We start from the raw sequence: 72,089 nt of genomic DNA on the forward strand, positions 1-72,089 counted from the left end.
CGCTAAACCTACCAAGGTAACATTAGAAATATTAGCATACTGACTTGAGCTACAATTTCAGGGTAGAAATGAAATACACATTTGGAGCTTTAAAAAAGTTTCAATTTAATGAAAGCTTTTCTTTACGGTAGGTTGATGGGTAAATGAATTTTGTGGCACCTTCGGAAAGTAGATCGTTTGTTTTATCCAATCTAATAGTCACAGTGACATAGGGTGTTGCAGGTCGGTTTAACAAGGTCGCAGTGACATTGGGCGTTTATTATAGTCGATGGCCCTTCTTACGTATACCAATACCCATCCAATCTAATAATTGAATTTTCGGAAACCCAAAATATGCGCGTTAGGGAGCGTTAACCAATTTTTTCGTCCCTTTCAGGATCCAAACAAACATCAAAAATCTCACATCCCGAAGCTCTCGAGCAAACATCATCAGCATCATAATAAACCCCAGGTCAACAACAAGCAAGTCAACAATAAGCTAACCTATAATAACAATGTTAACAAACCAGTCAAGAATTTGCAACAACAAGCCGACCTCATTACGTTCTCTCAGAAGGTGAGAATGTCCAACTAAATCTAATTTAACTTTTATCTGTACAAGTCTTGGAGTAATGAATAGCTTGTGTATCAGGGGACCACATGTTTTATTTATTTACACTTTAACCGACAAAGATGTAAGGATGTAAGTCAGGATGAGTAAGTACATATTGTTGGTGGGCATGTAGTATTACCACTTGTGCTCATCAGACTGGTTTCCTGGGAGGTTTTCAACTTACCACATGTTTCGAGTTGACGTTGTATAACAATAGGTATACCTATCTAGCACTAGGTACCCCCGGAGGTAGGTAAGTAATAATATAAATTTAGAACATGACTACCAATTTTGTTTTCCTGATTCTCAGCCCTGGATTCCCATGATATCAGGTTTTCGACCCATTTGTTTCCACTTCTTTATTATAAATTTGTGTCTATGAATAGCCTGAATATTTGCTTTGTAATCTTGGATGTTTGTTTATTTGTTTGAATTGTTTAATCTGAACTTCTGACAAATACCACGTAATATGATGTAATTGGCACTTATATGTATATTCATTGTGCTACCTAACTATTTGACTTAGTAAATCCACGTTAATCCGGATTATGTTACGCACACTCTAATAAGTTAAGTAAATAAAATAAAATCCGGAAGAATAAGCTGATTTTAGCTGACTACCAGTTTTGTTTTCCTGATTCTCAGCCCTGGATTCCCATGATATCAGGTTTTCGACCCATTTGTTTCTACTTCTTTATTATAAAGTTGTGTCTATGAATAGCCTGAATATTTGCTATGTAATCTTGTATGTTTGTTTATTTGTTTGAATTGTTTAATCTGAACTTCTGACAAATACCACGTAATATGATGTAATTGGCACTTATGTACCTGAATAGCCTGAATATTTGCTATGTAATCTTGTATGTTTGTTTATTTGTTTGAATTGTTTAATCTGAACTTCTGACAAATACCACGTACCTAATATGATGTAATTGGCACTTATGTATATTCATTGTGGTACCTACCTATTTGACTTAGTAAATCCATGTTAATCCGGAATATGTTACGCACACTCTAATAAGTTAAGTAAATAAAATAAAATCCGGAAGAATAAGCTGATTTTAGTGTGGTACCTACCTATTTGACTTAGTAAATCCATGTTAATCCGGAATATGTTACGCACACTCTAATAAGTTAAGTAAATAAAATAAAATTCGGAAGAATAAGCTGATTTTAGTCAGCCTAGTTAGCTTGGAGGATGACGTGCCTGTCTTGTAAGTTCTAGGTTGCGGGTTTGATTTCCGCCCAGGGCGAGCTTTATTCTAAACAGATAGATTAGTCCAAGGTTCTTCCTAGGAGCGCCTGGCTTTCTCCTATCCTATCCTCCAGCTCTCTTAGATTTCGGGGCGATATTAAGAAGCTACGGTTCCCTCTATCAAACCTCTGAGAAGAAAAAAAAAACTAACTTTCAATGTTGGTTTGTCAATTCTGATGAATACGATCCTGTTGAAGTTTGTCAACAAGGTAGTTAACGAATAATAAATGGGTTAAAATTTGTATCTTAAACCGTAATTTAAATCGAAGTTAAACCGGGCAACCAGTCTTTCTACAGATAGACTGATAGAGATTGATTAATTGATTTTTATTTAGATTTTTGTCTTTGTGAAATTCTTTGATACCAAGTTCCGAGATCCTTTTTTTCAAATGTTTTATAAGCGAAATAAATCTCTCTCAAAAGGACGGAATAATCCGGAAGATGCTCTTATCTGCATAGAATGTAAAGCTGAATTTCTCATCGAAAAATCCGGTATTTGAAAGCAAACCTGGCTGATTCTGATTTTCGCCGTTAATTAAAATGTGATGTATTTGTTAGCTCATTGATTATTGAATTTTGAATTCAAATAGGTAGGTACCTACATCGAAATAAATCAGATGACAAATGAATCGTTTCTCTGTTAATTTATGCTCGCTTGTTGTCTCGATTCCGTTAGAATCGCTTGAACTGCAGACATTAACATGCTACTTACCCATTTGCCTAATGGATGATTTTATGGCATACGTAAATAGACAATCCTAATGGAACTACATAATGGACAATCACTTCATTAAAATAATCAAAATGCTGACAAAATCTCAGGACTCTTCTTCCATTGTATTCTCGTATGAAGTTTAAAGACGTCGCGTCGGATCTTTCAATTAAATTTAATCAGTTCTCAATTGTAGATCCTCGACCTTATATAGGTCTTATAGCGTGACCCTCCCAGCTCCCTGAGTCCTAATATTACATCTAAGCACCGGACGTTAAGCAGGGGCGGATACTGAGAGAGAATCTGAAAAATACCGGTAGCCTCTGTTACCTAGCGTTATGTAATGAAATTTGGCCTGGCGCACTGTCTTGCGCTTAAAATCGGTAGTCTAATTTTGCTTTTCCGCGATTATAGATATATAGAGGTACTTGGGCAGGCGGGAAATCACAATACTTTCCATTTAGGTGTTGGTTTAACGGACAAGTATACTGGACTCGAATTACAATCAAAATTCTGTTCATTTTCAAAAGGGTGATCGGATCTTGGATGAATCGAAAGATCCATAGATCCTGTACCTAGGTAACAGTAGATATAGATACCCAGTCTCTGATCTCTCAACCAAAGTAAAAAGTAATAAAAAAGGAACTCTACAGGGAATTGAAATTAATGGACCGTGAAAGTGTTGTCAAGGCATGGGTTCCTGTCCCTGAATTGTTCGAGAAATAACATGACGTAAAGAACGTTAGGGGTGACCACAAAATAGACCTAAGCCGTGAATATCATTAAAGAGCATGACTGAATTGCTTTTTAATAGCTTAGAAATGACGAAATCGAGTTGGAAATCGAGTTATAACATTAGTTTTGATGTTAATGTGTTCTCTTGTAAATGACCTCCCTCGACTAGTCTACTCGATAGCACAATAAAAACTGAATCCACGCACTTGAAATCTCATATCACAACTCACTTTCCTTTCTTGCGATTCTTTTGTCATGTCAAATCTCAGAGACGGAAAGTAAATACATATCTGTACAATCTACATACGAGTACTTATAGGTAGATACCTAAATCCCAAGGAAGTCCATTCCATTATTTAATGTATTTGCTTGTGGGATTTTACCCAAGCAAATACATTAAATAACACAAGTAGGTAATGTAAGTATAGGTACCTATCTGCCTGGCATATGTACTTATTTTAAAGACAAAATTATGAAGGTATCTACAAAAGATTACCCACCACAATAACAATGCTAACTGTTGACTATAAAAGTTCTCTGTTTACTGAGCAGCTGAGCACATGATAATTACCTTGGCTATAATGGCAGTGATGAGCAGTGATACGCTCACACCTTGTAAATCATATAGCCATTAGGATTTGCTACCAAGCTGTTAAGTTTAATAGCAGCTTGTCTAGTTGACTTAGATATTCCAGATTGCTCTCAGAAGGTCGTTTAGATTACCTATATTTATAACTGTCATTTTTGATCATGGTTTTAATTTCGAATGTCTGTCTCTAAAATAAATCATTAGATGTGTTATCGCTGAAGAAACTATTCTTTTAATCTCTTGAATTTTGATTCAAGTTTTGATAACTTGAATTGTTTTGTTTGTCGCTAAAGTCCAACTTCTTCTGTTGAAGATTAATGAACTGCGTCCAAAAATTTGAGTCATAATTATTTACTCTTTTCCTTGTCTGAATTTAGGCAAATGAAATATCTACCTAATTCTGCTATAACAGGACTTGAAGTTGTAATTTTGACACGATTGCTTCACAAGACATTAAAAGAAACTAATCGCATATTACGTATACCTTCCCGTAAGATGCAAAAAATCGGGTAGGTACGGAATTTGAAAGTAGGTAATACACTTTAACAGCTTTACCAAACGAGTGTTTACATTCTGATTCTGATCGGTAGATCGTTCAAACGTTAAGTTCAATAACTTGATTTCTGACTACCTTTCTACCAGGAAAAAATATTTCTACCCATTACATGCCGGGAGGTTTTTGAAATTTTAATCATCACTAGAAATTCTACCGCAGAAGGAAGAATTACCTAATTGGTAGATAATAACAAATACCTTGGTCTGTTACGTATACCTTCCCGTAAGATGCAAAAAATCGGGTAGGTACGAAATTTGAAAGTAGGTAATACACTTTAACAGCTTTACCAAACGAGTGTTTACTTTCTGATCGGTAGATCGTTCAAACGTTAAGTTCAATAACTTGATTTCTGACTACCTTTCTACCAGGAAAAAATATTTCTACCCATTACATGCCGGGAGGTCTTTGAAATTTTAGTTATTATTATTATTATTATTATTATTATTATTATTATTATTATTATCACTATAGAAATTCTACCGCAGAAGGAAGAATTACCTATAATTGGTAGATAATAACAAATACCTTGGTCTATCTTTTTTTATGAAATCCAGATCAACACGAGATATCATTACATTGTTTGTCTCATTCAGCTTCACATTAACATGAATATTGTTTATCCCATAGGAATACATGGCGGAAGGTATTCCAGTAGATCTGATCGAATACACTGACAACAGACCAGTCCTAGATCTCCTCCTTTCCAGGCCCATGGGACTATTAGCCTTGCTAGATGAAGAGAGTCGATTCACTAGATCCACGGACAGAACACTAATAGGTGAGTTGAGCTTTCCTCGAGGGATAAAAGATCTTTTAGACTAGAATGTGCAAATTCTGCAAAAATATTGGGATCAAGTGGATTGGAACACAGCACATACCTTCAGGCACACTGCACTTGTCAAGGGTCTAGGCACTCTAGGCTTACCTTGCCATTGGGATCAATTTAATTTGAAGAAACCATTTACTGATGAAAATTCGTTTTGAAACAATAATTAGGTACCTAGTTAGAAAAAAAAACGAAAAAACGAAATCTGTGTTGGACATTCATATTTTCTTGGCATCTTGGCCATGGCCTCTTAAAGCCTTAAACTCTTGTAGAATATGTTAGCAATAGCCGCCCCTTATACCTCGATACTCTTGTAGAATGAAACACCATTATTACCATCTATTTCTCCTTCTCTATCTCTACAGAGAAATTCCACGCCAACCTGCGTAACAAGCTCTACGTGCGTCCCAAATCCAACGCCCTCTGCTTCGGCATTCAACATTTCGCCGGCCGTGTCATCTATCAAGTCGAGGGCATGCTCGAAAAAAACCGGCACTTCCTGGCTCCAGAAATAATTCAACTCTTGCGGGGTTCGAAGCTGGATACGGTCCGGTTTCTGTTCCAATGTCCCATCACAAAAACCGGCAATCTGTACTCGGCCAGTCCGACGAGCAGTGGTCCGGACTCTCCGGACTCGACCAAAGTAAGTAAACCGGAGTAAAGTAAGTAAACCGAATTAAAGTAAGTAAACCGGAGTAAATTAAGTACTGGTTTATCAAATATCTACTTCGAGTGTCTACCGCGGGACAGTGTTAATAATTGCGGATACCGCGAACAATCCGCGGGTACCGCGAAAAAACCGCGGATACCACGAAAAAAACCGCGGTTACCGCGAACAAACCGCGGTTACCGCGAACAAACCGCGAATATCGCGAACAAACCGCGGATATCGCGAACAAACCGCGGATATCGCGAACAAACCGCGGATACCGCGAACAAACCACGGATACCGCAAACTAATCGCGTATACCGCGAACAAATTTGGACATGTTATCACAGACAGGGATCAGGAACAGAGAACCTTCCAACCTGAAAGCAGAAGAGAGAATGAGCTCTTTCCAAAAATCTAGGTATGAAGAAACCTCCCCTTGACCCCCTACATTTCTCCTCACCCCCTACTTTAATTTTTGGTAGTAGGGGGTCAAGGGGAGGTTTCTTTATACCTAGATTTTTGTCAGAGCTCATTCTCTCTTCTGATTTCAGAGATTGGAAGGTTCTATTCCTCATCTCTCTCTCTGTGATATCTCCAAATATTTCAACATGGTTTTTGAACAAGATTTCCTATTACTATATGACCAAGGAGTCTATCCTATGTATCTTTTCACGAGAAATCGATTGGTGTACATCTAAGGTCTCTAGGAATGACGATTAACAAGTTATGCTCTTGCAACTGACCAAAGTTCAACCATTTTAAATGTTTTGAGAAAAACCATCAATAGTTTTCGACTGACTTTTAGGGCTATTGATGTAACGTCATCGCCTACTGGAGCGTATGCCGTGACGTCAAACTTCACGATTTACCGGTATTTTTTAAATCGATTTATCTCGGTAAAAAAAAAGAAAAATTCCGTTGGTCCTCATTTTTCCTGCTCTATGACTTTGAAACACCCAAGTAAGCGCAACTGATCTATTGAACATTGTTAAACAGTACTCGTACATCAGCTGCCTATTCTACGTCACGAGTATTTTTTCAATCGGGCTTTCTTTTATCCTGTCCTCCTCTCTTCGATTTCAGCACGATAAAACCTCCCTAAAGCCAGCCACTTATTATCAAGTATACCTGACACCTGATGAGCACACACACTATCAGGTAGAACTGAATCTATCAGATACACTTGACACCTGATCAGGTCTACCTGATAGGAGTGATAGTGAATGGCTGGCCTAATTCCCTCCATCATACCTTATGAGGGGAAACATTTTATTTACCTACATTCCTACACGTAAAATCTCCTTTAACATTCCGAACCATTATCCCATGTTTCCAGATCAAGTACCAACTCCACCGAGTTCCTAGGCCCGTATAATTTCCGACAACTGTTGAGGCCTACCCAACATCCACCCACGGAATCTCTACGTCGCATCGCTCGACCATCTCCTGTCAGTTGAATTAGATGTACAAATATGGCAAATAGATAAATAAATACAATAGAAGTTGACAGGATCAGTTGAATCAAACAACTGACTTAAATGCATAAAGGTGTGTCCAAACATAGTCGATCGACGGCCGTCGACCAAGTGTGGAAACACCTTAAGATCAATTGAATTGAATTTTAATCAGATTGTGGTTTTCTTGTCTATTAAATTTAGCTGTGCAATATTTTATTTTTAAGTGGACTTTATATTGAACATAAAATAATAAATTTTACCAAAGAAATCATTATTGTTATCTCCGTTATATGTCTCAAAAAAGGCGACATTATGGTCTAAACAGTATTTTAAGTATAATTTTTTCGTTTTTTATTAGGGTGCTTCAACAATGTCAACAACATATAGGACACCCTATTTAGCGTGTAGAAATGTAAATACTAGGAAGATATAATTAAGTAGTGATAATTTGTTGATTTTGTTGTTTCAAATGTTTAGTTTTCCACACCAAAGCCAGCGGTCAAGCATACCGCGACCTTGCTGTCCGCTGGGAAAGACGATTTTTCTGAAATGTTTCGAATTTAATAGTTCTCTAGAAATTTAGATCTTAGACGATTATTGTAATTTTACATTCCAATAAAGCTGTATAATTATTTTCAGAGTTGAAAGTGTTCACACAAATTAAAACAATCAAACTCATGGACCTTCACAAAGTTACCGAGGCATCCATCCAAGATGCTAGTCATTTGACATTGCTTTCTGCTAATTTATTTAGTGTTTTAGACTCTTGCTGCCACGAGCGCTTACGTACTGTAGATGTCAACGTAAATCCAAACTAGCTATAAACGAACAAGGCTCAAATATAATCTTGGGTGAAGTATAGAGAGTCTGGAAATGAGTTCAAGGGATCTGCAAATACAGACCACGCCTAACAGGGAAATTTCTACTCTTTGCACATTGAAGTTTGGATGGCCGGCCTAAATATTCCCAAATATTCATTATCCCTACATGGCCATTTTGCTTAGGGTGTAAATAAATAAATTATCCTCCACTTTCCCGTTTCCAGATGAGGAAAATCATCCTGGTGCAAAGCTGTGTTCGTCGCTGGTTGGCGAAATCCAAGTACAAGAGAATACGATGGGAAATAGCATCCAGTGTGGTGACACTTCAACGCTACGTGCGACGATGGCTCCAGAAACAAAACCAGAAGAATTCCAAGATGGAGACCTTGGACCAGAAGAAATCCAACATGGTGGAGAAGGAAAACATGAAGGGATTTTCCAATATGGCGCCTGGTTGTCATGAGCAGAGCAATGTGAACAAGTTGATTGAGAACTTTAGTGCTCTGGCCCATGTACAAGCAGCGACTATTATACAACGACGTAAGTATGGAGTTGATATTCAAAGGTGACTTGAAAGAGTTCATACTGGATAAATTTACGCAACTCGTTGCAGTCAGAAAAATTAAAGTTCTCAATTGAGACAAATACAATATTGATGAAGTGTGAATTGAACCATGTACAAGCAGCGACTATTATACAACGACGTAAGTATGGAGTTGATATTCAAAGGTGACTTGAAAGAGTTCATACTGGATAAATTAACGCAACTCGTTGCAGTCAGAAAAATTGAAGTTCTCAATTGAGACAAATACATACAATTGATGAAGTGTGAATTGAACATAATTATCAACAACGAAGTTTACAGTGAGAGTTCAATAATGATACCTACCTAAATAATAACAATTTGAAAAGGATAACTAATAAGTAATAAATAAAAAATTTAAATGTTTCAGACTACCGAGGTTATACAGTCAGAAGGAAGTGGAATCAATACAATGGAAATACTAACAACAAACATCCCGCTAAACCTACCAAGGTAACATTAGAAATATTAGCATACTGACTTGAGCTACAATTTCAGGGTAGAAATGAAATACATATATCTTTTCATTTGGAGCTTTAAAAAAGTTTCAATTTAATGAAAGCTTTTCTTTACGGTAGGTTGATGGGTAAATTAATTTTCTGGCACCTTCGGAAAGTAGATCGTTTGTTTTATCCAATCTAATAGTCACAGTGACATAGGGTGTTGCAGGTCGGTTTAACAAGATCGCAGTGACATTGGGCGTTTATTATAGTCGATGGCCCTACTTACGTATACCAATACCCATCCAATCTAATAATTGAATTTTAGGAAACTCAAAATATGCGCGTTAGGGAGCGTTAACCAATTTTTTCGTCCCTTTCAGGATCCAAACAAACATCAAAAATCTCACATCAAGTAGCTGGAATCTTAATGCAAAATCTCCTCTAATTGTCTTCTTCAACATGTCTTAATTGATTATACAGCAATATTTAGTAACATTATTTCATTATGGTACCCACAGACAGAACGAAGTGGAATTTTAATGAAGATACCAAATAAGATCCCAGATAACCGCCACTTTTAATTAAGGTCCCAATAAATAACAGTGATTTTATGATTAGCCTACATTTACATACGTACAGGGTAATCTTTTCTATAAAATCCTTTGAACCATTTTCTCGTGCAAAAACTCCAATCTGCAATGTTCCCAACGTTCTTTTTCCACAGGTATCAACTGCAACTCCTCTCGGTTCGGCAAATTTCTCGAACTATCCATGACCAAATCCGGTAAGGTGGTTGGCGCCAAAGTCTCCATCTATTTGTTAGAACAGTCGCGTATTGTACAGCAGGCAGAGAACGAGCGCAACTTTCACGTGTTCTACTACCTGTATGATGGTCTGGAGTTTAGTCATCGGCTAGAGGAGTTTCATTTGAGCGATGTGCTGAGAAAACAGCACCGCTTCCTCACGGGAGATAAACAGGATCTGATTACCAAACAGGTGAGGGGGAAGCAAAACCATGTGCTAATAATTACATGTGTGCGCATATTCATTTTGATCCTGCTGCTGCTGAATAGAGTGGAGGATTATTGAGGGCCCTGCGCTGATCAACAAATAGTACAATAATATTATTGTATTGTGTCAGTATAACAATATTGTTTACATCTCACACAAAGAGAGAGTTTTGATGTGCAGAAACCTCCAAAGTTATTACCACTTACCGAGGTAACTCCAGGCAACATGCGCTTAGAACAAACATTAGAACGCCAGAACGGTTTACAATGGTACATACCTACCTAGGTACAATTTTCAATGATGTAAAAACCAACAAGCAACCAAAAAAAGGTAGGTAATAAGAACCGTGGGATTTCAAGTCACGCTTCGAGTATAGAAGTGACTAAATCAAGGTCTCACAGATCATGCAATTCTTTTATTAGAATATTTTGCTATCAATTTTTCTATGGCCATCTGGTATGAGGTAGAATCATAAACCTCGTTTCAGCAACTTGGTAAGTGGTAGGTGGTAATGAAATAATGAGAGATTAAAAGAATCGAAGTCTTTGTAAACGTAGACACCAACCATGATTAAAAGCTAGAACTGTTAGAAGTCCTTCTTAACCCAAGCTCTCAGGGAATTCAGAATTTTTTGTACGGTACGCAGACTGCCCGGCGCGGCGTCCCTGAACCAGTTGGTTTCGGCTAACATCAACAAACCAACAAATAAATTCGCTTGTTTCCTCCAGAAAGCTTGATTTTTGACGTAGCTCGTAGTTATTACAAGTACCTAATATAACATTAGTTTTGATGTTAATGTGTTCTCTTGTAAATGACCTCCCTCGACTAGTCTACTCGATAGCACAATAAAAACTGAGCCATATGTGCTCGCCTCGTAATCGGGAGTCTGCGGGTTCAAATACCAACAAACGTATGTATGGAATTTTATCTCCATCTATGGAGAAGTTGGTCAAATAGGCACACATAGCTCTCAACCACTGTACAACCGAGAAAATACCGTCTTTCTTGTCCTGATGACTGATTCGGATGAACGCAATAATAGATAAAATATCTAAAGTTGTAATTCGTAGCTCATTGCTCCCATATAGGCGGAAAAACATTAGATTTAATTGGTTTTCTTTTGTTCCTAATACCTGTAATTACGTAATACCTACCTACCTATTTCCATTAAACATTTTCTCCAGGGTGGGAATAAAAATTAAAATCTATTGTAGGTAGGTAGGTACTAACCAACTAAATGTGCTACTGAAATAGTGTTATAGTGCCTATATGTATATCGGAACATGTTTATCTGTTTATAGTCCTACTCTGTATATGAAAATTTCCCAAGGAACCTGAAAGTAGAGATAGCTACCTACATAATAACAATTTAACATGTGTAGTACTAGTAAGTATAAAATAGGTAAAGTAATAGGTAGTAAGTCATGTAAGGATGTAAGTCAGGATGAGTAAGTACATATTGTTGGTGGGCATGTAGTATTACCACTTGTGCTCATCAGACTGGTTTCCTGGGAGGTTTTCAACTTACCACATGTTTCGAGTTGACGTTGTATAACAGAATAGGCACATATAGAGCTCTCAACCACTGTGCAACCGAGAAAATATACTGTCTTTCCAGTCCTGATGGCTGATTCGGATGAACACAATAATAGATAAAATATCTAAAGTTGTAATTCGTAGCTCATTGCTCCCATATAGGCGGAAAAACAACACATTTAATTGGTTTTCTTTTGTTCCTAATACCTGTAATTACGTAATACATACCTACCTATTTCAATTAAACATTTTCTCCAGGGTGGGAATAAAAATTAAAATCCATTGTAGGTAGGTACTAACTACTAACCAACTAAATGTGCTCCTGAAATATGTACCTATATGTATATCGGAACATGTTTATCTGTTTATAGTCCTACTCTGTATATGAAAATTTCCCAAGGAAACTGAAAGTAGAGATAGCTACCTACATAATAACAATTTGACATGTGTAGTAAGTATAAAATAGGTAAAATAATAGGTAGTAAGTCATGTAAGGATGTAAGTCAGGATGAGTAAGTACATATTGTTGGTGGGCATGTAGTATTACCACTTGTGCTCATCACTTCTTCTGTTGAATATTAATGAACTGCGTCCAAAAATTTGAGTCATAATTATTTACTCTTTTCCTTGTCTGAATTTAGTCAAATGAAATATCTACCTAATTCTGCTATAACAGGACTTGAAGTTAGTTTTAATTTTGACACGATTGCTTCACAAGACATTAAAAGAAACTAATCGCATATTACGTATACCTTCCCGTAAGATGCAAAAAATCGGGTAGGTACGAAATTTGAAAGTAGGTAATACACTTTAACAGCTTTACCAAACGAATGTTTACATTCTGATTCTGATCGGTAGATCGTTCAAACGTTAAGTTCAATAACTTGATTTCTAACTACCTTTCTATCAGGAAAAAATATTTCTACCCATTACATGCCGGGAGGTTTTTGAAATTTTAATTATCACTAGAAATTCCACCGCAGAAAGAAGAATTATCGCTGATATTCTACCGCAGAAGGAAGAATTACCTAATTGGTAGATAATAACAATTACCTTGGTCTGAAGAAATTTGTTGAAATCACTCTCAAAAGGTACGTAATCCTTTGATTCTCAGAGAAAATACTTTAATTCTCACACAAAATCCTTTATTTCTCACACAAAATCCTAATTCTCACAATAAATCCCTTCTTTACACAGGTACGTAAGGAACTGCAAGCTGAAATCCGTTTGCAACGGCAAAACGGACGATCGTTCAGACAGGCAGACGTGACGACAAAGCACGGCAAACTCAAGTCAGAACGGAAAGCCAAGCCAATCAAAATGTACGTGGACGATTTGGCAGCACTGGACATTCTGACGGAGGACAAAATCATCGAACAGCTACAGAAGCGATATGAGATGCAACATATTTATACCTACATCGGTGAGTTTTTTGGTAATTCGTTCATCAGGAGTGTTTATTAGTGTATCAAGTGACCCACGGATACTCCTGTGCTCAAAATGAGGTTTACATCCAGGTCTTTTTCAAGGTAAAATTTTCCAGAGGAAGGGTTGCTCCGCAAATCTTCACCCAAACGTGCATACCTTACTGCCATTTCAGGTGATATACTCCTAGCGTTAAACCCGTTCACTCCCCTGGGCCTGTACTCGTTAGCAGAACAGAAACGCTACAGTGGCTGCATCAAGTCTGCCAATCCTCCGCATATCTACGCCATAGCGGATTCTACCTATCAAGCTTTACTTCATCAGAACGTCAGTCAGAGTATCATCATCAGCGGAGAGTCTGGGGCGGGTAAAACCGAATCCGGGAATCTCCTGCTCAAGCAACTTGTGTACCTGGGGAAGTCGTTTTGTACAAATGGGAATCTGGAGAATCGGATTCTCCTCATGAATCCACTGATGGAGGCGTTTGGTAACGCTCAGACTGGTGAGTTATATGACAGATTGGGGTTGAGTGGATTGGAACACACCACATGCCTTTAGGCACACTCCGTTTGTCAAGGGTCTAGTTTAATTTGAATATCCTTGACATTTGTTTCAACATCAATCTTAATGCAAAATCTCCTCTAATTGTCTTCTTCAACATGTCTTAATTGATTATACAGCAATATTTAGTAACATTATTTCATTATGGTTTACGTTTGGATCAATTTAATTTGAATATCCTTGACATTTGTTTCAACAGCATTGCCCAAGCCGCGTAATAAGTAGCTGGAATCTTAATGCAAAATCTCCTCTAATTGTCTTCTTCAACATGTCTTAATTGATTATACAGCAATATTTGGTAACATTATTTCATTATGGTAGCCACAGACAGAACGAAGTGGAATTTTAATGAAGATACCAAATAAGATCCCAGATAACCGCCACTTTCAATTAAGGTCCCAAATAACAGTAATTTTATGATTAGCCTACATTTACATAGGTACAGGGTAATCTTTTCTATAAAATCCTTTGAACCATTTTCTCGTGCAAAAACTCCAATCTGCAATGTTCCCAACGTTCTTTTTCCAGAAGATTTTTAGCCACAATACGGTATGCTTCCAAGAAGAACGGTCTCCACTGATTCCTTCTAGGTTGATCTCTCTCATGTCTGTGGGTCTCCACATCAGTCTCCGAGCTGACTAGAATCACTCCTCTGATTATACAAAACTTTGGCACTTTGTTTTAAACTACCCAAATTACCTACCTACTCTTGAAAAGATGTGGACTAATATTGGACGTTCTTTCAGGAAATACCCAGGAAGGTCCAGGAAAATTAAAATTTCATCAAATTTTCTTGAAGTTTTTCCCAGCAAAAATTTCCAAAGTTCAAAAGCTTAAAGGAAGTATTTTTGTGTAGCAGGAATATATGAGTAATAGAACTAACAGAAATTGTTTGTTGTTATCCAGGTATTTCTTCCTGGTATTTAACTTCAACGAGCGGGTGGCTGTGACGCGCAACGGGCATAAAGGAAACATTGGGAGATCTTTTGGGCGGGCTGCATTTTCAAGGGTGCTTGATATGACAAAAGGTAGATGGTTAAACTATGCTCCTGGACAAAATTAGCGCACACCCTAAACTTTTCAGGTTTACTTGACCCCTGGTGACCGAAGGGGGTTAATATTGGTACACTCCTCTGATTATACAAAACTTTGGTACTTTGTTTTAAACTACCCAAATTACCTACCTACTCTTGAAAAGATGTGGACTAATATTGGACGTTCTTTCAGGAAACACCCAGGAAGGTCCAGGAAAATTAAAATTTCATCAAATTTTCTTGAAGTTTTTCCCAGCAAAAATTTCCAAAGTTCAAAAGCTTAAAGGTGAACCTATGTTGTCGAGGTAGTGTGGACGGCTGGACAGTTCAGTCGACATCGATCGACGGGCGGTCGACTATGTGTGGACACACCCTTAGACTGAATTGAAAGAATTCCTTTCATAGGAAAAATCTCTATACCTTTAAGACCTCCTGAAGGAACACAAAAAATCTATGAAACTTCCGGGTTTCATCAGCTCGGAAGTCGGAAGACTTATAGGCATGTATGTACCTACAGAGAGAACTAGACACCCACATAACAAGCTAACTAAACTCGAACCTTCAACCCTTTGATTACAGGCGCTCACGCATCTCCATCGCAACCACTGCATGCATCGAGATATCAAGGGCCACAACATTCTCCTTACTGAGGAGGCAGATGTCAAATTGGTAGACTTCGGAGTGTCTTCACATCTATGTGCTACTCTGGGCAAGAGGAACACTTCAGTTGGAACTCCGTACTGGATGGCACCAGAGGTAGGATTAGATTCCGGAGATTTTGCGTTCAAGGAAACCAACCCGGAGGTGCTAGGTTCGAGTCCTGGATGGAGGGATATTTTCAAACCGAATTTGTACGTTTCCGGAAGGAACGGGTGTGAAGTATCAAAACGGTGCCAAGGTACAACAGTCTTTTTTGGCATGGTTGAGTATTTGCTTGGGGGTGAAATTCCCCAGAGTTGGAGCGTTTAATATAATTTTCCTTTGATTCTCTGTTTCCGATCCCATTTGACCCAAGATCTCATATGAATTATGAATCTCTCCTTGGCTAACCTTTGGATATGAACTACTCTATACTATTCGCCTGGCAGGACCTCTTAAAACGTCTAGAACAGTGATTCCCAAACTGGGGTCCGCGGCTTCCGAGGGGGCCGTGAAGGACTTCAAGACCCCCGGGAAGATCACATAAAAAACAGTAAAGGGGCCTCGGAGTGTTCACAATTAAAAAAGGGGCCGCGTAGAAACAAGTTTGGGGACCGTTGGTCTAAATAGTAATGTCTCGTGTTGATTTCAGCATAACATCAACAAATTCAACGAACTCCGCAGTGCTTTCGAACTAGTAGGCTTCAAACCACAAGAGGTCAACTCCGTGTACAGGATCCTGGCGGCCATCTTGCATTTGGGTGACGTCCAGTTTGGTGAATTGATAACGGATGATAACACGGATAACAGAAGTCACATTATGGACCTGGCGCCACTTATTCGAGGTAAAACGATTTGACACCTTTGACAGAGTTGAATTTAACTTATTGCAGCATGGAGGTTGGAACCCTCCCTTATATTTGGACTCTCAATGTAAAATCAGAGAGGGGATTTTGGGTACTTGTTCAGAAGTCACGTCAATGGAAAATGGCTACAAAATCTGTCACAAATGAGTAGTGACCAGTGTTATTATAGGGTTAGGTTGAACACAAAAGTGAGCTTTCTTTTTCCTTGTCATGGCTTCTGAATAATGACCACTTTTTGCGGCATGGAGGTTGAAACCCTCCCTTACTCTGTTATACTCGTATTCTTACTCTAAATGGAAAATCAAGGAATAGGCTCTAGACGTGATTCTGAAGAACTGCAACGTGAAAGTTTGGAGGTATAGGCCCAAGACCTCGTATTTTATTTCCTTTCTTTTTTTTTCGCTTTATTTAAAGTGGCAGGATTCTCCTTAAGAAGCCCTTCCACCCAACTTAGCACCACTGGTTTTAACAAATAAGGTCAGATTTTTTTTTTTTCAATAACCACTAGGTATCTTGTCTTTTCCTTCCAGTGTCCAATCTCCTAGACATCGACATCACGGAGACTATCGATTGTCTCACCGCGAACTCAGTGGTCACTCGGGGCGAAATCATCACTCGTCACAACAGCAGAAATGAGGCCACGGCCACACGGGACGCTCTGGCCAAAGCCCTGTACACACGATTGTGCGACTACCTCGTCCACGGTATCAACACGCTCCTAGGGTCCGCTCACACGAGCGACAACAATCTAGTCATTGCCCTGTTGGACATATTCGGGTTCGAAAACTTCCCGCACAACTCGTTCGAGCAATTGTGCATTAACATTGCCAACGAGCAGTTGCAATATTATTTCAATCAGCACGTGTTTACCTGGGAGCAACAGGTGGGTAACATTTCTGTCAGTAAGACATTAGCTGAAAAACCATGAAACTCTATTTACCTATGTTAATATAGGCCGGGCGGCGCTTCAAACTCTTGACGTTCGCACGCCTCCGCACACTTGATTTCACCAAAGAAGAAACAATAATTGACCGAACGAAATGCGATCTAAGTTTTGCACTTAGTTCTTCCGATCATGACCACATGTCTTTTTTTATGAAATCCAGATCAACACGAGATATCATTACATTGTTTGTCTCATTCAGCTTCACATTAACATGAATATTGTTTATCCCATAGGAATATGACCTAACGATGACGTTTCAAATATTCTATGAACAGTATAGAATGTTATACTTCGAACATTCGACCAGATTCAATGACGTGAAAGTTGAATTTTCTGCACAAACTGAACCTACCTGATAACTGGTAGTAACTCCGTATACCTTTACCTACTATCAATAATCAAAAAACGACCTTTCACACTGCACTGTCTGGTCGTTTAGATTACCTATATTTATAACTGTCATTTTTGATCATGGTTTTAATTTCGAATGTCTATAGAACTGCACTGGGTTTGGTAGAATTTACTATAATTTAGGATATAGGTTACATAAAGTATAGGACACCTAATTCTTCAGTTTCATTGTCCAATCTTATCATGAACCACAAAAGCTTCTTAACAACAACTTCAAGCTTCTTTCTTTAACAACTGCGTACCAAAACTCGGTCCCATTTCCCATCGGCTGGATACCTACTGCCAGAACAAAGTTGCTTCCATTCTCCATTGTCAACCTGAGAAGTCAAACTCTAATGCTATGATGGATGAGCTACACATTGTCCTCTGGGACAGCTTAGCCAATTCCTCAGGCCATTCTCATATCTAAGCCAGTGACACCATTTCTTTCCTTTCCCACACTCTTTGTTGAGAGGGAATGCGAATAAAAATGTAAACAAGACGAATATGAACGCGATGTGAGGATCAGGTTCGCGTTGGATGCAAAATGTGAACGGCTTGTCATGGAGAGGATACTGATGGAGTTTTGCAAATTTCTCGTGAATACTCCTAACTAACCCATACGTTTGTATATTTACTCTGCACTCTCTATAGTTCTCCAATCCAATAAAATTTACCCGTGATGGTATTTATCGTGAATAACTAACCCGGATAGTCTTTGAGCATGATTAAGGGTAACTTGCTAATTAAACTCACAAGATTGAAAACAGCCGATGATCACTACCTATGTAATGTAAAACCTACAATTTGCAATAGGAATTGTTTGGGGGACGACAACCGAGGGACCTGTTGGTATATTTATAGCTAGATGTGGCCTAGTGACCTACTTCCACCGTAATCCCTAAATGCTATACCTACGTCACTTGTCATGGAGAGGATACTGATGGAGTTTTGAAAATTTCCCGTGAATACTCCTAACTAACCCATACGTTTGTAAATTTACTCTGCACTCTCTATAGTTCTCCAATCCAATAAGTTTTACCCGTGATGGTATTTATCGTGAATAACTAACCCGGATAGTCTTCGAGCATGATTAGGGGTAACTTGCTAATTAAACTCACAAGATTGAAATTGAAAACAGCCGATGATCACTACCTATATGTAATGTAAAATCCACAATTTGCAATAGGAATTGTTTGGGGGACGACAACCGAGGGACCTGTTGGTATATATTTATAGCTAGATGTGACCTAGTTACCTACTTCCACCGTAATCCCTAAATGCTATACCTATACGTCATTGTCATAAAAGTGTATATTAGGAGGATTTCTCGTCTCGTGTCCACAGTATTCCATCGTATGGCTTCATCAGGCACTCAAACGCTTATTCACAGATTGGCGCAAAGTCCGGACAGGGTTTTCACAAATGTTCGGCAAAAACTACCACACCATTCAGATATGTACGCAAGTACGTACACTGGCGTATATCCCATTACCGTAGCCCCGAACAGACATTTTGCGACCCCTAAATGTGGGACACCTTGCGGGAAGGCCCCCAAAAATCATATACGTCACAGTGCGAACATTTTACTTAAAGTAAAATATGACTACCAACTCAGTCAACGTGTTAACAAAAGTCTCCTGGTTCAGATGACTCTGATAAACTCCATGTACATATCCAGTAACAGTTCTTAATCGCTTACCAAGTGATAGTTCATGGGTTCGAGTTTGCTCAGACGCTAGACGTCTGAGTTTCAAGAAAGTGATCCATTGTATCTTATTTCTAATCTCAACTCTTTTCCTTTCTCCTCCTCCTCCTCCTCCCCTCCGATCTCGAGAAATTTTTCTTATCGCAATACAGTCTATATTCAATGTCCTACAATCCTATATCCTCTGTTGAGTATAATACCATTGAAATATTAATTGAATAAAATTTCCATAGAAGTGATTAGAAAAGCACGCCAGTGGCTTGAGTATCGATATTACAATACACATAGGTAGATAGATTCCTAGCTAGATATCCACTCATAACCTAGATATTAGATATTGATAACATCTGGATCCAGACATTGCAAATAATAACAATGACGTGTTTTATATTCTTTATCAACATGAGTGGCGTAGTGGAAACTATTGCTGAAACCAATAGATCTCAGGCACTTATTAAGGTGCAACCACAGCGCAGGGGGTCTCGTGAATTTAGGAGCCCCACGCGGGAAGATTTGGGGCCCCCAAATGTTGTAATATAGCTGACGTGCAGTTTTCACCTAAACACCTAAAAAATGAAGATTTACAAAACATTTCTTCTTCTTTCACGACCTCTATCTAGATTCCATTCAAAATTTCCACCCAAATGTATATCTTAAATAGCTGATCTTCGTGATACAAATCTATTTACCTACCTACTCGTATGTACCTACATTTTTACACTACCGCGATTAGCACTGATGTTGAAGATAACACAGTCTGTTATCCTCCCTTCTCAATTCTCACGATGCTAAACGATCCAGTAAAGATCGAGATCTTCAAAAATAATTATTAATATTTTATCTCAAAGAGGTTAAATAGTCCTCGAATGAGTTTTGATTCAAGATAAGAGATGTGGCCAATTACTGCCGTGGATCAACCGACGCAATTATATGGAATTCCACTCTATTAAGATCGCAGGAATCATAGGCCATGGGAACTTGGATCTCGAGACCATAAAGCAGCCGATGATCACTACCTATGTAATGTAAAACCTACAATTTTCAATAGGAATTGTTTGGGGGACAACAACCGAGGGACCTGTTGGTATATTTATAGCTAGATGTGGCCTAGTGACCTACTTCCACCGTAATCCCTAAATGCTATACCTACGTCTCATTGTCATAAAAGTGTATATTAGGAGGATTTCTCGTCTCGTGTCCACAGTATTCCATCGTATGGCTTCATCAAGTATACGAGTAGTTTGAATGACATTCGTTTGCCACTTAGGAGGATATAGAAGAAAGCCAGCTGTTCCGAGAACGAACCTTATAAGATAAAGTTCGCCCCGGGCGGGAATCGAATCAGCGACTTAGCGCTAACAAGGAAGAACTTTTACCGAAGGTTCCTGAGCAAATTCACGCATTACGTGCCTATGCGACTCATGAGAACTATATCACGGAGATGTGATACAAATCATTGTGTACCACGCACTTGAAATCTCATTAGGAGGATTTCTCGTCTCGTGTCCACAGTATTCCTTCATATGGCTTCATCAAGTATACGAGTAGTTTGAATGACATTCGTTTGCCACTTAGGAGGATAGAAGGCCGAACATGTCAATGATGCTCTTACTTTTCGCTTGACGGAGACTTTGACACAGGCTATCTGGCCAGATTTTGATAGAGGGAATTCGAAAGCGGAAACGCAAACAACAAAGGTCCTATCAAAGAGGGAAATAGAAGAAAGCCAGCCGTTCCGAGAACGAACCTTATAAGATAAAGTTCGCCCCGGGCGGGAATCGAATTCGCGACCTAGCGCTAACAAGGAAGTACTTTTACCGAGGTTCCTGAGCAGATTCACGCATTACGTGCCTATGCGACTCATGAGAACTATATCACGGAGATGTGATACAAATCATTGTGTACCACGCACTTGAAATCTCATATCACAACTCACTTTCCTTTCTTGCGATTCTTTTGTCATGTCAAATCTCAGAGACGGAAAGTAAATAGATCGTGTTATCGCTGAAAAAACTATTCTTTTAATCTCTTGAATTTTGATTCAAGTTTTGATAACTTGAATTGTTTTGTTTGTCGCTAAAGTCCAACTTCTTCTGTTTCTGTACAATCTACATACGAATACCTACAGGTAGATACCTAAATCCCAAGGAAGTCCATTCCATGTTAAAATCCCAAGCAAATACATTAAATAACACAAGTAGGTAATGTAAGTACCTATCTGCCTGGCATATGTACTTCTTTTAAAGACAAAATGATGAAGGTATCTACAAAAGATTACCCACCACAATAACAATACCTAAGTACCAAATTAGCTATACAGAATTCCTGAATTTCCTGACATGAACAAACGCGGAAACGCGATCAACAACTTTGAAGATAGCGTAATTGAGAAACGGAAAAAGTGCTACTGCGGCCAAAAGCCAAACGCTACTGCGCTGGGAATTAAAGAAGGTAGGTAGGTAGGTAATTAGGCTAAAAAAGAAAGTTAGAGAAACAGGTAATATAAGGCAGGTAAATAATACCTAGTAGGGCTTTCACGTAGGGATAGGGCTATTAGAATAATTTTCCCTTAATTTGTCATGTCTGTAATTATTTAAGTTTGTCAGTCACACTATTACAGATTTTTTGAAAAGAATTCATTGACAATGTAGGTACCTACATGAAAATCATTTTTCATATTTTTATTTTTTCAACCATAAACTATAAAATTATGAAAAAAGTAACTATGGCTATCCATAAAATATTTTTAAATGATAATGTAAAAGTTGATCACTTAGTCAAAGTAGGTAAGTGGATACCTACACCTACCTACTTAAGTCCTAAATTTTCTATTTGAGAAATCCACTAACACATTATACATTCCAGAATTCCAGACTTTTTACAATTTACAATCTTCGGTTCGAGTTCCTTGCCGAGATTGATCAGGTACCATACTCACTTCAAACACTTCTTTATTGAGGTCGTAAATCCTTTCGTTAAATTACTTTTACCTATAAAGTTCGCCCCGGGCGGGAATCGAATTCGCAACCTAGCGCTAACAAGGAAGTACTTTTACCGAGGTTCCTGAGCAAATTCACGCATTACGTGCCTCTATGCGACTCATGAGAACTATATCACGGAGATGTGATACAAATCATTGTACCACGCACTTGAAATCTCATATCACAACTCACTTTCCTTTCTTGCGATTCTTTTGTCATGTCAAATCTCAGAGACGGAAAGTAAATACCTGTACAATCTACATACGAGTACCTACAGGTAGATATCTAAATCCCAAGGAAGTCCATTCCATTTTAAAATCCCAAGCAAATACATTAAATAACACACGTAGGTAATGTAAGTACCTATCTGCCTGGCATATGTACTTATTTTAAAGACAAAATGATGAAGGTATCTACAAAAGATTACCCACCACAATAACAATACCTACCAAATTAGCTATACAGAATTCCTGAATTTCCTGACATTAACAAACGCGGAAACGCGATCAACAACTTTGAAGATAGCGTAATTGAGAAACGTAAAAAGTGCTACTGCGGCCAAAAACCAAACGCTACTGCGCTGGGAATTAAAGAAGGTAGGTAGGTAATTAGGCTAAAAAAGAAAGTTAGGGAAACAGGTAATATAATATAAGGCTGGTAAATAATACCTAGATGCTTTCACGTAGGGATAGGGCTATTAGAATTTTCCCTTAACGCTACTCGATTAATGCTCGCATATTGTCATGTCTGTAATTATTTAAGTTTGTCAATAATATAAGGCAGGTAAATAATACCTAGATGCTTTCACGTAGGGATAGGGCTATTAGAATTTTCCCTTAACGCTACTCTAATGCTCGCATATTGTCATGTCTGTAATTATTTAAGTTTGTCAGTGATACTATTACAGATTTTTTGAAAAGAATTCATTGAATGTAAAAGTTGATCACTTAGTCAAAGTAGGTAAGTGGATACCCACTTAAGTCCTAAATTTTCTATTTGAGAAATCCACTAACACATAAAACATTCCAGAATTCCAGACTTTTTACAATTTACAATCTTCGGTTCGAGATTCCTTGCCGAGATTGATCAGGTACCATACTCACTTCAAACACTTCTTTATTGAGGTCGTAAATCCTTTCGTTAAATTACTTTTACCTAGTTTTAATTTCGAAAATAAATACTGTCACGGGTAAAATTTATTGGATTGGAGAACTGCAAAGTGCAGAGTTTTAGAGAGACTCTTGACCGCTAGGATAATCTTTACGATAAGCCGTCAGCCGTCAATTTCTTCGCTTTCATTTGATGGTTTTGCTTTTGAACATGTGGAACTCTTTGAAATGTCAGTAGAAGTAGAAATATAGTGCTAGTATGTACTTCGTCAGTAAGCGGTTGAGTGATTTTTGCAATCTACAAATCTACATGAATCATATGATTTGTAAGATATCGAGAAAAGGCCGCCATTGTGAAAGAAGTCACAGTTCTTAATCGCTTACCAAGTGATAGTTCATGGGTTCGAGTTTGCTCAGACGCTAGACGTCTGAGTTTCAAGAAAGTGATCCATTACTTTTACCTAGTTTTAATTTCGAAAATAAATACTGTCACGGGTAAAATTTATTGGATTGGAGAACTGCAAAGTGCAGAGTTTTAGAGAGACTCTTGACCGCTAGGATAATCTTTACGATAAGCCGTCAATTTCTTCGCTTTCATTTGATGGTTTTGCTTTTGATCATGTGGAACTCTTTGAAATGTCAGTAGAAGTAGAGATATAGTGCTAGTATGTACTTCAGTAGATAAGCGGTTGAGTGATTTCTGCAATCTACAAATCTACATGAATCATATGATTTGTAAGATATCGAGAAAAGGCCGCCATTGTGAAAGAAGTCACAGTTCTTAATCGGCCGTCAATTTCTTCGCTTTCATTTGATGGTTTTGCTTTTGAACATGTGGAACTTTTTGAAATGTCAGTAGAAGTAGAGATATAGTGCTAGTATGTACTTCAGTAAGCGGTTGAGTGATTTCTGCAATCTACAAATCTACATGAATCATATGATTTGTAAGATATTGAGAAAAGGCCGCAATAGATCAGTTGCGCTTACTTGTGTGATGTTTCAAAGTCATAGAGCAGGAAAAATGAGGACTAACGGAATTTTTCTTTTTCTTCTAGCAGCGCAGGGGGTCTCGTGAATTTAGGAGCCCCACGCGGGAAGATTTGGGGCCCCCAAATGTTGTAATATAGCTAACGTGCAGTTTTCACCTAAATACCTAAAAAATGAAGATTTACAAAACATTTCTTCTTCTTTCACGACCTCTATATAGATTCCATTCAAAATTTCCATCCAAATGTACATCTTTCGTTATATCTTAAATGGCTGATCTTCGTGATACAAATCTATTTACCTACCTACTCGTATGTACATTTTTACACTACCGCGATTAGCACTGATGTTGAAGATAACACAGTCTGTTATCCTCCCTTCTCAATTCTCACGATGCTAAACGATCCAGTAAAGATCGAGATCTTCAAAAATAATTATTAATATTTTATCTCAAAGAGGTTAAATAGTCCTCGAATGAGTTTTGATTCAAGATAAGAGATATGGCCAATTACTGCCGTGGATCAAGCGACGCAATTATATGGAATTCCACTCTATTAAGATCGGAGGAATCATAGGCCATGGGAACTTGGATCTCGAGACCATAAAAACTGTGATTCAGTGATTAGCGCTAACTGTTGACTATAAAAGTTCTGTGGCCAATTACTGCCGTGGATCAACCGACGCAATTATATGGAATTCCACTCTATTAAGATCGCAGGAATCATAGGCCATGGGAACTTGGATCTCGAGACCATAAAAACTGTGATTCAGTGATTAGCGCTAACTGTTGACTATAAAAGTTCTCTGTTTACTGAGCAGCTGAGCACATGATAATTACCTTGGCTATAATGGCAGTGATGAGCAGTGGTACGCTCACACCTTGTAAATCATATAGCCATTAGGATTTGCTACCAAGCTGTTAAGTTTAATAGCAGCTTGTCTGGTTTACTTAGATATTCCAGATTGCTCTCAGAGACACCACAAGTTTGGTTCCTTAGCATAGATCCAAACGCATCCCTCAATTATCTTAAATACATACTATCTGTCCAAACATGGTCGACCGGCCGTCGATCCACGAGATGAACCTATGTTGTCGAGGTAGTGTGGACGGCTGGACGGTTCAGTCGACATCGATCGACGTCAATCGATGTCGAGATGTCGATCGACGGGCGGTCGACTATGTGTGGGCACACCCTTAGACTGAATTGAAAGAATTCCTTTCATAAGAAAAATCTCTTTACCTTTAAGACCTCCTGAAGGAACACAAAAAATCTATGAAAGTTCCGGGTTTCATCAGTTCGGAAGTCGGAAGAGTTAAAGGCATGTATGTACCTACAGAGAGAACTAGACACCCACATAACAAGCTAACTAAACTCGAACCCTCAACCCTTTGATTACAGGCGCTCACGCATCTCCATCGCAACCACTGCATGCATCGAGATATCAAGGGCCACAACATTCTCCTCACTGACTAATCGCGGATATTGCGAACAAATTTGGATATGTTATCATCACAGACAGGGATCAGGAACAGAGAACCTTCCAACCTGAAAGCAGAAGAGAGAATGAGCTCTTTCCAAAAATCTAGGTACGAAGAAACCTCCCCTTGACCCCCTACATTTTCTCCTCACCCCCTACTTTAATTTTTGGTAGTAGGGGGTCAAGGGGAGATTTCTTTATACCTAGATTTTTGTCAGAGCTCATTCTCTCTTCTGATTTCAGATTGGAAGGTTCTATTCCTCATCTCTCTCTCCCTGTGATATCTCCAAATATTTCAACATGGTTTTTGAACAAGATTTCCCATTAGAGTATGACCAAGGAGTCTATCCTATGTAACTTTTCACGAGAAATCGATTGGTGTACATCTAAGGTCTCTATGAATGACGATTAACAAGTTATGCTCTTGCAACTGACCAAAGTTCAACCATTTTAAATGTTTTGAGAAAAACCATCAATAATTTTCGACTGACTTTTAGGGCTACTTTATTCACACCATCGTGTTATCTCCTCTCCTACAGGACAAAAGTGATAGCAGCACGGTAGGTCTGGCCTCTCAGTCCAGATCTCAACAGACGGCCGCCACCTACTTCCGCTATTCTCTCATGGAACTTTTGCAACGCATCGTGTCTGGGACACCTCAGTTTGTACGCTGTATCAAACCCAATGAACTCGGGATACCCAATTCGTTCGATCGGTGTAAAGTCATCAAGCAGCTCCGATATACGGGCGTTCTGGCTTGCAACGCATCGTGTCTGGGACACCTCAGTTTGTGCGCTGTATCAAACCCAATGAACTCGGGATACCCAATTCGTTCGATCGGTGTAAAGTCATCAAGCAGCTCCGATATACGGGCGTTCTGGAAACGATTCGAATCCGACAGAACGGATTCTCTCATCGGATTCTCTTCACAGATTTCCTCAAAAGGTAAAGAACGGATTCCCCCCCCCTTTCTTTTTCTTCTATTTTTCTTTTTCAGATTCTCTCGCTGAAATTGCTCAGACTACTTCCAGTCATGTAGATACCTACCGAAGTTTTTTTAGCCACAATACGGTATGCTTCCAAGAAGAGCGGTCTCCACTGATTCCTTCTAGGTTGATCTCTCTCATGTCTGTGGGTCTCCACATCAGTCTCCGAGCTGACTAGAATCACTCCTCTGTTATCCCAAAGCAGATTCACTCACCTGAACAGGTATGTCCCTGAGACCCTAAGCTTTACAATATTTCAAGGATAAGTATAAATAAGCACTTTTTCAGATTCTCTCGCTGAAATTGTTCAGACTACTTCCAGGGTCATGTAGATACCGAAGTTTTTTTTAGCCACAATACGGTTTGCTTCCAAGAAGAACGGTCTCCACTGATTCCTTCTAGGTTGATCTCTCTCATGTCTGTGGGTCTCCACATCAGTCTCCGAGCTGACTAATCAACATTTTGACTTGACTAGGATTTCTGATAATCTGATTTCATTTTAATTTTAATTTTTAATCCGTCGTGGTAAAAATCAACCGTATCTGAAAAAATACGTATCAACGCGGCGTAAACGCACAGTGCTTATCAAAACTTGTAAACGGTTCTTAAAAAAAATAAATAAAAAAATCAACATTTTGACTTGACTAGGATTTCTGATAATCTGATTTCATTTTAATTTTAATTTTTAATCCGTCGTGGTAAAGGGCAAAGAATCAAGTTGATTAGGTAGTTGGTAGTTGGGTTTTGGGTATATCATAATTCCTTGTCTCTTTTAAATAATCTGTCCGTTTAGCTCAAGCGAGTCAGCGTTGCAAGCTCACCTGTTTATATTGTTCCATTTGATTTCCTTGAGTAGACCACTTTGATTTTCATGGTAAGTACATACCTACATTACCTACCTATCAGAACTAACAAAAGTCAGGCCCAGTCACACATTTCAGATTCCAAAAGGAGGACAGGTAGTTAGTTGGTGCAAAGTCCCACATTTGTGCATGTAGGTACTACAACATCAGTAAAATTGCCAATCTGTATGATTGCCATCAAAGAAAGGTTTCATGAGAGAAGGATGACAGGATAGGAGAATGCCAGCCAATTCGAGAACAAAAATTATTTGAGAAGGATAAAGTTTGTCCTGGATGGTTATCAAACCTATTATCTAACACTTACCAGACAGACATGCTATCTTCTAACAAAAAGAGGCTGTCCTTTCCAGTCAATGCAATTAATTTTGATTTTTTATTATTTATTTATTATTATTTTTTTTTTTTTCTTGTAGTCTCAGCCGGCTAAACAACTCTTGAGCCATTCCTCAGTGAGCTCTTCCAATTCTCTCACCTCATACACCCTAGTGAGATCAGCCTCCTGCTGTAAGGCTAGCTTGGTTCCTGCATACATGATCTGAAGAGCCATCTGAGCATCCCGAGGTGTGATGTAAATGAAAGACATGGGGTAGGACACTCTGCCATCACCATGCTCCATACGACATGAGTACACTACGTAGCGAGGCTGATGACTTGGCAATATATCGCGGAGCTCATCTAGACTTACATCCTGGAAACAATAGAGGGAAAACACTTGATAACAAAAAATAGAAAGAAGAAGAAGAAGAAGAAGAAGAAACAATAGAGGGAAAACACTTGATAACAAAAAATAGAAAGAAGAAGAAGAAGAAGAAGAAGAAGAAGAAGAAGAAGAAAAACATAGCAGTCATCCTATCCATGCTATGCAGCCCTTTCTGCCAGTAAAAATTAATGTGAAAAACATAGCAGTCATCCTATCCATGCTATGCAGCCCTTTCTGCCAGTAAAAATTAATGTGGAAGCTGGCAAATCAACAAGGCTGAACATTTTTTCCATTAAAGATGGGGTATTTAAAAATATGACTCAATCCTGCTAATGACCTAGTGATAATAAGTATGTACCTACTTAAGTACATAATATAACAAAATAAATCAATATTACATATAATGAATAAACATAGCAGTCATCCTATCCATGCTATGCAGCCCTTTCTGCCAGTAAAAATTAATGTGGAAAAAACATAGCAGTCATCCTATTCATGCTATGCAGGACCCCTTTCTGCCAGTAAAAATTAATGTCGAAGCTGGCAAATCAACAAGGCTGAACATTTTTTCCATTAAAGATGGGGTATTTAAAAATATGACTCACCACAATCCTGCTAATGACCTAGTGATAATAAGTATGTACCTACTTAAGTACATAATATAACAAAATAAATCAATATTACATATAATGAATCATACCTCCATGAGATCATCAATGCATATCCTTTGCTTCTCTCTGTCCACTTTCACTGAAAAATAGAACAAACCATGTAAGTATTAACTAAATGGGTACTTACAGTACAGTGAACTGGAAAATCCATTTAATTTAACAAAGCTCAATAGGTAATTGTAAAGCTTGGTTAGATAGCTTGTAACTACCAATGTGACTGGTAGGAGGATTTGAAAAATGATTTGATAGGAATAAGTATTGCATATTTTTCATTTCTTTCTGTGCTTAGTTTCAATTATGTCAGTACAGGACTACAGGTACATGAAAAAAAAAAGTGAAGTGCAGCTTCAAAATATACTAGAGTATTATTTCTACAATCTTTTTATACTTACAAATAAGGGCAGCATTTGACTGAGCTTTTCTAAATCTGAACTTTTTCAAAGCTTCTTTGACATCATCATCAATATCACAAACCTTGACTGGCTGAGACTACAAGAAAAAAAAAAAAATAATAATAAATAAATAATAAAAAATCAAAACTAAGGCTTATGATCACTGAATCCTCTGTGCCTGAAAGGAATGGTGTACTCTACAGGGATGTGGAGTATATTTAAGTTTTTACTGCTGCAATTCCTCTAAATAGATCTTATTTGTAGCTGGTGAACTACAACACCAGACCTTTTAGGAATTGAACCTGTGAGAGATCACTGAATCCTCTGTGCCTGAAAGGAATGGTGTACTCTACAGGGATGTGGAGTATATTTGAGTTTTTACTGCTGCAATTCCTCTAAATAGATCTTATTTGTAGCTGGTGAACTACAACACCAGACCTTTTAGGAATTGAACCTGTGAGATTACAGCATTACAGTGACTACTCTTCTAGCTTACTCTCAGGTCTACAGTTGAGTTCTGTGCAAGTACAGATACCTACCAGAGACTGTAGACCCAGGGATAAGTTTACCAAATTGAATCAATAATTGACCAAATATAAATAAAATATTTTCCATGTAAACTTTATTTACTATGTAAGTATGTAGCTGACCAATGATTTATGATCTTTGGCTTCAAATATTTCTACATTCCCACCTACATTCTTCTGTTTTATAAGTGGTTTTATACTGTAAAAGCTCTAAGATGATATAGTAATTTTCTTGTTTAAGTAAATTAAAATAGTTTGGTGAAAAAAGAGTAGAGTATTATTACTACAGTATTACTATTTAAATACTACTACAAGTAACATAGGTATTTTGTAAAATAATAATATCAACCTTTTAAAGAGTCTCTTTATCTGAAATTTCTTGCCATCCTGGGTTTAAATATGTCTGAAATGATTTTACTCCCAAGTACAAAATTTTATTAGTATCATGTGTTCATTTTAATATGTTAAGTTCTGTTACTGTTCAGCCTTCAGGTAATTTTCATGTGAAATATCACAGACCTATAGGAAAAAGCAATAACACACTCAAATTGAATTCTCATTTCAAGTTATGGAAAATCTCATTTGAATTAGATTTTCAAGACCTTTTCTACTATCGATATTGTTCATATTGATACCAACCTAGGTGTACAATGTACATACTTACCCATTGTCAATAGAACAGACTCATTTTAACACATGTATTCGTATTTTTACTTTCCTTATACTATATCCTATAGGAATTAATGTAATGTTGATAAGCAGATGAAATTTTCGATCGTCAGTTTTAACTTGTTCTTTTGAACCTAATAATGGCTATCATTAAGTGAAGTAAATTTCCCTTTGTTTTACTCGATATTCAATCCATACATTTGGAAATTGCAATTAGGTAAACCTACTTACCTATTCTCTTCAGATATTTTTCGCCAAATTCCTTCCAAATATTTTTTATTCCATGACCTTGTGATGTCATTCCAGTCAATATTAAATTTGTTTTTTAAAGTTTTATTATTTTTTTAGATCCCCCTAGCAATAAGACAGTTTTAGTAGTTATTTATTTTAGAGGGTTTTCTTTAGAGTTATGCAAAATCAACAGTATCTACATAACGTAAAAATTTAGGCTGTTTTTAGAGTCTCAAAAATTCCAAGTGGGTATTTAAGTACCGACCTTAAAATTTACACCTCTTTAAAATGGTCACTTGATCAGTTTAGATTAGCTGAACCATACTTTCAGTTGAATTGAATTGATTTTGTGTCATCTAAAGATTTTGGCTCCTTCATATTTTTGTACGTTTATAATTGTCCAATATTTCGATATTTATTTTTCAATTTCATTTATTATTATTATTTTAGATACAGTAATTACAGTAAGCTGGATCATCATGTCTATCCCCCTGTTGCTTCAAAAGACAATGATTCCACCTCTCAAGAGTTAGTACATTATTGTACCTTGTTGTTTTTATTGCCCTATTTTTCTAACGAGGGAAAAGGGGAGTGGACAGTGATACTCCAGCAATTCACCTTACATTACATAGATCTGTATGGTCACTGTCCATCTATATTTTATATTTATAATCATTTCATAGAGTTTACAAAAGTATTTTGTAAGGATTAAAAATATATAAGTATTTATTCATTTTATATCCAGACATAAAATCTTTTATTTATGTATATTTTAATTGATCACTTTTCTTCTATTAACAAACCCCTATCTTCGTGCAAACCTGGGAAAAAATGTGGTACAAAGAAAGATGAGTTTGATTGTTTTAATTTGTGTGAACACTTTCAACTCTGAAAATAATTATACAGCTTTATTGGAATGTAAAATTACAATAATCGTCTAAGATCTAAATTTCTAGAGAACTATTAAATTCGAAACATTTCAGAAAAATCGTCTTTCCCAGCGGACAGCAAGGTCGCGGTATGCTTGACCGCTGGCTTTGGTGTGGAAAACTAAACATTTGAAACAACAAAATCAACAAATTATCACTACTTAATTATATCTTCCTAGTATTTACATTTCTACACGCTAAATAGGGTGTCCTATATGTTGTTGACATTGTTGAAGCACCCTAATAAAAAACGAAAAAATAATACTTAAAATACTGTTTAGACAGTTTAGACCATAATGTCGCCTTTTTTGAGACATATAACGGAGATAACAATAATGATTTCTTTGGTAAAATTTATTATTTTATGTTCAACTTTTTCCTGCTCTATGACTTTGAAACACCCAAGTAAGCGCAACTGATCTATTGAACATTGTTAAACAGTACTCGAACATCAGCTGCCTATTCTACGTCACGAGTATATTTTCAATCGGGCTTTCTTTTATCCTGTCCTCCTCTCTTCGATTTCAGCACGATAAAACCTCCCTAAAGCCAGCCACTTATTATCAAGTATACCTGACACCTGATGAGCACACACACTATCAGGTAGAACTGAATCTATCAGATACACTTGACACCTGATCAGGTCTACCTGATAGGAGTGATAGTGAATGGCTGGCCTAATTCCCTCCATCATACCTTATGAGGGGAAACATTTTATTTACCTACATTCCTACACGTAAAATCTCCTTTAACATTCCGAACCATTATCCCATGTTTCCAGATCAAGTACCAACTCCACCGAGTTCCTAGGCCCGTATAATTTCCGACAACTGTTGAGGCCTACCCAACATCCACCCACGGAATCTCTACGTCGCATCGCTCGACCATCTCCTGTCAGTTGAATTAGATGTACAAATATGGCAAATAGATAAATAAATACAATAGAAGTTGACAGGATCAGTTGAATCAAACAACTGACTTAAATGCATAAAGGTGTGTCCAAACATAGTCGATCGACGGCCGTCGACCAAGTGTGGAAACACCTTAAGATCAATTGAATTGAATTTTAATCAGATTGTGGTTTTCTTGTCTATTAAATTTAGCTGTGCAATATTTTATTTTTAAGTGGACTTTATATTGAACATAAAATAATAAATTTTACCAAAGAAATCATTATTGTTATCTCCGTTATATGTCTCAAAAAAGGCGACATTATGGTCTAAACAGTATTTTAAGTATTATTTTTTCGTTTTTTATTAGGGTGCTTCAACAATGTCAACAACATATAGGACACCCTATTTAGCGGTAGTTGATTGAAATTTGAATTTTGGTTTGGATTTTGATTTGACTTTTATTTTATTATTTATTTCATTTCCGTTTTCCTTCCTTTATTTTATTTTATACAATCTAACCTAACGAGTTGCCTGTTTTTATGTCACCAATTAACTTTGTAAACCCATAGGACCAGAGAGACTTCCATCTTTTATCCCAAAGCAGATTCACTCACCTGAACAGGTATGTCCCTGAGACCCTAAGCTTTACAATATTTCAAGGATAAGTATAAATAAGCAGATTGGAAGCTCATCTTATATGAAGAGAACAAAAATTATCCGTTCAGGATGAAGTATGCCCCCTGTGGGAATTAAACCCGACACCTAGCACTTACTAGGCAGACGTGCTACAAACCGTGGCAAGCATGACTGAAACATCAATTCCAAATATCTGATTTGCCAAAATTTACCTACCTTATTTTATTTATTTCCAGGAAGATGGTGGGCATCCAGGAAGATTTACCTGTGGGAATTAAACCCAACACCTAGCACTTACTAGGCAGACATGCTACAAACCATGGCAAGTATGACTGAAGCATCAATTCCAAATATCTGATTTGCCAAAATTTACCTACCTTATTTTATTTTATTTATTTCCAGGAAGATGGTGGGCATCCAGGAAGATTTACTGCCTTTATTGGTTCCAATCCAGAAAGACATCAGTGATTTTCTCATCAGATTTTCAAAACTTAAGCCATCACATTCCTCCAGCTTTGAAACATTTAAAATAATTTGGCATGAAATGCATCTACATCTAATCTACAGGTTAGTAAATAGGTGAGATACCTACTTTCTCATCTCGGCACAAACATGCAAGTGTTAAAGTGCCTATTGAAAAAAGAAAAAAAAAAGAATAGAAAATAAAAAATGCCTTTGGGAATCTCCTCTTCTCAGTTTTGGAATCACTCTAGTCCTAACTTTAATATTTTAGTAAGTATACACCTGTCTTTTGACATTTACCGTGTCAAGGTCAGAGAACGCAGTGTTGCATGGTTTTTGTTTACATTTACAAAGAAAACAGGCAACAGTGGATTGTGGTTGTGGATTTCTGGATTTTCGAAGAAGTTCGACTGTTCGACTTGTGTTCTTGTGGAATGACGGAACATTTCTTTAAAAATTTAATTTTAAATTAATTTTTTTATTCAACTTGTGTCCTTTTTTTTACCCATCGATCAGTTTTTTTAACACCTAACAACGATTTGTAAAAATGACAAGTTGATTTTTAAACAAAGTTTTCTGTCGAACTAAAAATTATGAATCGTTTATTTTCCACCTATGAAAATTTGCTGACAAAATTTCAGTTTGGAAAATCGAAACGCAAAAACAGTGACGGCAGTCAGATAGAAGTGGTAGATTTGGACAGCTTTCTCAAGAAACACGAGAGACGTCTCTATCAGGTCCAAAATGTCGTCTGTTGGGAATCTCCTCTTCTCAGTTTTGGAATCACTCTAGTCCTAACTTTAATATTTTAGTAAGTATACACCTGTCTTTTGACATTTACCTGCTTGCGAAGTGTCCACAAATATTGTTGCTTTTAAAAATGAAGACTGCATTTCCCACTCTTTAGCCCTTGTACCTACATAGATACTTTGTCAATACTTTTTTCAGAGTGAGTAAAAATTGTTGTACAGAGTAACTCATAGAATCTGGTACTTAAGTACCAGGTCAACATCCAACCCCATAGTAAAGGAGCAAAAATTAAGTTCAAGAGGGGTCAGAGTGAGTAAAAATTGTCCTACAGAGTAACTCATAGAATCTGGTACTTAAGTACCAGGTCGACATCCAACCCCATAGTAAAGGAGCAAAAATTAAGTTCAAGAGGGGGAGAGGCCTTAAATACAGCTCTGCTAAGCACCATAGTCATCAACTCACCTGTTGTACTCTTCCTTGTAAGGCACATGATGATGTTTCATCGCAATCTCTTGCATAATGTTTTTCTCCACCAACATTCGCTTAGGACTCTGTTGTACTTCCGACAGTCTAATACCGGCCTTGTTCTTCCTCAAGTACTTCTGAACATCCTGGTTAGATTCGTGTACCTGCAAATGTAAAACGAGAATAGTTCATCCCTTGCTTTGCTTGAGATCCGTGTCGGTGAGATAGGCCCATCTCACGGTGTTGGAAGGATGGGGGGGTTTAACCCCTTGGACGCTCAGAGTAAATTCCTTGATTGTCATGTAGAAGGCCCCGGGCTTGATTACCCTCGTAGATTCGTATAAGCTTAACCCAACTTTTAGGGCTGTTCGCCCTTACAAACAAAGCCTCAGAGTAGGCTTTTTGTGTACGAATTGTACGATTGATTACCCTCAGTACTTTTCTTAACCACAAGTCGAGCCGTTTTCTCGTGAAAAGAGGACGAAAGCAGACCTAGCACTAGCAGTGTAACTGACGGAAACTTTTCCACTATTAGATTACACTTTTCTTTGTCGGTTAAAGTGTAAATAAATAAAACATGTGGTCCCCTGATACACAAGCTATTCATTAAGACGAAAGCAGACCTAGCAGTGTAACTGACGGAAATTTTTCCACTATTAGATTACACTTTTCTTTGTCGGTTAAAGTGTAAATAAATAAAACATGTGGTCCCCTGATACACAAGCTATTCATTAGGACGAAAGCAGACCTAGCACTAGCAGTGTAACTGACGGAAACTTTTCCACTATTAGATTACACTTTTCTTTGTCGGTTAAAGTGTAAATAAATAAAACATGTGGTCCCCTGATACACAAGCTATTCATTACTCCAAGACTTGTACAGATAAAAGTTAAATTAGATTTAGTTGGACATTCTCACCTTCTGAGAGAACGTAATGAGGTCGGCTTGTTGTTGCAAATTCTTGACTGGTTTGTTAACATTGTTATTATAGGTTAGCTTATTGTTGACTTGCTTGTTGTTGACCTGGGGTTTATTATGATGCTGATGATGTTTGCTCGAGAGCTTCGGGATGTGAGATTTTTGATGTTTGTTTGGATCCTGAAAGGGACGAAAAAATTGGTTAACGCTCCCTAACGCGCATATTTTGGGTTTCCGAAAATTCAATTATTAGATTGGATGGGTATTGGTATACGTAAGAAGGGCCATCGACTATAATAAACGCCCAATGTCACTGCGACCTTGTTAAACCGACCTGCAACACCCTATGTCACTGTGACTATTAGATTGGATAAAACAAACGATCTACTTTCCGAAGGTGCCACAAAATTCATTTACCCATCAACCTACCGTAAAGAAAAGCTTTCATTAAATTGAAACTTTTTTAAAGCTCCAAATGTGTATTTCATTTCTACCCTGAAATTGTAGCTCAAGTCAGTATGCTAATATTTCTAATGTTACCTTGGTAGGTTTAGCGGGATGTTTGTTGTTAGTATTTCCATTGTATTGATTCCACTTCCTTCTGACTGTATAACCTCGGTAGTCTGAAACATTTAAATTTTTTATTTATTACTTATTAGTTATCCTTTTCAAATTGTTATTATTTAGGTAGGTATCATTATTGAACTCTCACTGTAAACTTCGTTGTTGATAATTATGTTCTTCAATTCACACTTCATCAATATTGTATTTGTCTCAATTGAGAACTTTAATTTTTCTGACTGCAACGAGTTGCGTAAATTTATCCAGTATGAACTCTTTCAAGTCACCTTTGAATATCAACTCCATACTTACGTCGTTGTATAATAGTCGCTGCTTGTACATGGGCCAGAGCACTAAAGTTCTCAATCAACTTGTTCACATTGCTCTGCTCATGACAACCAGGCGCCATATTGGAAAATCCCTTCATGTTTTCCTTCTCCACCATGTTGGATTTCTTCTGGTCCAAGGTCTCCATCTTGGAATTCTTCTGGTTTTGTTTCTGGAGCCATCGTCGCACGTAGCGTTGAAGTGTCACCACACTGGATGCTATTTCCCATCGTATTCTCTTGTACTTGGATTTCGCCAACCAGCGACGAACACAGCTTTGCACCAGGATGATTTTCCTCATCTGGAAACGGGAAAGTGGAGGATAATTTATTTATTTACACCCTAAGCAAAATGGCCATGTAGGGATAATGAATATTTGGGAATATTTAGGCCGGCCATCCAAACTTCAATGTGCAAAGAGTAGAAATTTCCCTGTTAGGCGTGGTCTGTATTTGCAGATCCCTTGAACTCATTTCCAGACTAAGCAAAATGGCCATGTAGGGATAATGAATATATGGGAATATTTAGGCCCGCCATCCAAACTTCAATGTGCAAAGAGTAGAAATTTCCCTGTTAGGCGTGGTCTGTATTTGCAGATCCCTTGAACTCATTTCCAGACTCTCTATACTTCACCCAAGATTAAATTTGAGCCTTGTTTGTTTAAAGCTAGTTTGGATTTACGTTGACATCTACAGAGCAGTATGTGAAGAACATTGAGGGACTGGAACAGTACGTAAGCGCTCGTGGCAGCAAGAGCCTAAAACACTAAATAAATTAGCAGAAAGCAATGTCAAATGACTAGCATCTTGGATGGATGCCTCGGTAACTTTGTGAAGGTCCATCTCACTATCAAATGACTAGCAGAACGAAACCCTTGAATCTACTTGAAAAGGAGACGAAAGTATAGGGTATAGGTACTCACAGTGTCCTCATACAGCTTGGTGAGATATTCCACATGGTAGTACTTAAGGAACACCTTGTTCTTTCCAATGGCGTAACCATCCATGTTAAGCCTGGTAAGTAAGATCTTGCAGTTCTCTCGCGTCACAGCCACCCGCTCGTTGAAGTTAAATACCAGGAAGAAATACCTGGATAACAACAAACAATTTCTGTTAGTTCTATTACTCATAATATATTCCTGCTACACAAAAATACTTCCTTTAAGCTTTTGAACTTTGGAAATTTTTGCTGGGAAAAACTTCAAGAAAATTTGATGAAAACACCTAGCACTTACTAGGCAGACGTGCTACAAACCGTGGCAAGCATGACTGAAGCATCAATTCCAAATATCTGATTTGCCAAAATTTACCTACCTTATTTTATTTATTTCCAGGAAGATGGTGGGCATCCAGGAAGATTTACATATTGACGATGCGCAACTCATGCCAGGAAAGAATAGAAAGTAATGGGCATTTTTACTTTCCATTGCCTTGATGCCAACTTGGCGCAGAGTTCATAAGTCCGATGTGAATTTATCCCGCCTTGTTTGCTAAAGTTAAACATCGGGTTAGCGGTTTACTGGAAGCTCGTTTACCTTGTATGCGCTAGGTCGCGGGTTCGATTTCCGCTCGGGGTGAACTTTATTCCAAACAGATGAAGTTTGTTCGCGGAACGAGAAGACCTCCGGTGTTGGAGTGTTCCCTCTATTCATGATCCAAAATTCATGATTGAAATTAATAGGTATCTATGAGCATCAGGGATCAAGGCAAGAAGTGCCCAAGTAACCCATCTAGATTGTAGACATGACGTTGATTTTGCTCCAAGTGCCACTCGGGCAAGGCAGGTGGAGGCCGTGGAGGTAATGGGGAATTTTTACCACCCCAGTAGAAAAGTTCCTGTTATTTCGTGTTTGCCAACGTAATTACCGCGAATAATATCTACTTACGACAGCATAAAAAAAAAAACCATTTTTATTATCTTGCGTCATACATGCAACCAACTTTCTTTGTGTACCTACCTACTTCTGTAAGAAATTTTGCGCACCATTTTTATTATCTTGCGTCATACATGCAACCAACTTTCTTTGTGTACCTACCTACTTCTGTAAGAAATTTTGCGCATCCATTTTTATTATCTTGCGTCATACATGCAACCAACTTTCTTTGTGTACCTACCTACTTCTGTAAGAAATTTTGCGCATGCAATCAACTTTCTTTGTGTACCTACCTACTTCTGTAAGAAATTTTGCGCATTATTTGTTTATTTGCGGGAAACAAAGGATTTGTTTTACGCTTATAGATACGTTTTCAATGTACACTTCTTATAGGTACCTACCTAGGTTCAATTATTTCCGTAGGTAGGTATGTAGATTTTATATTGGTGTCTCATATCTAAAACCACGTAATCATTCGATAGACGTTACCTTCTATTGCCTTTGAAGCTGAAGAGTCTTAAAACTTTTGCGCATTATTTGTTTATTTGCGGGAAACAAAGATTTGTTTTACGCTTATGGATACGTTTTCAATGTACACTTCTTATAGGTACCTAGGTTCAATTATTTCCGTATGTAGATTTTTTATATTGGTGTCTCATATCTAAAACCACGTAATCATTCGATAGACGTTACCTTCTATTGCCTTTGAAGCTGAAGAGCCTTAAAACGAAACTTTCTTACCATGTGTTTTTTAATCACTGATACCTAATTACCTATGTTTTTTTCCCCCTTGAAGTTTTAATTTTTTCAAGTAGGTATGTCAACCGTACCTACTATAGGTAGGTACCTATATCTTATCTACCTATCAGATTTATTTGGGTCCTTGTTTTTTTTTTTTTTTTTTTTTTTTTTTTTCTGAAAAAAATAGTAGAAAAGGTCTTGAAAATCTAATTCAAATGAGTTTTTCCATAACTTGAAATGAGAATTCAATTTGAGTGTGTTATTGCTTTTTCCTATAGGTCTGTGATATTTCACATGAAAATTACCTGAAAAGCCATCACATTCCTCCAGCTTTGAAACATTTAAAATAATTTGGCATGAAATGCATTTACATCTAATCTACAGGTTAGTAAATAGGTGAGATACCTACTTTCTCATCTTGGCACAAACAACATGCAAGTGTTAAAGTGCCTATTGAAAAAAGAAAAAAAAAGAATAGAAAATAAAAAAAATGCCACTAAGTAAACCTGGAGGAATATCCTTCAATGTTGCTCACAAGAAACTATTCATACCTACTATGATGAAAAAATTGGACATTTTTTTCTTTTTTTTCCAGAGAGAACCTAATAGATCAGTATTTTGTAACTGTTTAGGTACTCTTCATTTCAAACCCATTCCTTTCCTACATCTCATAGTTAATCATTATAATTAATTTTTTCAGCTGTCGACCAATTGAAGAGCTATTCATATTCCAAGATCTTGTCCTAGATACTGTCAAGCAAAGGCTCTTTCCTCCATATGCTTCTCTTTGGAATGTTGGAGCAATCTTTCTGCTATTTGCATTCATTGAACTAGTCCCTTACAAGTATGTATTTTGTGCCTCAACAACAGAGTAATAAAAACTTTTGAGTAAAAGAAAACCACTAAGCAAAGTAGTAGCAACTGTAACTTATTTACTTACCTGGTTGTAATATGAATAGGTTTACACATTTTGTTGAATGATTTGATATCAATCAAGTCTGCCAGGAGAAACATGACTTATACATGTATGAATTTTTTTTATAATGCCTTCATCTCATTAAATATGACATCATTTGAGCTAGAAGTACTGATAGATGTTTGAAGACTTTGAAGCTAAATTTGTGCTTTTACAAGTGATATTATTTGTACCCTTTCCCTCTTTCAGACGTCATATGAGTTGTATCAAACCAAGGATGACTCTAGATGACCTAAAGAAAGTTCAAAATCTTATGAGGTATCTTCGAGTTGAAGAAGAAAATGAAGCCAGTGTGATTTTACTATACATCCTTCAAAACCATTGCCTCATTGTAGCTCAACCCATGAGTGATGTAAGTCTGATAATGATACTACTTATTACTAATTACTCTTACTCCTGAATTTTATAAAACTGAATTCATAGTAGTGAAGTGTTTCTCAGCATCATTGGAAGTAGAGCTTTTTGTCCTAGACCCTTGACAAATGGAGCATGTCTGAAGGCATGTAATGTGTTCCAATCAGGTTCAAACTTTCATTTCCCTCTGAATTATTTGCAGTTGCATGTAGATATCAAGAAACAATACTCACACAGATCTCTTCAAAACGGATACTTGAACCTGGTGCAAGCAGCAAATGCTGTTACTTCTGATCTGACTAACATGACATTAGACAATTACATTGCTGACCAGCTGGAAAGCTTTGGATTTCTGGAAAAGATGACCGCCACCAACCGACAGTATTGTGCTATGAAATCCTTAACACCTGGTAAGTGTTCATAGTGTCTTATTCTAAAGTGTTAGAGTGTTAGTATAGTGGGACGACTTGTTCTAAGCTGACAGTCTGAATAAAGCACTACTTGTACTCTATACTTTGGGCCTTCTTTTACATTGATAACCGCTTTGGCATTACTTCAGAGCACATCTTTCAACCATGCTTATCTGGGAAACAAAAATTGATCATAAAATGTCCATCCTGGCTGGGATTCGAACCTAGTGAGGTTCGTTCACTGACTTAAGTACGCTACTCTTATGATCTCCATAAACATGAAATCTGTTTAATGTTTTTGCCCAAGAGGTACACTTAACATCTGTCTGATAAAATATCACCTTGAAAAATGATGAAAATGAACCGCCTTGTGCCTGTATGTATGTACGAGAAATGAATGTACGCAAAGTACTGGAAAATATATGTTGGGCTGCGAACTTGGAATCACATTCGGGTGTTCATTGCAAACTACATGTACATACAAAATTAAAACATGGCCTTCTCATTTTTGTTTTACAGATGTTACCAAGTCCAGTCTGTGCACACTAATTGGTCCAGATCTCATAGGCAACTTTGCTGAATCCATACCTGTTGTACAACATGAAACTCTAAAGTCCAAGTCGAAAGACAAAGACATAGGTAAGTTCTACCTACAGAAACCTATGCTAAAAATAATGGTGCCTTTCTATAAAGAGGGGTTTTTCCGGAAAACTAGACATGGACTCTGTAATCTTTGTGTTATCTCTTAAACGAATTGTTAATTTCAGTGACTTGGCCAGTTCAGATGTATTTCCTTTCGGAAACACAAATGATTTTCCCTCTTCAAATGACGAATTTCCTAGGCTTAATACAGGCGTTACCACCCCAAAAAAGGGGGGAATCGTCTCAGTTTCCGAAAGGAGAATATGTAATCCTGTGCTTGTATTGTTTAAATTTTGTCACTTCTGTCCCTACACTATTTTACCCCCAATTCACGCATTCACTTTAAAATAAAATTTGTTTTCACAGGAAACCGGAGAGCAACGTTGAAAAACAAAGCTTTTTCTAAAGATCAATCAAAGAGAAAAAGTCAACAGCTTCCTGATTCAAAGCTTCCAATGTACCTACTACACAGTGTATATGCAAATTCTTAGAAACACCTACATATGTATGTGTTTTGTGCACCTGAGAAAGTTTTTTTTTTTATGAAATGAAGACTTTTTCTTTGCAGTTTTCTTCTTTGCTATCTAAGTATGTACTTTAATTTTAAAGGTAACTTTACTATTCTAGCTCACTATCTTCTAAAATAACTTTACTATTCTAGCTCAGTGTCTTCTAATGTTACATAATGTGTCACATGTTGCTTGTTAGATACCTACCTATATTGTGCTGATTCACCACAGTCTCATTTTTGTTTTGATGTTTGGGAAAGGAAGTGGGGAATAATCTTGTTTACTACCTATGATGTAAACAAAGCAACCACTGGTAGAGTAGGTAGGTTATTTTTGTATCTTTGAAATTCATAATTATGTTTGTTTAAGAAGTGTAGAGTTTGATAAATCAGCACCATACCTAGGTATATTATCAATTGATACCCTCCCATTCTCCCCCACATATAAAGAATGAGTATTAAGTGGCCAAGTACAAGGGCATGACCCAAGAAAATATAAATACCTACCCAACAAGGTGGTTGCATAATAAAATCCTTTCTTGTGCTCAAACAAGTTCTGTGTTGATATTTTCCATGTTTTCCCCATGACTTGAAATAATTAATCATTAAATCAACATGTACCTACCTACACAGTGTATATGGAAATTCTTAGAAATACCTACTTACATATGTGTTTTGTGCACCTGAGAAAAGGATTTAAATGTCAAAAAACTTTAATGATCTTTTTTTTATGAAATGAAGAAGACTTTTTCTTTGCAGTTTTTTTCTTTGCTATCTTAGTATGTACTTTAATTTTAAAGGTAACTTTACTATTCTAGCTCACTATCTTCTAAAATAACTTAACTATTCTAGCTCAGTGTCTTCTAATGTTACATAATGTGTCACATGTTGCTTGTTAGATACCTACCTATATTGTGCTGATTCACCACAGTCTCATTTTTGTTTTCATGTTTGGGAAAGGAAGTGGGGAATAATCTTGTTTACTTGTGTTTACTACCTATGATGTAAACAAAGCAACCACTGGTAGAGTAGGTAGGTTATTTTTGTATCTTTGAAATTCATATTTATGTTTGTTTGGCTTTCAATTTCATGTTTTCCAATTAATCTCTGTTTTGAAAGAAAATATGTAAGTAGGTATTTAGGAATGTAGTTGTTGATACAGGCATTCAGCATCAATACCTTACCTTTCTTACTTCCACATTGTACACATGACATTTTATTTCTATTAATACCTAGGTATTATGCAGTACTTATTTGAAGGTAGGTATTATGAATTCAAATTCAAAATATCATCTATACATAGGTATTCCTCTTTATCTTTAAGGTTTTTTTTTTTTTTTTTTTTTTTAGGGTGTAAGCCCAGTGTTAGTATAGTGGGACGACTTGTTCTAAGCTGACAGTCTGAATAAAGCACTACTTGTACTCTATACTTTGGGCCTTCTTTTACATTGATAACCGCTTTGGCATTACTTCAGAGCACATCTTTCAACCATGCTTATCTGGGAAACAAAAATTGATCATAAAATGTCCATCCTGGCTGGGATTCGAACCTAGTGAGGTTCGTTCACTGACTTAAGTACGCTACTCTTATGATCTCCATAAACATGAAATCTGTTTAATGTTTTTGCCCAAGAGGTACACTTAACATCTGTCTGATAAAATATCACCTTGAAAAATGATGAAAATGAACCGCCTTGTGCCTGTATGTATGTACGAGAAATGAATGTACGCAAAGTACTGGAAAATATATGTTGGGCTGCGAACTTGGAATCACATTCGGGTGTTCATTGCAAACTACATGTACATACAAAATTAAAACATGGCCTTCTCATTTTTGTTTTACAGATGTTACCAAGTCCAGTCTGTGCACACTAATTGGTCCAGATCTCATAGGCAACTTTGCTGAATCCATACCTGTTGTACAACATCAAACTCTGAAGTCTAAGTCGAAAGATAAAGACATAGGTAAGTCTTACCTACAGAAACCTCTGCTAGGAATAATCGTGCCTTCGTATGGAGAGAGGTTTTGCAGGAAAACTAGACATGGACTCTGTAATATTTTTGTTGTCTCTGAGACAAATTTGTAATTTTAGTGATTTGGCCAGTTCGGGTGAACGAAAACGATTTTCGCTCCTATAAATGGCGGATTTCCTACGGTTTAGTACAGGCACTACCACACACAAAAAAGGGGAAATAAGCTTTAGAAGAGGGGAAATCGTCACAGTTTCCGATAGAAAAATACGTAATCCTGTGCTTGTATTGTTTAAATTTTGTCACTTCTGTCCATACACTATTTTACCCCGCATCACACATCCACTTTAAAATAAAATTTGTTTTTACAGGAAACCGGAGAGCAACGTTGAAAAACAAAGCTTTTTCTAAAGATCAATCAAAGAGAAAAAGTCAACAGCTTCCTGATTCAAAGCGAAAAAATCAAGAACATGCTGATTCGAAGTCCAGGAAACGTAATGAAGATTTCTATGATGGCAGCAAAAGTTACATGTGTAGTAGGGGTAGCAAAGTTCCCACCTTAGAAAGTGCTTCAATTGTTGAAAAAATAGGACATCAACGATCTCGGTGTAGGAATCATAAAACGAAAAATTCTTCAGATAAAAAATTGAAGAGGATAGCCAAGAAAATCAAAAAAGTTCATAGTAAAGAACAAAGACATAGTAGCAAACAAAAACTGGTGAGTCAATAGAATAGACTGTGAGTTTGTAGATGTACACTCGTGTATACCTCGCCCCCCCCCGCGGGGGGGGGGGGGGGCATTTTACAGTGGCCCCAATTTGGAGCACCCTATATTCATTCACCTTTTTGAAGGGAGGCACAACTCCAAGCGACATGAAAAAGGCTGACAAAAACGACGAGCCTTTTCTTTTCTTTTTTTTTTTTTTTTTAATCTTTATCGTAACAAAAAACTCACCCGAGAAGTGTCATGACACTCATGATCCCATGAGGCTTGTACGAAATATTGTGATAAGGTAACAACACTTGAAATAATTCAAGACACAATGCAACCATGGCCTGATGCCAGCACATTGTTATATCAACACTATGTTCTAATAAACAAGTTTCTTTGTCAAGACAAAATTAACAAGATATAGTGTTTTTCTCCTAATAATTTAATGATTCATTTTACTCATATATGGTTTGTATTTTGTCCTGCATCGGTAGCGCACGCCTAGTAAATGGCAGAGCGTGAGTTCGAATCCCAACTCAAGCAATTTTATTCTACTTTTTTATTCTACTATGTAATTGGAAATTTGAAAAATCGACCCCAAAAAATAGTCAAAGTAGAGCACTACAGCTTATTGTGAAATGGTGAAGGGACTTGGTCTTTTTCAATCAGTAAAATACAAATATACGCACCAAGGTTTTTTTTGGTGCAGTTTTGTCAGATGAATTCCAACGTGAGATGTCGACCTAATATGTTTCTAAATTTAGATACCAGCAAGGTGCAGATTGTGAAACACACATTATGCACTCGCTCACTATGTATTACATTATATTGACGACTTATATTATAAGAACAAGAACTCATTCACAGTTCACAATTCATAGTTCACACACTGATCGCTCTATCTCTAGAACCACAACACCTAGAAAGCTGAAATTTGGTAGGAATATTCCTTTTATGGTCTACCATGAGGAGGATTGTCACCACAGTGTAACACTAAACTTGCCTCTCCATTCAGCAAAAACACGTACACTCCCAACACAAACATGACCAGTCGCCACACACATATCACAATTGAATTAAAACAGCTAACAATAGAACCAAGTGTCCAAGGTAATGGTAGAGAGGAATGAAACTAGATATATCATAACTGAGCACTGGTGTTGATACATTACATTTCTGTTTGGTATCCTACAGACCATGGTAGAAGAAATTGATGTAGAGTACATCTAGGAGGAATAGATGTACATGTACATAGTATATTTTTGACCTGGAAAGACGGCTACAACTTGGAATTAAGAAGAGAAATCAAGTAAAATAAGGTTTCTTGTACATTTTTTCCCTTCTGAGGTGAAGTTATTCCAAGACTATCATGAGGAGGATTGTCACCACAGTGTAACACTAAACTTGCCTCTCCATTCAGCAAAAACACGTACACTCCCAACACATGACCAGTCGCCACACACATATCACAAATCACAATTGAATTAAAACAGCTAACAATAGAACCAAGTGTCCAAGGTAATGGTAGAGAGGAATGAAACTAGATACATCATAACAGAGCACTGGTGTTGATACCTACATTACATTTCTGTTTTGTATCCTACAGACCATGGTAGAAGAAATTGATGTAGAGTACCTCTAAGAGGAACAGATGTACATACTATATTTTTGACCTGGAAACTGAGACGGCCACAACTTGAAATTAAGTAGAGTAAGGTTTCTTGTTGTACTTTTTTTTTTTTTTTTTTTTTTTGAGGGGGGGTTATTCCAAAGCACCCAAAGGCCTTTGGGAGTTTTTTTTCTTTTTTTGAGGTGGAGTTATTCCAAGACTACCAACGGACTTTGGTAGTTCTTTATGGTACCCCCATAGCCATCTTGCTGTGGAGTTCGTGAACTTCTCGGGATTTGGGTGAAATTCAATGAAATAATGAGGTTTGAAAAAAGAGATCGTGGACGCTTTGATTGAAATAAAGCTAAAGACAACGGTCGATCTAGTCATAATACTGTCTATTTTCTTTCACATAGAGAGAGGGAAAATAACTTATACACTTCCCAGTTAGTTATGTTTCAGATTTTGCTTTATTGTTTCAGACATAATTCGCCCCTTTCATATTCACATGGACTTTTCTGAAAGTTATAATCTGTCGAGCTTCCTCAACCCCTAAAATATTATCCCTTTTCACAATCTCGTCTGAATTTCCTTGCTACTCCTACTCAAAGTGAACAGAGCAACAAAACGAGGAGAGAAAGAGAATTACAACATGTGCCTCATCTCCTCTCTTCCTACACAGTTCTCTCCCTCTGCTAACTAAAATCAATAAGAAGGCTTTTATTATTCCGCTTTGCTTTTACCCCAAACCCTCGTGTTTGAACCCTACCTCACTAGGAAATGTATATGGAGCTCTACCTACATAAATGTATGATTTTCTTTAGAAAGCGAATGAAAATTGAGGAAGGGTTGCTATTGCAATATTTAGAAAGCAATATGAACTTACTGAAACTGTTCGCCTCGGAAAAAATTACTCCCTTAAATTTAGAAAATTTTATAAGAGGTACTCAAGACATCTTAAATGTTTTTACTTTGAGATTCCAAGTTCTTATTCCTGGGTTCCATATTTTTGAATTTTTTAACTTATATCATTATATGCCTGCTGAGACACTATCAGCAAGTGATTTACCTTTCCAAAGAGATCAAATTTAAATTCTCAAGAAAATTCAAACAAATGGATCCATAATGTAATAAAAAGTCGTGCAATGCTCCTTGAAAGTTGAAAGTGTGTTGGTGATTTCTGAAGTGGTTCTTGTAAATTATAGGGCTCTGAAGTTCTGATATAAGTCTGCTCTGAGCTCTGACTCTCACAGCTATTGACCCAGTTTCCAGTTTAGCGGCAGAACTGTACAAGAGAGTGGGAGAAGAGCCCAATAACCTTAAAACCTAGGTCAGTGTTTGCTGGGAGAGAGAGTTCAATATCAGGTTCATGTTTGTTGTTTAGATTGGTCTGTTTGGTATAGAATCAATTTATTAATGTGTTTGATTCTAGTTTTAACTAACGGAGTCACTGGATGTCCTTCTAACTTGGGAATTTGAATATATATTTTTTACTTTCTATTACTACAGTATAGCGGAGCTATACTAGTAATGAAAGTATTGCAATCGGTCCAAATTTTCAAAATTAAGATATCTTACTTAAATGTTTTTACTTTGAGATTCCAAGTTCTTATTCCTGGGTTCCATATTTTTGAATTTTTTAACTTATATGCCTGCTGAGACACTATCAGCAAGTGATTTACCTTTCCAAAGAGATCAAATTTAAATTCTCAAGAAAATTCAAACAAATGGATCCATAATGTAATAAAAAGTCGTGCAATGCTCCTTGAAAGTTGAAAGTGTGTTGGTGATTTCTGAAGTGGTTCTTGTAAATTATAGGGCTCTGAAGTTCTGATATAAGTCTGCTCTGAGTTCTGACTCTCACAGCTAATGACCCAGTTTCCAGTTTAGCGGCAGAACTGTACAAGAGAGTGGGAGAAGAGCCCAATAACCTTCAAACCTAGGTCAGTGTTTGCTGGGAGAGAGAGTTCAATATCAGGTTCATGTTTGTTGTTTAGATTGGTCTGTTTGGTATAGAATCAATTTATGAATGTTTTGATTCTAGTTTTGACTAACGGAGTCACTGGATATCCTTCTAACTTGGGAATTTGAATATATTTTTTTTATTATGATTGGCAATGACGTATATAAGTAGTTTTTCGCTCTCCCCCCTCCCAAAAAAGTTATACCTTGGGTCAAAACTGTGAGTGGGGAGAGGGGATGGATGCTCCCAATTTTAGGCCGGTATTTTTAATATATTAATACATTTGGGGCCCCTAAATGCCCTGAAGCTGCGGGGGTGGGATTTAAACTGGTAATTACAGGGAATCTCCATGATTGGCAATGACGTGTATAGTTTTTCGCTCTCCCCCCTCCCAAAAAAGTTATACCTAGGGTCACAACTGTGAGTGGGGAAAGGGGATGGATGCTCCCAATTTTAGGCCGATATTTTTAATATATTAATACATTTGGGGCCCCTAAATGCCCTGAAGCTGCGGGGGTGGGATTTAAACTGGTAATTACAGGGAATCTCCCTCTCAATAGGCTCTCAGCTTTACCCCATCCAATTCACGATTTAGAAATGTTATCCATATGGACTTCTTCGTCTTCTTCTTTTCCTCTTCCTCCTCATCCATCTACTTCTTTTACATTTTCCTTTCTCGATTTAAAACTTTTACATTTTCTTTTCTCGATTTAAAACTTACATTCTCTTTTTCTCTGTGTATTTCAGTTTCCTGTCGTATTGTACGTGGAAGTTCTTCGCGTCTCTGTTCTCTGTGCTGCTAGTTCTCTGTGTTGGAGAGGTCTGGGTGGATAGGATATGGCCTGAGATAGCCGTCGAGTCACCCACCACCAACGACTGGCTTCCCGTCAATGAGAGGTATGTATGTCGTAGATTTCGTATAAGCCTAACCCGTCATTTCGGGCAGTCGCCCCTACACCTAAGCCTCAGAGGGGACTTTGTGTGTATGGAGTTCAGCTGGTATGTATGTCAGTTGAGGGAACTTGGTCCTCACATGCTTACCAATTATGTATGTCGTAGATTTCGTATAAGCCTAACCCATCCTTTCAGGCAGTCGCCCCTACACCTAAGCTTCAGTGGGGACTTTGTGTGTATGGAGTTCAGCTGGTATGTATGTCAGTTGAGGGAACTTGGTCCTCACATGCTTACCATAAAAATTGCACCGATTTGCAATACTTTCTAATTACCTTGTATACCTACCTACCTAGGTTCCCGGTACTTGTTGGTAATACATAGAAAGTAAATATCCCAACCGGAACATATTTTAACTATTTTATCATCATTTGTTGAAATTTTGAACACATTCCCGCGTTTCGTGTGATGGTTCTGGTTAGTAAAAATGTCCTGTACTTGTTGGTAATACATAGAAAGTAAATATCCCAACCGGGACATATTTTAACTATTTTATCATCATTTTTTGAAATTTTGAACACATTCCCGCGTTTCGTGTGATGGTTCTGGTTAGTAAAAATGTCCGCACTCGTTAATTTTTATCCACATAAGCCCAAAATTCCAGTATTCTTAAGTAGGTTAAGTACATTTTATTAAAATCTATATGCCCATACTTGTATATAAATAAAGCACTAATTATACTTATACTTATTTTCAGGTCATTCAGTGCTGCAGAGATCAGTGAGAAGATGAGTCTGGTGAAGGAGAATCTGGATCGGTACTGGAAATGGCTCATCAATCTGCGTCGGGATAAACCAAGCATTGTGAGTACCTAATTGTCAGTTATACGTCTTTTTTTAAGAGGCTTTTAATAGAGGGAACTGTAACAATGGATGTTCTTATCATGCCGAAATCGAAGAGAGAAAGAAAACAGGATGGGAGAAAGACAGCCATTCCGAGAACCTTATGTGGTTAGGAATGTTAGGATAAAGTTCGCCCCGGGCGTGAATCGAATCCGCAACCTAGCGCTTACAACGTAGGTGCGCTACCCTCCAAACTAACTAGGCTGCCAATCCTCTTTAGTAGAAGACTCGCAGGCAAAAACCAGAGTTTCCTCTGGTTAGAAATCTACATTGCTACAGCAGGCCTTACACCTTGTTAGAAATCTGCAATCAACATTGATAGAGTAGGCCTTACACCTCAACCACAGCGAATATTAAACAAGGTGTTATCAAATACAAGCGGTCAAAATGAAACCACAAACAAATCTTGGATACTTAGTGGTATTATAAATCGTGTATGGTGTGGTTCTATGGTATGTCGTAGATTTCCTATAAGCCTAACCCATCCTTTCGGGCAGTTGCCCCACCTAAGCCTCAGAGGGGACTTTGTGTGTATGGAGTTCAGCTGGTATGTATGTCAGTTGAGGGAACTTGGTCCTCACATGCTTACCACTCTATGGTATAATGGTACTTGGGTTTGATGAGTTTATAAGTCCCTTGGACGTTCACTTAACAACATAAATAAGAAGTTTAATACCCATGGAAGGAAATATTTATTCTGATGTTTAATTGAAGTTTTGTTTATGCTTTTGGGGGAAAAACAATAATAAATTTACACGCCTAGGATAAAGTCCAATTGCTAGCTCAGCTAATGATCCTATCGACTTGACATCACCTTGATCTTGGGCTGGCATTATAATGATATGTTAATATCTTGTGAATTTCCTGGGAATCTACAATCTGTCTATCTAAGTATATTGTATTCAGTAATTGTGTAGTTATACGAGTGTGAGTATCAACCTATCAACACTAAAGCTACTCTACCACAGTGATGGTATTGTTAATTATACATCTGCTATACGATTCATGTGTTCAAGCTAATGATGAGCCTCGATTCCTCAAACATAAGACTTGCTACCAAATGGATTAAAATTTTGTGAATTGAGTTCACTTAAGGCAAGGTCATGTCGATATTATTGACTAAGAACGATCTTGTCGACTTGACATCACCTTGATCTTGGGCTGGCATTAAAATTATATGTTAATATCTTGTGAATTTCCTGCGAATATACTACCTATCTGTCTACCCATCTAAGTATGTACATATAAGTATTGTATTCAGTAATTGCCATGTGTTGTTATTGAAGCGTGCGTATGAACACCAAAGCTACTCTACCACAGTGATAGAATAGAATATAACTTCAATGTGATTTCTCATCACATTGATTGATCTCAGGTACCATAAGCATTGTACAAAACAATACAGAATATAACTTGTTTATACTACGAGCATAGGACTGAAAAGTCCCTTTACTCTCGCAGTCTATATTCTGTCTTGTTAGTGTTGATTATACATCTGCTATATTCATCTGTTCAAGCTAATGAGTCGCCTCGATATCTCAAACATAAGACTTGCTACCAAATTAGCCATGTTAAATTGGCTGGCTCGCCCTGAACCGCAGTCAACCATCGTGAGGACTTGTGCTTGGTCTTTAAAAGCAGAGAGCCCTTTGAGAACTGCCAGCTAGCTAGGCTGGTTAGGGTTAGCTGTTCTCCCTATTTATATTCCCACAGCCAGACGCTAGTCTACTCTGTGTTTACCGTCCCCTATGATAGAATAGAATATAACTTGGTTATACTTCGAGCATAGGACTGAAAAGTCCCTTTACTCTCGCAGTCTATATTCTGTGTTGTTAGTGTTGATTATACATCTGCTATATTCATCTGTTCAAGCTAATGAGTCGCCTCGATATCTCAAACATAAGACTTGCTACCAAATGGATTAAAATTTTGTGAATTGAGTTCACTTAAGGCAAGGTCATGTCGATATTATTGACTAAGAGACTAAGACCAAAGAGTAGGACAGTAGAGCCGTAGTGTAGAGCAGAAGAATGTAAACACAAGACCCCTTCTACATACATATATAGGAGAGACTAAGACCAAAGAGTAGGACAGTAGAGCCGTAGTGTAGAGCAGAAGAATGTAAACACAAGACCCCTTCTACATACATATATAACCCCATTAGCATTGTTTATTAATTTATTGACCTTGATACAATTGTCAATAAAAAGGTCCTAGTAGGCGTGATAATATGAGTCACCTCAAAACACTCAATACTGATTTTGTATGACCATATCATATCACTTTTGTTGTTTATATTATTGTTTCCTAGAGGGTTTGTTTATATTGTAGCCATGCTGTGTTTGGGTCACACTAGCATACGCCATCGACAGGCTTATCAGTCAAAACCTTCTGATAACGTATGAACATTATGGTATGGTTTTTTTACTGTCATTATTTTACTGAAAAGAACAACTTGTTTTTTATGATAAGGATTATGATAGCAGACTCCCTTTTCCTCTCCTTGCCCCATTTTGTAACTTGTTGAGCAATTTCCAACAATTTCCTGTTGGATGTGTGATAATGACGAAAAGAACTTACGCAGCAACCTCAAGTGACGTTAGTAGACTTGGATTCTGAGATTGTAACATAAAACACTTTCAAAAATCTTCGTGGAGGGGAAAAATTGAGGGAAGGTGGACAAAATACAAAATCCTCGATTTGAAATGACTATTGCCTTTAATTTAGTCCGTTCATATTAATACTTCTATTCGTGAACGTTTCTGTAACTACAATTTCAATAAAATCTCGTCTGTAAGCAATTAGAATTTCGCCAATGCACCGCTCTGTTATCCCTGGCAATGTTCTATTGGATGAGTTTGTCACTATCACATGGAATTATAAAGCGTGCCAGAATGTGGTGACATTACTGTTACAAATAACACTGCATCGTCTTGGCAACTCGGTATGGCTGTTTGTCAATAAACTATTGGTTCCCCAAGTCCGAAGCTAGATTACTGTTACAAATAACACTGCATCGTCTTGGCAACTCGGTATGGCTGTTTGTCAATAAACTATTGGTTCCCCAAGTCCGAAGCTAGAATAGTTGCCATTCATCATTGTTGAGTCACTAGTCAGCTGTTCACATGAATGCACCATCCGTAATCTAGTGGAAATGTGGAAAAACAGCCCAGTCACTTATCATTAATTTATTCAACTCGAAATTCATGAACGTTTTTGTTGAAAATTTACATCCATTTGAGTTCTCTCAAGGCAAATATTCCAACGACTAATGAACAAGTCGTCATAGGTATGTTGAATTTTCTTTGTTTGAAAACATGAAATTCCAATGCTCTCAGCATCGCAATAAAGGAAAGCGTGCACAAACATGATCAAAAAAAAAACTCGAAATTCATGAACGTTTTTGTTGAAAATTTACATCCATTTGAGTTCTCTCTCAAGGCAAATATTCCAACGACTAATGAACAAGTCGTCGTATGTTGAATTTTCTTTGTTTGAAAACATGAAATTCCAATGCTCTCAGCATCGCAATAAAGGAAAGCGTGCACAAACATGATCAAAATAAGTTTTGTTGCTTACGACCGTACCTCTATTAATTGGCCGTGACTTCTGCTTGTCCAAAACACTTGTGAACAATATTTTATCATGAGCATAAAAATGTCCTAGCCCCAAGTGTTTACTTCACCTAGTGGCTAGTGGTTACCTTCCACTCAGGAATCGCCCCATTAGCATTGTTTATTGATTTATTGACCTTGATACAATTGTCAATAAAAAGGTCCTAGGAGGCATGATAATATGAGTCACCTCAAAACACTCAATACTGATTTTGTATGACCATATCACTTTTGTTGTTTATATTATTGTTTCCTAGAGGGTTTGTTTATATTGTAGCCATGCTGTGTTTGGGTCACACTAGCATACGCCATCGACAGGCTTATCAGTCAAAACCTTCTGATAACGTATGAACATTATGGTATGGTTTTTTTACTGTCATTATTTTACTGAAAAGAACAACTTGTTTTTTATGATAAGGATTATGATAGCAGACTCCCTTTTCCTCTCCTTGCCCCGTTTTGTTACTTGTTGAGCAATTTCCAACAATTTCCTGTTGGATGTTTGTGTGATAATGACGAAAAGAACTTACGCAGCAACCTCAAGTGACGTTAGTAGACTTGGATTCTGAGATTGTAACATAAATTTGTAAATTTTGAAAGGAATGTGCCATATTCAATGTGACTAAGTATTTACCTAAAGGGGGAAAAAAACTCGAAATTCATGAACGTTTTTGTTGAAAATTTACATCCATTTGAGTTCTCTCTCAAGGCAAATATTCACGACTAATGTATTCAAGATAGCCCAGTGGCTATGGATCATAGAATAGCCAGCGTGTGCCAAATCAAACGATGAAGCAAGCAAATATGAGATTTTTTCTTTTTTGGAACTTTTTCCACTCGAGAACATAATTTCATCAATTGACACTAAAAAATTTCCGTCAATTGACACTTACATAATATAGGTACGGTCCAGACCATATGTTTAGCAATCAGTACTTGTACTATTGTAGGACAAGTTATTGTGTAAACTTGGTAGTCATGAGAGATAAGCGACTCATAACATCAGTCAGACTGTTTATATTTTAGTCTGACAAGGTTGTTTTGACGATTCCACCGGCCCATTGAAAATTACATGCAGTTTTTCTGCTTCATCAATTGCATTTAATAGTCATCTTACTTACATATAGTTACATGTGACGGTAACTAGACAGCTAGCTAGACACTATAGCATGTAGATTCTGTAGAATTTGTAAGGTCAAGGGAATACTTAACGGATGTTCTATTCTGTTGTTTTATTATTTAAAAAATAAATAAATGCATGCATAATAAACCCCCTACTGTTATTTACGTATTTCACACAGACCTTACATGGTTCGGTGAACTATAATTGGGTATATTTTATAGTTTTGGCTAGGACAAGTTAGGTTCATTATGCCAACACTTCTGGTACCACCCTGCTTTAATATCTATTGGTGGGCTGATTGCTGACGTTGCGCCGCGCCGGAAAACCACTATCAAAATCCTCGTGAGAACAGTTTAGGAATATTCAGAATCTCAAACAAGATCAATCGAAACGTCGCTTTAACCCCAATGATAAAATAAAAATGAATTAATCGTCGGAAAATTCTATACAACATGAATGAAATGTATGTAGTTGTTTCGACTTTTTCAATCGATTCATGTGGCACACGGTAATCTTTATAGCGCTCATAAGTATAAGTACACGGATTACGGATTAGAGATACGGATGTATGCTTGGTAATGAATTCAAATTGGAGGCAAAACATAAGCAAGGTTATTCGATGTTCTTTGTTGTAATATAAAGAGCTGATTTACTTCTCTTCTTGACACGCAGCAAGTTGGATTTGGATATTTAGGCAGGTTATGAATATTGATCATTCATTTGAGACCTCTCTTCCTGGTGCGTACAAGTCCTTGATAGGCGCCTTAAGGTACAGTGGTAGAGCGTGAATGAAAACCAAGTGTAATTTACCTCTACCTAAACCTGTCATATGCCAGCCTAGTTAGCTTGGTTCGTAAGCTTGTGTTTTCCTATGAGATCATGAGAAATAAACGACTCAAATTTGGTGCCTTGTATATTACTATGATTTATCATGCTTCTTACCGGATAATGAGGATATTTCTGACACGGTGCTTGGGTATTATGAGTGCGTGATTGAAACAATACCTAGTGAATTTATACACTTGGTACTTAGATAGATATTTGTACTTGGGTACATAAAGAAATTAGGTACCTTTATTACGAAGCATTGCGAGATAGAAAAGTACCTGAGTGATGGTTCCTTGGAATTGGTTAATGTACAAAATGTCAAATTATGTGCAAATTTACCTACTAAAAATGATTTTACCGGATTTCACGTGAGCTCACGTGACGTAATAGTAGTGTGGTTGTCCTGAACAAGATTACCTACAATATTATTTGGAAATTTTTAATTGCCTACATCCTACATCTTTCTGACTCTCCATGAGTTCACTTAACGTGACGTTGATGGTAGTGTGTTGCTACCTTAAGCCTCTGTGAGGCAAAACTCTCATACAAAACCTGTCGTAACTGGCCGGTCTAAAATATAGTATGTGCATACATGCGAAATTTTCCCCTCTAGAGGGAGTCAGTGTCCATCCAGACATGTTTTGACATAGACTTATATGCCTGTTAGGCAAAACAATAATACAAAATCTTTCGTAACTGGCCGGTCAGAAATGCAGTACCTAGAGGGGAGTCACTTACGAGAGTTCAGAGGAGGAACTACTTTATAGTCGTCAACTGGCCTTTGCACCGGCCAAGACAAAGTTTTTAGGAACGGCTTGTCAATCCTATACACACTTGCACATTGCACATTCTTCTATTCTGAGATAAGCTCCCTCCCTCCTCCTCATGCGATACACATGTGAGACCACATCAGGTGATATGTGAGGCATGTGGTCTACACAATGTTGTGTACAACATATGAAACATATTAAACTCAGAAAAATGTCTTAATACATCATCTTTGAAGCATGAGTAGTTTACGCTGGTTCGATGCTTTTTATTAGGCACGGGTAGTGTTTCTTTTTCTAATTTAACAGAATGGAATAGAATAAATAGGTGAGTAAAAACGTTAAACTTCAAAAGTTCTTTTATCCTCGTAATCTATTAATTAGGACTTTTATCATCTGCCATAGTTTATATGACGTACCATTAGATAGCGCGGTCAAACTGTTTTGACTTAGCAGGGCGAAGCGCTACCGCACTCGTTAATTTTTATCCACATAAGCCCAAAATTCCAGTATTCTTAAGCAGGTTAAGTACATTTTATTAAAATCTATATGGCCATACTTATACTTATACTTATTTTCAGGTCATTCAGTGCTGCAGAGATCAGTGAGAAGATGAGCCTGGTGAAGGAGAATCTGGATCGGTACTGGAAATGGCTCATCAATCTGCGTCGGGATAAACCAAGCATTGTGAGTACCTAATAGTCAGTTGCACCTTATTTTAGCAGGCTTGATAGAAGGAACTGTAACAATGGAGGTTCTTATCATTCCGAAATCGAAGAGAAAGAAGACAGGATGAGAGAAAGACAGCCATTCCGAGAATGTTATCTGTCAATCTAGCGCTCACAAGGTAGGTGCGCTACCTTCCAAGCTAACTAGACTGACTATTGCCTCTTCAGTAGAATGCTCGCAGGCAAAAACCAGAGTTTCCTCTGGTTAGAAATCTACATTGCTACAGCAGGCCTTACACCTTGTTAGAAATCTGCAATCAACATTAGGCGCCTTAAGCCTTAAGGCTTAAGGTACAGTGGCAGAGCGTGAATGAAAACCAAGTGTAATTTACCTGTACCTAAACCTGTCATATGCCAGCCTAGTTAGCTTGGTTCGTAAGCTTGTGTTTTCCTATGAGATCATGAGAAATAAACGACTCAAATTTGGTGCCTTGTATATTACTATGATTTATCATGCTTCTTACCGGATAATGAGGATATTTCTGACACGGTGCTTGGGTATTATGAGTGCGTGATTGAAACAATACCTAGTGAATTTATACACTTGGTACTTTAGATAGATATTTGTACTTAGGTACATAAAGAAATTAGGTACCTTTATTACGAAGCATTGCGAGATAGAAAAGTACCTGAGTGATGATTCCTTGGATTTGGTTAATGTACAAAATGTCAAATTATGTGCAAATTTACCTACTAAAAATGATTTTACCGGATTTCACGTGAGCTCACGTGACGTAATAGTAGTGTGGTTGTCCTGAACAAGATTACCTACAATATTATTTGGAAATTTTTAATTGCGTACATCCTACATCTCGTGCGTGATTGAAACAATACCTAGTGAATTTATACACTTGGTACTTAGATAGATATTTGTACTTGGGTACATAAAGAAATTAGGTACCTTTATTACGAAGCATTGCGAGATAGAAAAGTACCTGAGTGATGGTTCCTTGGATTTGGTTAATGTACAAAATGTCAAATTATGTGCAAATTTACTTACTAAAAGTGATTTTACCGGATTTCACGTGACGTAATAGTAGTGTGGTTGTCCTGAACAAGATTACCTACAATATTATTTGGAAATTTTTAATTGCGTACATCCTACATCTAGTGCGTGATTGAAACAATACCTAGTGAATTTATACACTTGGTACTTTAGATAGATATTTGTACTTAGGTACATAAAGAAATTAGGTACCTTTATTACGAAGCATTGCGAGATAGAAAAGTACCTGAGTGATGGTTCCTTGGAATTGGTTAATGTACAAAATGTCAAATTATGTGCAAATTTACCTACTAAAAATGATTTTACCGGATTTCACGTGAGCTCACGTGACGTAATAGTAGTGTGGTTGTCCTGAACAAGATTACCTACAATATTATTTGGAAATTTTTAATTGCGTACATCCTACATCTTTCTGACTCCCCATGAGTTCACTTGACGTGACGTTGATGGTAGTGTGTTGCTACCTTAAGCCTCTGTATAACTAATTCGGTCGTACACAAAAAGGTCACTTTGAGGCTTACTTGTAGAGCAGGGGTTCTCAACCTTTTAATAAACACGTACCACTTGAAATTTTCAGAGATTTTGACGTACCACCTTATATTTATATTAGAGGCTAACAGCCCCATAGGACGGGTTGAGCTTCTATGAATCTACGAACTAATTCGGTTTGGTTTCTGTTTCAGTTCTGCTTAGCACTCGATTAGGGTAAGGGTACGAACGCAGTAGCCATCTACTGGAATTAGGAATCACAGAAAAGCGGAAAACAGTTTTTTGTATTTTATCATAGAAACCCAACCTTCCTTCCCTCTTAAATAAATCCAAATACAACTTACTTTACACTGCCCACATAAAACTAAAAGGTACAATTTATTCGTGAAATACGCATGGATCTTCTTCTTCACCTTTTCCCGTATTTTCTGTATACCTATAGTCCTATACATTGCCGATGTTTTTACTCAGCCTTTTCCGGTCAGCTCTATTTTGTCGTTCGGTCGTTGTTAGCCCTTTTCTTCCGTAAACTTGGTAAAATATCAATATATTGTTGATGAATATTTGACAGTGCCGATGTTTTTACTCAGCCTTTTCCGGTCAGCTCTATTTTGTCTTCGGTCGTTGTTAACCCTTTTCTTCCGTAAACTTGGTAAAATATCAATATATTGTTGATGAATATTTGAAATACTAATCTTATATTTAGGTATATGTATGGCCCTCGATATTGTCTCTACTGTAAAATTTATTGTGATACCTACTTTTTATTGTGTCTTTTCTCGCCCATCTGATGAGAGGCATACTACGATATGGGCATGCTACGACACAGACCACATGAGTCTAATGTAGCAGTTGTTTCATTGCTACGAAATAAAATCGGCGACTTATCTTAAAAGTGTTTCAACTTATCTTAAAAAAAAGAAAGTATTTGTCTCAATAAATCAAATTTGTTATCTCCAGGCCCGAATCAAGAAGAGCGTAACAGCAGAGGAGAGTGAGGATGAGAAAGTATTTGTCTCAATAAATCAAATTTGTTATCTCCAGGCCCGAATCAAGAAGAGCGTAACAGCAGAGGAGAGTGAGGGATCAAATGCACTTCGGCTTTTGTACAAGCGAAGATGCACGATAAACGTCCAAAAAATGGACTAACATGAACCTACACATACTGATCAAATGCACTTCGGCTTTTGTACAAGCGAAGATGCACGATAAACGTCCAAAAAATGGACTAACATGAACCTACACATACCTAGGTATAAATGTTCATTGTTCACCCGACTTTGATGTTTATTCTTGGTCAAATATAAATGTCTCATATTGGATGGTAAGACCTGCGACTAGCCCTCAATGCCAGGCCTGAATATTTTAGCTCTATCTATTTGTTTCTACTCCTTATTTGTAAATTATAATTTGCTCCTTATCTTTTATTTTCATTTCCTCCCCATATTTTAGTTTTGATCAATTTTATTTTTTACATTTTATTTCTTCACTCACGCCAAATTCTATTTTAATAAAAACAAATTTAATTTAAATCCCTGTTTTGTGTTTTGTTTACTTTTTTTGCTTCTTTTTACCCGTGTCACTCGTCTCGTTCGAGGTTGTTACCTTCAAAACTAACCTATAATTATTATTTATTTAAGATCCTAATCGGGTCATTATTTTTTTTCTTCTTCGTCTTCCCTTTTTTTGTAGTCTAATTCTGAAATTATTTACAAAATGTACAAAGTATTCCATGCCTTGTTTGAGATTCAATATGTATGTATACCCAGTTCCCAGTTTGAGAAGAGCAGTCTCGTTCTCACTGAAATAGATATACGAGCAAAGCAACACAGACCAGAGAAATTTTTTGGCCCCTCCAAAAAATAAATAAATTTGTAAATTTTGTAACACGAAGCTAAAAATAATAATAATCTAAAGTCAGTTCTTTCTAAAAAGTGAATAGTTAGAATATAGAATTATCTTACAAACCTAGAATATTAAAATGTATTACGACTGTACACAACATATTATGTAAATAAAAACACAAGAGTGGAAGACAGTGAGAATCATGGAAATGGGTGAAGTAGGTTTAGGAAGAATCGTAATTACTTTGATACATATTACTTAAGATAAGTTTACTTTTTGCATATAAAATAACAACAATTTACTATGCAATAAAAAGTAAAAAAAAAGTGTTATACCTACTACACTGCATACTAAGGACAAAAGAGCTTTCTAAACCAAGTATATTTCCATGAATCAACACGTCCAAGTTAAATACAAATAAATTAAATAGTACAATATTTAAGTAACGAAGAGAAAAATGAAAGAAAATAATACTAGAGGAAGAAAATGAATTAATATAAGGAAGAATTAAAAGAGATTAAATAAAAATGGCCAAAAGAAATCATAAGTTTGACAAGAAACTTAGTAAATGAGAGAATTTAGTTTCTAAGAATTTTCAACCGAATTTTAGTTGGAATTTTTTTTTTTAAGAATAGAGACAGTACAATTTAATATTGTACACTTAATGACAGAGCTCATTTGATTTATCCTAGGAATAATATAATGCGAAGAGAAAAATGAAAGAAAATAATACTAGAGGAAGAAAATGAATTAATATAAGGAAGAATCAAAAGAGATTAAATAAAAATGGCCAAAAAAAATCATAAGTTTGACAAGAAACTTAGTAAATGAGAGAATTTAGTTTCTAAGAATTTTCAACCGAATTTTAGTTGGAATTTTTTTTTTAAAGAATAGAGACAGTACAATTTAATATTGTACACTTAATGACAGAGCTCATTTGATTTATCCTAGGAATAATATAATGGGTTTACTTGAACTATATACACATATCGCTATATGGCAGCGATAAAGGTCATAATAATCAATAAATTGTGTGTTGTTTTTGCTGTAAAATTTGGAGTCAATGTGGTATAGTTTTCTTTTGTCGTAAAAAAAAAGAAGAAAAATTCTGAAAACTTACTTACCATTTTTGTGTCAATGCGTAGCATGGGGTTTTACAGATATTTTTTCTCAATCAGAAGAAAAATTCTGAAAACTTACTTACCATTTTTGTGTCAATGCGTAGCATGGGGTTTTACAGATATTTTTTCTCAATCACAGTCACTACAGCACTACTCTGTCTTCACTACATATCAGCTGTTCAGGATTTGAAGAAAAATTCTGAAAACTTACTAACCATTTTTGTGTCAATGCGTAGCATGGGGTTGTACAGATATTTTTTCTCAATCACAGTCACTACAGCACTACTCTGTCTTCACTACATATCAGCTGCTCAGGATTTCTCATCAAGAATCAACATAACAGGGCATTACTTAGTATGATTAATCCTTTGGTTTACTTAACCATGAGACTCTATAAACTTCAGGATTTCTCATCAAGAATCAACATAACAGGGCATTACTTAGTATGATTAATCCTTTGGTTTACTTAACCATGAGACTCTATAAACAACTGGGCATGAGTTGGTATGTTTAATCCTCTGGTTAATTTAACCATCGGACGTAACAACTGAGCATTAGTTGGTAAGTTGAAGGATAGTAGAGCTAAAGTTAATTGACATTTAAGGTGACTTATTGACTAGGAAGAAGATATCCAGACAAATCTGATTGGATGAGGTCACGACTGATTTATTTGCCTGTATAGGTGGGGTTCTTGAACGTAGAGGTGGCTTGCTTGTAGATAGGATTCTCTCCCTGAAATTACAAAGAAAAGGAGAAGGTTTTAGACCTAAAACATATTATGTGGTGTTCTTTTACTAAGGTACATTCAAAATTCAAAGTCAAACATAACTTCAAAGTCAGTAGAATAAAAAGAACATATTTTATAAAAGCATTCACTCTTATACTGAAGAGTGTTATCTAGAGTAGATCATAACTTTGAAATTAACATGCCAAAGGTCAAGGGTTCGAAACCATATTTTTTTTTTCTTTTTCAAAATGCACCCGGCTTTCCCTGACCAGTGGTTTATGATTAATATTTGCAATTCAAATACAAGTACAATTTTTTTCGAACCCGAGACCATTCTGTGTGAAACTTTTTCTTACCGTGTCCCATTTGGCCAACATCCGTTCCTTCTCGAACTTGGCAAACTCTCTCCTATCGTGTATCGAAGTGAGAATCTTCCACAGACATAGGAACGCCAAACCTATCAGCACGATAGCTCCAATCACCCCCAGCACCAGACCCAGGATGTAGACATGCGGTGGACATTCTCTCTCTTGCTGTGCGCGCAGGTGGATTTTGCCCTGGGCGTCGTACCAGTAGACATACTCGAACTTACACTCGTCCTCGTCAAAGTACACGCATAGGTTCTCGTCCTTGGCTTCGTTCTCTGAAATGGTCGAATAGGTCACCACATATTAACCCAAATTTTAAAAGCGAGATCCATTCAAACACTTATCGCTCTATCTCCAGAACTCAAACGTCTAGAAAGTTTAAATTTAAGTAGTAGGGATATTCCTAATAAGAAAGATGTGCAATAAGAGCGGATTTTGCCGAAATCTAAACCGACCTCGAGGTATGATTAATTTTCTGTGGCGAAGCATAACCAACCTGCTAGTGTCTCTCATATACCTCTCCTTCGGTTTAGATTTCGGCCTAACTATCTTTGTCCGATTAAAATGACCGCCACACATGTCATTCCTAGATTAACCTTGCTAAATTTTATGACTTTACTTGGACTCGAACCAACAACCTCGATTCGAAGTTTTCGAAGGTCACTGCGCTAATCAGTACAATGAGGTTGGAATAGTTTAAGCTGTTTCAATATATTGAATCGTACTCATTTTATTTAGGAATAGAGAAAATGCTATGAGCATTTTTTTTTTTTTTTTTTTTTTTTTTTTTTTTTTTTTTTTTTTTTTTTTTTTTTTTTTTTCAGCGGTACAATTCTTAGCACACTCCTCCTCGGACAATGGTCCTGTCTTGTAATACTTGGCACTGAATACAATTCTTAAACTCCTGAACATCTTCCAAGACAGGTCTGTGAAATAAGGACAACAATACAATGGTTGAGGATCATTATTATTCATCGTAGTTAGATATTTTTAAAAAAAAATGTATAAAAAAAAAAAAAAAAAAAAAAATCGACCGTCGCAGCTCTATTTCTTGATTTTCTGCGAGGTCGGAGCTATGGTCAAGGCTCCGTTGAAGGGACTTAAATACATAAGCATGGTTTGTTTTTCTCTTCGGTCGGGATTAGGCTAGGGTCGAGGGTCGGGACTCCGTTGTGGATGCCTACTTACCTATTCTTTTACCTTACTAGCAGTACTAGCTGAGGTGGACTTCTAGATATTTATTTAATTCTTATTAAAGACCGCGGTAGCGCCCCGCCAAGTCAAATTTTGACAGCGCTAATTGGATACTCAAAGTTGTTGTTCACAAATGGGACATTGTCCATTCGGCCATTTTCCTACGCCCGTCCCAATATTTTTACGATGGAACTTGACTGCACCAGTTTCAGTCCCCTCTATCAAACCCCCTAAAAAAACGACTTGAACTCAACATTTGACAGCACTAATTAAGTGACCGAGACCGAGGACAAAATACTTACCGGGCATTTCTCGCAGAACCGGCCGGAATATCTTCCCGTGCTATCTTCAATACATTTGCACACACCGCACTCACACTCTCCCTTGCCCGAGCACACCTCTCCTCCCTCAGGAGATATACAGGTGTCATTAGAGGAGCGACAGTCACACGCTGAACCAGTCCAGCCGTCTTCACAATGGCACTTGCCACACACGCACCGACCTGAAATAACAGAAAATATGTCAATATAATATACCTTGTTTATTCTGTTGGAATAGGACTGAAAAGTCCCTTCATCTGCTCCTTAGTCTAACCAAGGTCTCATTTTTTTTCTTTTTTTAGTTAATCGGTAAGTATACCTACACATACAGTTCACTATGATGTAGGTTTTTTTTTCTTTCTTGGAATAGACGAAAAAATGTAAAGACGTACAAACACATAAAAGCTGGAGGTTTCAATTTAGTTAGTTTTCGTATCTTTTTTTAGTTAATCGGTAAGTATACCTACACATACAGTTCACTATGATGTAGGTTTTTTTTTTTTCTTTCTTGGAATAGACGAAAAAATGTAAAGACGTACAAACACATAAAAGCTGGAGGTTTCAATTTAGTTAGTTTTCGTAACGATTTTTAGGTTAAAAAAAAAATTAAAGGTAAGATACAAAAGTGGATTTACCGTGTTCAGGTCCAGAACACAACACTCCGTTGTGACGATCACATGAGAAATTAAAGGTAAGATACAAAAGTGGATTTACCGTGTTCAGGTCCAGAACACAACACTCCGTTGTGACGATCACATGAGAAATTATCACATTCACAATATTGTCCAGTGATTTTCTGTAAAACATAATCAAATGACACGACATTAGTTATTGTATACGACTACATTGGTACGTTGTGTTTAGACTTTTCTAGAAGTCCAGCCTAGTTAGCTTGGAGGGTAGCGCGTCTGCCTTGTAAGCGCTAGGCCGCGGGTTCGATTCCTGCCCAGGGCGGATTTTATCCTAACCGGATAAGGTTCTAAGAATAAAAAGGACTAGATATTCTTCTTCTTTTTTTTAAGAGGTTTGACAGAGGGAACTGTAACTGCTATGGTTTTATCGTCCCGAAATCGAAGAGAGAAGGAAGATAGGATAGGAGAAAGTCAGCCGTTCCGAGAACAAACATTATCCCATCATTCCCATCAGGATAAAATCCGCCCCGGGCGGGAATCGAACCCGCGGCCTAGCACTACCAACTAAGCTAACTAGGCTGGCACTAGATCTTCACTTGACTGAATTATAAGGTACGTTCTCGGAACGGCTGGCTTTCTCTTTCTCCTGTCTTGTCCCTCCCACGGAATAAGCGGCCTGAGGCAGCAAGTGTGGACGCCCAAAGCGGAATCTCTTTGCTAGAATAATAATAATAGTGCTTATTTATACTGCTCGCATAGGACTGAAAAGTCCCTTTACTCCAGCAGTAGGCTACTACTATTATTGATCTAGTCCTTTTTATTCTTAGAACCTTATCCGGTTAGGATAAAATCCGCCCTGGGCAGGAATCGAACCCGCGGCCTAGCGCTTACAAGGCAGACGCGCTACCCTCCAAGCTAACTAGGCTGGACTTCTAGAAAAGTCTAAACACAACGTACCAATGTAGTCGTATACAATAATAATAAAATGTAGCACAATAAAATACAGCTATATAACTCTCACCTCCTCAGGATGAGGTCTGGGATCACACACACACTGGTTACAAAGGCAATTTCCTCTGCCCGAGCATTCCATAGTGGAGTTAGCATCCGCCTTACATCCAGTGCTTGTGATACCCTGACTACTCTCAGCATCGCATTCACATCGACGACCAAAATGACTCTGGTCACACTCACATAGACCGCACTTGAATGTGCCGAATCCGGAACAATTGGGCGAATTGCGTACGAAGCTAGGATGACCATCCACCTCACACGGACATTCGCATTGCATTTCTGAAATGAAACAGAATATCTTGATGGAAGACTCAGTAACTTTGTGAAGTTCAATACGAATAAATTGTAAAAGAAATTACTAATAACAGAAACAGAATATAATAGAAGAATATTACGAATATTACGCCGACACCACCTGAGTGGGAAAAGGCTAAGAAGAAGATTACGGATTATAGAAGAATATATTTTTGTGATCCCGGCGGGGTCAAAGTTTTTTCGGCTCTGGGCTTGGAGTTCGGGGTCCACACAGCCTTTACATGAAAGAATTGTCTTATACATAGTACCTAGTCACACTCTATCCCGGCGGGGTCAAAGTTTTTTCGGCTCTGGGCTTGGAGTTCGGGGTCCACACAGCCTTTACATGAAAGAATTGTCTTATACATAGTGTTCTTCGTAGAGTTGCAGGTACGTACATATGTTTTTACAATGAGCCACTATCAGAGTTTAAATTTAACTTTAACTCTTGGATTTTTCGTATATTTTCTTCTAGTTCCCAAACCTATCCCTGTGTATAACCACCACCCGAGGGTTTTAACTTCTTACCTAGATCCACTCGCAGTGTCTCGTCAATTCCCACGGGATAAATGTAGAACGTCTGCATCCACTCGCTTCTATTGGCAGGACACGCTGTCACTTCAATATCGATTTCAAAATGAACCACGGTGCCTACTTTGAGACCGTCACACTTGGCGGTGGGTTTGGAAGGACCATCCTTGTTCAGACACTTGGAATGGTAGGTGACCTTGACTGCGGAGGAGGAGGTGTCCTTCATTTCGACGCTCGATGAGATTTTCTGTGAAAATTATCAGAAATCAAGGTTTAGTCAGCCTAGTTAGCTTGAAGGGTAGCGCGTCTGCCTTGTAAGCGCTATGTTGCGGGTTCGAATCCCGCCCAGAGCGGATTTTATCCTAAACAGATAAGGATCGTTCTCGGAACGGTTAGCTTTCTCCTATCTTGTCCTCATTCTCTCTTCGCTTTCGGGACGATAAGACCTTAGCAGTTACAGCTCCCTCTATGACACCTCTTTAGAAAAAAAAAAAAAAAAAAAAAAAAAAAAAAATTAGATTTTTTCCGATGGTAGGTATTACTTACATTATATTGGTCCTTAACCAAGTCCACTACGTTAGAAGAATCATTGGTCAGAGTACCAGAGGATGAGCCTTCTATATGAGTCTTGAGTCTTTCATACACTCCTATTTGTTCTGCAGTCACGGCAAAGATCAGATTGATGGAGTTCTGCTTTACTTTCATGTTAATCTGGAATATTTTTTCCCCGACTTTTTTAGGACCCTTTATTGAATTCATTGAAGGCGTTTTGAACATTCAACAATAAAGTCCTACCTCATTTTTTTATTTTTATTTTAGATCATACTAAAACCACTAGCCCCTTACCTACTATACAAAGGCTAATCCCAATAAATAGGAACACATACACATAAAAACGTCACAACTAAGAGTTGGTATTAATAGGTGATCTCGGGTTAGCAACCTAAGGTAAACGCGTAAAAGAAAAGTCATGGTTTCCTTTTGGAAACTGAGACAATTTTCCCTCTTCTAAAGCTCATTTCCCCTCTTTCGGCGTGGTAGCGCCTGTACTAAACCAAAGGCCAGCCACTCACTACCAGGTATCGAGTAAACTTGACAGGCGGACCTGATCAGGTGTATCTACCTGATTGGTGAGTGGCTGGCCATAGGAAATCCGACGCTACCTTGAAGAGGGAAAATCGTTTTAGTTTCCGAAGGGAAAATACGACCAAAGTTAGACAGGTTTAGAAGAATTAGGTGTTTAAATTCATAGCCTTCTATATGAGTCTTGAGTCTTTCATACACTCCTATTTGTTCTGCAGTCACGGCAAAGATCAGATTGATGGAGTTCTGCTTTACTTTCATGTTAATCTGGAATAATAAAGACAGCAGTACACATTTTGTATAAATATGTGGAATAAAAAATAAAACAGTACTTTGTATGAATAAAAACAGTACCTACTTTCTGTGCTTCACGAAATTTTTCAATTTAAAAATTATCTGTAAATAGTAAGTACTAAATATCCTTAGGGACATGGAAGGATCCCAGATATTGTTTCTGTGCGTCCATAGGTTAACACCAATTTCAGAAGGCAAAAGACAGTTTAATACATTTGAGAATTAGACTTACTTTATCATGGACACTCGTTGCTATCTTGACACTCGTTGCTATCAAGAATACGTAAGATTCAAACATTTGAGAATGTGCATTACATATTTAAATTCAAAATTTAATAGGTACATAAGAACAAAAGAATCTATCAGTTGTTACCTGACTTTAATTGAAGGAAAAATAAGCAAAATATTTGAATGATTACCTGAGAAATGGAAGGATAATCCTGCACAGTAGAGTGTGTGTACATGCCATTCCTATCCATATGACACAGACCGTCATTTGGCTTCACAATACCTCCGAGCTGTGAAAATAAAAGAGAAACAAATGTGACCCATGCCACGTTCCAACAGCTACGTATAAGTAATGATCTCGGGAAGCTTTACAACTAACTGTAGTTAAACTCACATGAAGGGGTATACGCTTCGATGTGCGAAACACTTAAGAAACAAATGTGACCCATGCCACGTTCCAACAGCCACGTATAAGTAATGATCTCGGGAAGCTTTACAACTAACTGTAGTTAAACTCACATGAAGGGGTATACGCTTCGATGTGCGAAACACTTCATCAGAAGACATGATATTGTACCTGACCCACTCGATAATGAAGTCATATTACAGAAGAAAAATCTTGCGCACACTAGTTGTTGTGACGTTAAAATCATGAAAATAATCAAATGAAAAGTTGTAATATTGCTAGTAAACAATAGACTTGTGCTGGGGTTTACCAACTCGATATTGAGATGAAACGAGGATTTCCCTATACTTAATAGCCAGGTCTGCGCACGCTAGTTGTTGTGACGTTAAAATCATGAAAATAATCAAATGAAAAGTTGTAACAATGCTAGTAAACAATAGACTTGTGCTGGGGTTTACCAACTCGATATTGAGATGAAACGAGGATTTCCCTATACTTAATAGCCAGGTCGGATCGAACTCAATCCTGAGACAATCCACAGTGGTAAAACTCGACCTTACCTTGCCATCACCGGCATGATGGAATTCAGCATCCGTGGAGAATACAAGCAGTCGTCGCGCCCTATCACGCCATCCTATTTCTTCCTTGCATACTATGGCTTGCATGATAGCATCGAACCCTCCCTCTGGGCAGCGCACACTAGTTGTTGTGACGTTAAAATCATGAAAATAATCAAATGAAAAGTTGTAATATTGCTAGTAAACAATAGACTTGTGCTGGGGTTTACCAACTCGATATTGAGATGAAACGAGGATTTCCCTATACTTAATAGCCAGGTCGGATTGAACTCAATCCTGAAACAATCCACGGTGGTAAAACTCGACCTTACCTTGCCATCCCCGGCATGATGGAATTCAGCATCCGTGGAGAACACAAGCAGTCGTCGCGCCCTATCACGCCATCCTATTTCTTCCTTGCATACTATGGCTTGCATGATAGCATCGAACCCTCCCTCTGGGCCATCCAGATTACCAGACACATTAGCTCCTTTCACTTGTGCCTAGGTAAAGAAATATAAGGGCAAATGAAAAGGATGGTTCCTAGGTAGGAAAATGTGTAAAAGGTATAAATGTACTGATTTATTGAGTTATATCTTATCCACAAATTTAGTGGAGACCGTAGAAATTACCAGACACATTAGCTCCTTTCACTTGTGCCTAGGTAAAGAAATATAAGGGCAAATGAAAAGGATTGTTCCTAGGTAGGAAAATGTGTAAAAGGTATAAATGTACTGATTCATTGAGTTATATCTTATCCACAAATTTAGTGGAGACCGTAGAAAGTATCACTTCGCTAATGTAACTAAAAGGAACCAATTTTTACTTTCCTTATCCTAATCGGGTCATTATTTTTCTTCTTCTTCTTCTTCTTCTTCTTCTTCTTCTTCCCTTTTTTTGTAGTCTAATTCTGAAATTATTTACAAAATGTACAAAGTATTCCATGCCTTGTTTGAGATTCAATATGTATGTAGGACCGTAGAAAGTATCACTTCGCTAATGTAACTAAAACGAACCAATTTTTACTTATCCTAATCGGGTCATTATTTTTTTTCTTCTTCGTCTTCCCTTTTTTTGTAGTCTAATTCTGAAATTATTTACAAAATGTACAAAGTATTCCATGCCTTGTTTGAGATTCAATATGTATACCCAGTTCCCAGTTTGAGAAGAGCAGTCTCGTTCTCACTGAAATAGATATACGAGCAAAGCAACACAGACCAGAGAAATTCATGCAAAAAAGCCACCACCTTGAAGTTGTAAAGCAACCAGCATTGTCAACCTTTAAAGCAATACAAACCGTGTTATTTATTCGTGCAAGACTTCTAAAGTCTTTTGGTACTCACATGTGCTGCTTTTGGTTTACACTTATCTTGTTAGTGAAGCTTGTATGATCAGCATAAGCATTACAAAGATAAAAGTGATCAGCGGACCACTTAAGCCTTGTCTATCACAGTTATGGTGGATTTCACCAACCTTCTTTCCAGCCTCAAACAGCCCGTTAGCTTAACAGCTCTGTTAAGCCAATACAAATTAAATGGAACTTAACTGGCTGTTAGCTTAACAGCCCTGTTAGGCCAATACAAATTAAATGGAACTTAACTAGCTGTTAGCTGAACAGGAGTTCTAATGACTAAATAAATATTGGTGAAATCCAACATTATGTTATTTTGGAATTTCCCTTTCCCAAGTAAAGAAGCATGCAGTAATACAACACCAGCTGAAAGCGTACAACACATTAGGCACACAAAGGTTAGGGAGGCGCGCGAACGTCAAGAGTTCGATGCCAACGCTTAAACACGAAACGTAGGTATCCCATACTATTCACACATTAATAGTGAATCTGTTGCACAGTATGCACAGTGAGATCAGTGTGATGTCGAACTAGTAAACTGAAGTCTAGAAATTTTTATAATGCACCAAGTGTGGAAGAAGCAAACTAGGGACAAGACAAAAGGCTGGGGAAATTAAGGAGTCGCCTTACAGATCTGAATGTGACGATTAAAAAGTTCGTTGCCTAACCACCGACCACTGCACCGTGTTGTTTAACTTGGAATTTTTCATCTACTCTATAGGTTAGCCTATTCTGCCACCAAAAGATAATTTATTTTGCTCATAACGTTCAGGACCGAAAGAGTGAACATAACTAAATTTAAATAAGATTTTTTTCCCCGACTTTTTTAGGATTCTTTATTGAATTCATTGAAGGCGTTTTGAACTTTCAACAATAAAGTCCTACCTCATTTTTTACTTTCCTTATTTGATTTTAGATCAGACTAAAACCACTAGCCCCTTCCCTTACCTACTATACAAAGGCTATTCCCAATAAATAGGAACACATACACATAAAAACGTCACAACTAAGAGCTGGTATTAATAGGTGATCTCGGGTTAGCAACCTAAGGTAAACGCGTAAAAGAAAAGTCGTGGAGACGATTTTCCCTCTTCTAAAGCTCATTTCCCCTCTTTCGGCGTGGTAGCGCCTGTACTAAACCAAA

General features: G+C 37.4%; 5 protein-coding genes across 5 annotated transcripts in view; 3 read left to right on the forward strand and 2 right to left on the reverse strand.

The window, feature by feature from the left end:
- The first annotated feature begins 5,070 nt into the window (after positions 1–5,070).
- LOC103515283 (unconventional myosin-Vc-like) lies at positions 5,071–9,637 on the forward strand. The gene is made up of 6 exons (XM_008480216.2): positions 5,071–5,217; positions 5,631–5,922; positions 7,254–7,365; positions 8,420–8,735; positions 9,149–9,231; positions 9,602–9,637. Exons 1-6 carry the CDS (start codon positions 5,073–5,075, stop codon positions 9,635–9,637), a joined length of 984 nt encoding a protein of 327 aa, XP_008478438.1. The 5' UTR covers positions 5,071–5,072.
- Positions 9,638–9,760: 123 nt separating this feature from the next.
- LOC103515285 (myosin-IIIb-like) lies at positions 9,761–33,081 on the forward strand. The gene is made up of 12 exons (XM_026828028.1): positions 9,761–9,791; positions 9,946–10,217; positions 12,912–13,191; positions 13,369–13,695; positions 13,954–13,975; positions 14,661–14,763; positions 15,368–15,592; positions 16,080–16,272; positions 16,824–17,176; positions 26,433–26,592; positions 26,718–26,838; positions 32,643–33,081. Exons 1-12 carry the CDS (start codon positions 9,761–9,763, stop codon positions 32,761–32,763), a joined length of 2,208 nt encoding a protein of 735 aa, XP_026683829.1. The 3' UTR covers positions 32,764–33,081.
- Positions 33,082–34,148: 1,067 nt separating this feature from the next.
- On the reverse strand, positions 34,149–38,221 carry LOC103515286 (myosin-IIIb-like). Its single transcript, XM_008480218.1, has 7 exons — positions 38,187–38,221; positions 37,796–37,961; positions 36,859–37,174; positions 36,526–36,608; positions 35,986–36,165; positions 35,065–35,231; positions 34,149–34,278 (listed from the first exon to the last, which is right to left on the reverse strand). The coding sequence occupies exons 1-7, from the start codon at positions 38,219–38,221 to the stop codon at positions 34,149–34,151; spliced, it is 1,077 nt and encodes a 358-aa protein (XP_008478440.1).
- A 1,581-nt stretch (positions 38,222–39,802) lies between these two features.
- Positions 39,803–45,080, forward strand: LOC103515287. Its single transcript, XM_017446599.1, has 6 exons — positions 39,803–39,871; positions 40,188–40,331; positions 40,653–40,815; positions 41,020–41,227; positions 41,747–41,866; positions 44,720–45,080. Exons 1-6 carry the CDS (start codon positions 39,849–39,851, stop codon positions 45,076–45,078), a joined length of 1,017 nt encoding a protein of 338 aa, XP_017302088.1. The 5' UTR covers positions 39,803–39,848; the 3' UTR covers positions 45,079–45,080.
- Positions 45,081–62,377: 17,297 nt separating this feature from the next.
- Positions 62,378–72,089, reverse strand: part of LOC103515288 (integrin beta-PS) — a 25,336-nt gene continuing 15,624 nt past the window's right edge. The window contains 12 exon segments of the mRNA XM_026828027.1: positions 62,378–62,678; positions 63,030–63,346; positions 63,866–63,914; positions 63,916–63,948; positions 63,950–63,967; positions 64,538–64,737; positions 65,270–65,351; positions 66,209–66,480; positions 67,024–67,273; positions 67,573–67,737; positions 68,823–68,921; positions 69,927–70,097. Coding sequence (XP_026683828.1) covers positions 62,613–62,678; positions 63,030–63,346; positions 63,866–63,914; positions 63,916–63,948; positions 63,950–63,967; positions 64,538–64,737; positions 65,270–65,351; positions 66,209–66,480; positions 67,024–67,273; positions 67,573–67,737; positions 68,823–68,921; positions 69,927–70,097 — 1,722 coding nt within the window. The 3' untranslated portion in view covers positions 62,378–62,612.

The sequence above is a fragment of the Diaphorina citri genome, unplaced genomic scaffold (genome assembly GCF_000475195.1).
Source record: "Diaphorina citri unplaced genomic scaffold, Diaci psyllid genome assembly version 1.1 scaffold1312, whole genome shotgun sequence".
NCBI classification, from domain to species: Eukaryota; Metazoa; Arthropoda; class Insecta; order Hemiptera; family Psyllidae; genus Diaphorina; species Diaphorina citri.

What these genes read in the sequence shown, in the direction of transcription:
- LOC103515283 (XM_008480216.2), top strand. Translation starts at nt 5,073, where the DNA reads ATGGCGGAAGGTATTCCAGTAGATCTGATCGAATACACTGACAACAGA. An exon ending in CACGGACAGAACACTAATAG is followed by an intron (nt 5,218 to 5,630) that starts GTGAGTTGAGCT and finishes CTATCTCTACAG; the next exon opens with AGAAATTCCACGCCAACCTG. An exon ending in GCATCGCTCGACCATCTCCT is followed by an intron (nt 7,366 to 8,419) that starts GTCAGTTGAATT and finishes TCCCGTTTCCAG; the next exon opens with ATGAGGAAAATCATCCTGGT.
- LOC103515285 (XM_026828028.1), top strand. Translation starts at nt 9,761, where the DNA reads ATGAAGATACCAAATAAGATCCCAGATAACC. An exon ending in AGGATCTGATTACCAAACAG is followed by an intron (nt 10,218 to 12,911) that starts GTGAGGGGGAAG and finishes TCACACAAAATC; the next exon opens with CTTTATTTCTCACACAAAAT. An exon ending in ACCCAATGAACTCGGGATAC is followed by an intron (nt 26,593 to 26,717) that starts CCAATTCGTTCG and finishes AACTCGGGATAC; the next exon opens with CCAATTCGTTCGATCGGTGT.
- LOC103515286 (XM_008480218.1), bottom strand. Translation starts at nt 38,221, where the DNA reads ATGCCCACCATCTTCCTGGAAATAAATAAAATAAG. An exon ending in CTGGAAATAAATAAAATAAG is followed by an intron (nt 37,962 to 38,186) that starts GTAGGTAAATTT and finishes GTTGTTATCCAG; the next exon opens with GTATTTCTTCCTGGTATTTA. An exon ending in TACAAGGAAGAGTACAACAG is followed by an intron (nt 34,279 to 35,064) that starts GTGAGTTGATGA and finishes TCATTCCACAAG; the next exon opens with AACACAAGTCGAACAGTCGA.
- LOC103515287 (XM_017446599.1), top strand. Translation starts at nt 39,849, where the DNA reads ATGCATTTACATCTAATCTACAG. An exon ending in TAGCTCAACCCATGAGTGAT is followed by an intron (nt 40,816 to 41,019) that starts GTAAGTCTGATA and finishes AATTATTTGCAG; the next exon opens with TTGCATGTAGATATCAAGAA. An exon ending in TATGAAATCCTTAACACCTG is followed by an intron (nt 41,228 to 41,746) that starts GTAAGTGTTCAT and finishes TTTGTTTTACAG; the next exon opens with ATGTTACCAAGTCCAGTCTG.